At 49.8% G+C, this 72,089-nt stretch overlaps 1 long non-coding RNA gene across 2 annotated transcripts; it reads left to right on the top strand.

The window, feature by feature from the left end:
* Positions 1-14,182: 14,182 nt before the first annotated feature.
* LOC129528378 (uncharacterized) lies at positions 14,183-54,655 on the top strand. Of its 2 annotated transcripts, XR_008673652.2 has the most exons (5): positions 14,183-14,375; positions 36,305-36,386; positions 40,405-44,987; positions 47,326-47,494; positions 51,507-54,655. It is a non-coding gene; the product is annotated as an uncharacterized lncRNA (long non-coding RNA). The 2 variants fall into 2 exon arrangements; XR_010131263.1 differs by lacking the exons at positions 47,326-47,494; positions 51,507-54,655 and adding an exon at positions 36,472-36,590 and having other exon boundaries at positions 40,405-41,985.
* Positions 54,656-72,089: the final 17,434 nt, after the last annotated feature.

Genomic DNA, 72,089 nt, shown 5'->3' with positions numbered 1-72,089 from the left:
TGCCTCATTCCCATGCCTCCCTGGACCTGATAATTTAGAGGAAGCTCACATTCGCAAGATAGAAATTTTCTTTTCTTTCTCAGTATTAAATATGCTGTCACAATAGAAGAAAGCTTTACTGACTTCTTAAATGATGTGTTGAGACCGGAAACCTAAAATGATAGTTACTGAGAATACTGCTAATGCCCTAAGTTTTTAGTCACACCCTCACCTAGGTAGGAACCTAACCAAAAGGGGAGAACTGTTGAACAAATTACGGGAGGTCATTGTTTTGGTCACAACTCCCGCATTAGGCCACACTGAGCAGGCAAAACCAGAATGGAGACACTCACGCTGAATGACACACAACAAAGCTGAAACTTTAAGGAAGTAGATAGATCCCAAAAGAGCTCCCTTTTTCCCTGAAGAGATTCCAGTCTACCTGAGTCAGCATAAAGAAGTCCCCTCTGCTTTAATTCTTACCAAAACAAGTAACTTGAAGTAATCTGATATTAACAAATCAGTTGTTATTTTCTATTGCTCTATTTCCGCCTTACACAACAGTGTTCTGATATTGCCCAGAGGGCACTGAGACCAAATAAAACTTGAAAATGCCACACTGAAAGCAAATAAGTCCTAATAACTCAATTTACAACGATAACAAAGAGTGACACCAATGCCCAAAGTTTTGATCAATATCTCAAAATTGAGAGGCTGACCAAAAGGGAGGAATTCTTACATCAAACAACATTTGGGCTTTAGAAGCCTCCCAAGGAGTCCTTGTAAAGAGTCGCGGCCGGGCGCCGTGGCTCACGCCTGTAATCCCGGCACTTTGGGAGGCCGAGACAGGTGGATCATGAGGTCAGGAAATCGAGACCATCATGGCTTACAAGGTGAAACCCAGTCTCTACTAAAAAAAAATACAAAAAAATTAGCCAGACTTGGTGGTGGCAGCCTGCAGTCCCAGCTACTCGGGAGACCGGGACAGGAGAATGGCATGAACCCGGGAGGCGAAGTTTGCTGTGAGCTGAGATCGCGCCACTGCACTCCAGCCTGGGCGACAGAGCGAGACTCCGCCTCAAAAAAGAAAAAAGAAGAAGAAGAAGAATCGCAACCTAATTTAGTATAGAAACAAACTGAAAATCTGACTTGGGAATGTATCATGGTAACAAATTGCGGCGGTTCAGCCAATCACATCAGCCGAGTGTCAGTCAATGGCCAGCAGCCAGCTGTTCAAAACAAGTTCCAAGACGGCAAATCCAGGCTGTAACCAGGTCTGTAACCAATCCAGCAACCTCTATACCTCACTTCTGTTTTCTGTATGTCACTTTTTTTCTCTGGCTATAAATATAACCCGCACATGTCGTGTGGCAGATCATTCTGAACCATTTTTGGTCTGGACTGCTGCCTGATTCTAGAACCACAAAAAAAAGCCAATTAAGACCTGCAAACCCACATTTGTTGTAATTTTGTATTTTAACAGTTGTGCCCTACAAAAGACATTAAGCTGAAATTAATTAAAAATCATTTACGGTCATGATTAGGTCATAAAAAATTGTCAAACATAACAATTCTTCAAAAAAGCTAAAAAGTATATTTTAAAAATATTGTTGATGGAAAAAAGAGTGCAAAAGTAGATAGGAAAATTATGTACAAAACTAAAAACAGAAGAGAAATTAAAAGTCAAATAATTGCATCAAACTGGAAACCTAGAAAAAATGGGTGATTTCCTAGTAAAAATACACATTAACAAAATGGGCACTGAAATAAGGCAACTATGAATATACCAATTAGCATAGAAAAGCTAAGAAAGGTCCTTAAAGATCTCCCAGTGGAAAAAGGCCCCAGGACCATCTGGGTCCATAGCTTAGTGTAAGCTGACTTAACTAAATGTGATTTTACACTCGTGCATTGCATACATATGATGGTGGTCCCATGAGATAAAAATGGAGCTGAAAAATTCCTTCCTAGCCATCTTGTCATAAACTCATGCCAGTCATGCTAGTCATATGACAAGAGCCCAGCAGATCCACCCTGTCTACACTACCTGCCTGGCCAGTAGTTCCACGCTATCTCCACTACCTGCCTGTCCAGTGGACCCGCCCAGTCTATACTACGTGCCTCTGCAGCAGATCCACCCTGTCTATACTACCTGCCTGCCCAGCAGATCCGACATGTCTACACTACCTGCTTGTACAGCAGATCCACCTTGTCTACATTACCTGCCTGCCCAGCAGATCCACCCTGTCTATACTACCTGCCAGGCCAATAGATCTACGCTATCTACACTACCTACCTGGCCAGCAGCTCCACCCTGTCTACACTACCTGCCTGTCCCGCAGGTCCACCGTGTCTACAGTACCTGCCTCCCAAGCAGATCCACCCTGTCTACACTACCTGCCTGGCCAGTAGATCCACGCTATCTACACTACCTGCCTGGCCAGCAGATCCACCCTGTCAATACGACCTGCATGTCCAGTAGATCCACCCTGTCTATACTACCTCCCTGGCCAGCAGATCCACCCTGTCTATACTACCTGCCTGGCCAGCAGATCCACCCTGTCTACACTACCTGCCTGGCCAGCAGATCAACGCAAACTACACTACCACCCTGCCCAGCAGATCCACCCTGTCTACACTACCTGCCTGTCCAGCAGGTCCACCCTGTCTACACTACTTGCCTGGCCAGCAGATCCGCCCTGTCTACACTACCTGCCTGTCCAGCAGATCCACCCTGTCTACACTACCTGCTTCTCCAGCAAGTCCACCCTGTCTACACTACTTGCCTGCCCCGCAGATCCTACCTGTCTACACTACCTGCTTGCTCAGCAGATCCACGCTGTCTACACTACCTGCCTGGACAGTAGATCCACAGTATCTACACTGCCTGCCTGGAAAGCAGATCCACCCTGTCTATACTACCTGCCTATCCAGCAGGTCCACCCTGTCTACACTACCACCCTGCCCAGCAGATCCACCCTGTCTACACAACCTGCCTGTCCAGTAGATCCACGCTATCTACACCACCTGCCTGGCCAGGAGATCCACCCTGTCATCACTACCTGCTTCTCCAGCAGGTCCACCCTGTATACACTACCTGCCTTCCCAGCAGATCCACCCTGTCTATACTACCTGCCTGGCCATTAGCTCCACGCTATCTACACTACCTGCCTGGCCAGCAGATCCACCCTGTCTACACTACCTGCTTTTCCAGCAAGTCCACCCTGTCTACACTACTTGCCTGCCCCGCAGATCCTACCTGTCTACAGTACCTGCCTCCCAGCAGATCCATCCTGTCTACACTACCTGCCTCCCCAGCAGATCCACCCTGTCTACACTACCTGCCTGGCCAGCAGATCCACCCTGTCTATACTACCTGCCGGTCCAATAGATCCACCCTGTCTATACTACCTCCCTGGCCAGCAGATCCACCCTGTCTATACTACCTGCCTGGCCAGCAGATCCACCCTGTCTACACTACCTGCCTGGCCAGCAGATCCGCCCTGTCTACACTACCTGCCTGTCCAGCAGATCCACGCAATCTACACTACCTGCCTCGCCAGCAGATCCACCCTGTCTACACTACCTGCTTGTCCAGCAGGTCCACCCTGTCTACACTACCTGCCTACCCAGCAGATCCACCCTGTCTACAGTACCTGACTCCCCAGCAGATCCACCCTGTCTACACTACCTGCCTGGCCCGTAGATCCACGCTATCTACACTTCCTGCCTGGCCAGCAGATCCACCCTGTCTACACTACGTTCTTGTTCAGGAGGTCCACTCTGTCTACACTACTTGCCTGCCCAGCAGATCCACCGTGTCTACACTACCTGCCTGGCCAGTAGATCCACGCTATCTACACTACCAGCGTGGACAGCAGATCCACCCTGTCTACACTACCTGCTTGTCCAGCAGGTCCACCCTGTCTGTACTACCTGCCTATCCAGCAGATCCACCCTGTCTACAGTACCTGCCTGCCCAGCAGATCCACCCTGTCTACACTACCTGCCTGGCCAGCAGATCCACCCTGTCTACACTACCTGCCTTGCCAGTAGATCCACGCTATCCACACTACCTCCCTGGCCAGCAGATCCACCCTGTCTATACTACCTGCCTGGGCAGCAGATCCACCCTGTCTACACTACCTGCCTGCGCAGAAGATCCGCCCTGTCTACACTACCTGCTTGTCCAGCAGATCCACCCTGTCTACACTAGCTGCCTGTCCAACATGTCCACCCTATCTATGCTGCCTGCCTGTCCAGCAGATCCACCCTGTCTCTAATACCTGCCTGTCCAGCAGATCCACGCTATCTACACTACCTGCCTGTCCAGCAGATCCATCCTGTCTACACTACCTGCCTGCCCAGCAGATCCACCCTGTCTACACTACCGGCCTGGCCAGTAGATCCACAGTATCTACACTACCTGCCTGGCCGGCAGATCCACCCTGTCTACACTGCCTGCTTGTCCAGCAGGTCCACCCTGTCTAAACTACCTGCCTGCCCAGCAGATCCACCCTGTCTACACTACCTACCTGGCCAGTAGATCCACGCTATCTACACTACCTGCCTGTCCAGCAGATCTACCCTGTCTGTACTACCTGCCTGTCCAGCATATCCACCCTGTCTACAGTACCTGCCTTCCCAGCAGATCCACCCTGTCTACACTACCTGCCTGGCCAGCAGATCCACCCTGTCTACACTACCTGCCTTGCCAGTAGATCCACGCTATCTACACTACCTCCCTGGCCAGCAGATCCACCCTGTCTATACTACCTGCCTGGGCAGCAGATCCACCCTGTCTGTACTACCTGCCTGGCCCGCAGGTCCACCCTGTCTACACTACCTGCCTGCCCAGAAGATCCGCCCTGTCTACACTACCTGCTTGTCCAGCAGATCCACCCTGTCTACACTAGCTGCCTGTCCAGCATGTCCACCCTATCTACGCTGCCTGCCTGTCCAGCAGATCCACCCTGTCTCTAATACCTGCCTGTCCAGCAGATCCACGCTATCTACACTACCTGCCTGTCCAGCAGATCCATCCTGTCTACACTACCTGCCTGCCCAGCAAATCCACCCTGTCTACAATACCGGCCTGGCCAGTAGATCCACGGTATCTACACTACCTGCCTGGCTGGCAGATCCACCCTGTCTACACTGCCTGCTTGTCCAGCAGGTCCACCCTGTCTACACTACCTGCCTGCCCAGCAGATCCACCCTGTCTACAGTACCTGCCTCCCCAGCAGATCCAGCCTGTCTACACTACCTGCCTGGCCAGTAGATCCACGCTATCTACACTACCTGCCTCCCCAGCACATCCACCCTGTCTACAGTACCTGCCTCCCCACCAGATCCACCCTGTCTACACTACCTGCCTGGCCAGCAGATCCACCCTGTCTCTAATACCTGCCTGTCCAGCAACATTAGTCCTTAAAAAAAGCAAACACACAAAATCAGTGTCTATTTACAACAGCCAAATATTATGACTACGATTTGAAATAAATTTGTAGACCCATGTAAATAAATTTTAAATCTTAATGAGGATATAAAAATGACATGAATAAAGCCCGAAAATCATATTATTTGAATGGAGGACATAGTGACATAAAACCTCAGTGACTGTAGACTCAGGACAACCTAGACTTAAAAGTCCCATGTCGTCTTTTACATGTAAAAAATGAGAATTAGTCTAAAAGTCAATTTTGTCTAAATTTTGATTTTTGGTGAGTATACAGTCAAAATAGTTGTGAGAAGAAAAAAAGTTGTCAAATTTCATGTGACCTATGTTATTTGGAAATTTAAAATAAGTTATATAAATATTTATAACAATATTAAACAATTTCATAAGTGGACTGAATAAAACATAATATTTTATCATATACCATAACTCCTGCCTTCCTGAGGAAAACATAAAATCAAAGGGCGTGAAGGAAGGATTTTGGTTTCACTGCAGAAACATAATAAGACACCGAAGTGTGTGTTTGTGTGTGCGTACATATAATTAAACTACAGAATATAAAATAGTATCTAATATACATCAAAAATGAGTTTCATAGAAAAATTCATTTTACATATATGTCTATAAAATAATAAAATTTATTCAGCCTCACAATTACTTTGTGAACTGGAAATAACAATGAGTTGTCATTTTATCCAAATCTAAAAAAAAACATACATACAGTATCAAGTTCTGGTTAAAGTAGTAGATGAACTTTACGTGGTACATAAGAGTATCTATACAGTTTGTGGGCTGCATCTTGCTAGAATATATTACATTATAAAATGCACCATTTATTTACTCTGCGATCAAACCCCCAACTTGCCCCAAGTGGACGAACCCTCAGACATTTGCAGAGGAGTCAGTGTGCTAGTAAGCAGCATTCTTTACAAATCTATGAACATCAAGGTCTCCTTGGAACAGATGCTCTGTGAACAATTTATAAAACTCCCTCCTGTTAGACACTTAGGTTGATTCCATTTTTAAATCAATTACTGAATAAAACACACTCCATCGTGTGGATGAAATGCTACCTTAATTTGTCAAAGCTATCATTTTCTAAACTTTTCTTTTTAATTCAAATCATTAATATTTTGTGACCAGATCAATACTGATTCATTGTTTTAAGCTTCAAATGCATTATACAGTTGGGCAGAACACATTTCCTCTCATCAGTCTTCTTTTCCAGGATTTGTCAGGTATCCCTGACATTAATTCACTACTAATATGCACAGTTTCTCTAATCATGGTCAACAAAGATCTGACAGTGCATTGTCCCTAAACGATCCATACTTGCCTCACTGACACCATGTGGCCCACTTCCCATCTATAATCTATGTCTGAGTGTGAAGCCCTTCCCATATGATCCCCCGAATGGAACTTCACAAGTTCGAATTCACTGGGTCACAGTGTGATAGTGTGAAGATGGGAGGACGTTAAGGGAAGGCTATGGGTGAGTTGGGAAATGTGTTAGGCAGGGTCAGAGATTACCACATCCTAAAAACAACACTTAAGGAGGGAGATGACAAAACAGTCAATGAATAACATGACTTTTTCCAGTGAAAGTGCCATATCTAATCCTTTTCCATTTTTGTTCTCTGAGCTTCTTTCTTAGGGAAGATCCTTCTTGAGAAGCCCCTGCTGAGTATTAGGAAAATGCATTTCAGGACCTCTCATCAACACACCCTCTTTCTTTACCACAACCACATATATGGGGGCATAACTCAACATGTGTAAAAGACAATCTTCTGCTTTTCACTGAACCTCCAGGAATTCAGGACAATAAACGTCTACATGGAGACCAACAGGTGAGTTTTTCTGCCCCTTCTTTCATAACACCGTTCTTCCCTAGTGAAGTCCACACACATACTTACATGGCAGCTGTGGGTATATCAACTGGTCTGACGCCTTTTAGTCACGGAGCCTGAAGTCTCTTCTAGTACCTGCTGAGCACAGGGTCATGGGTGAGAATGGGCAAGTCTTTTTCTTTCTCTGGTTCCTGAACTTCCCAGGCTCTCTCACTTCTGGATCCTGAATACCCAAATCCCAAGCTTCCTTCCCAGAACCAACACCTCCTCCTCATTAGAAAGATACCTTTGTTCTGTGCTTACTTTATAAAGTCTTGCTCTTTCCCTATCCACTGCCTTGTGTCAGTATGTGTGTGTCTTGGGGCCGGTGGAAAGGTGAACAGAAGCCAGTAGAGAGTATCCAGCACCAGCTTCACAGGAATGGCATGACCTTGATACGATAGCGGCAGTTTTCCCTTAACATCCCTGCCCCCTAAAGATTTCAGATCATATGTCACACTCTTAAGTAACAGCGATTTGTCTTTCACGGTTTCAATCATTATTGATTAAAAGCATTTGTCTTCTCCAGAACATCCCATTAAGTCATCAAAAAATATAAACCTTAAAAAGATGTAATTATTGGAACTGAAAAACATAAAAGGTGAGCTTTGGAAATATCCTTGAGCAATGTATTCATTATGAACACATGTAATCTGTTGGAACAAAGTTCTAGGACAATCCAGGTCATCCTTCAATATTTGCAGAAAACAGCACAAAGAAAACTTGATACTTACACTTAGTTGGAAACTTTATGCCACAGCCATTAAATACAGAGATCATATAAAGGAATAGAGGAAGCTGTTGAATACTAAACTAACTCAAATCATCAATATCCTTACGAAGTGCACACTGAATTAATGTAAAAAGTATTTAGTAAACAAAAAGTTTTTTCAATATACAATTAAGACTGAAAAGTATTGAGGCCTCATAAGCTGAACCTGACACAATAAATTTAAAAGGGAAACTAATCTGGAAATCAGAAAACCATCTAAGGAATTTGGGAATTAGGCTTCTGTTGCCCTCTCTGCTACTGACGGTCAAGGCCTCATCACTGTATTCTGTCCTCCATATCTCTGCTGATTCCCATTTTGTCTGTTTCCATTTACCCCACTACTACTTGCTCAGGTCACTCTCCTTCACTGTCAGTGTTTGTTCAAATTCCTCAGACCCATCCACTTCCCATCTAAACTTCCCTCCCCTTTTCTCGCTCGTTGGCTCTACCTCCCACCTCTCCGTTTTCTCCTCACTCTCCTGCCCCACCTCGACATCCACAGCGAGGCAATGAAGACGCCCCCGCCAAGGAAGAGCCCACTTCTCAGTGGGACACCGGGAAGGTAAACACCCAACACTCACCGCTAGTGGGAGGCGACTGTGCAGAAGCACGAGGGTTGTTACAGGATCGGGCAGGTCCCCTACCCCAGTCTCGGGCTCAGGGTCCTGTCTTAGGCGGTCACCCCCAAGCGTGGGGTTTGCGGAGACGTAGGGCCTGGCGGAGGGAAGGATGGGGAAGCATCTCAGGGAGGACTGGCGTCTGCCGAATCCCAGGGCTGCCCTGAGGGGCCAAGAGGGGCGAGGGTGGGGACGATGGAAGACAAGCCACATGCCGAATGGGGACCTGACGCGGCGCGCGACAGGATGGGCGGACGGTGAAGAGAACTAGGGTGGAAGGGCCGGACAGGGGCGACCTCAGTGACGGAACCGGACACAGACGCAGATCTGGCAGTTGAGCGACAGGCTCCGGAGCATTTCCGGGCGTCGCGGGACTCCCCGCCGACAGGAGGGCGGTTGCCGAGCCTGTGACATCCGCGGAGACCAGCAGGCCCCGGGTGTGGAGGATGCCGCAGGAAGGGGACTGCGTGGCTGGGTTTGGCCACAAAAAGCGGAGGGCACTCACCCGAGCGGACCTTGGCTCCGGAGAACCCGTTTCCCGGTCAACGAAACACGTCGCGCGAGGGGCGCGGCCCGTACGTGCAGGGAGGGGAGGCAGAGAAAAAGGCGGGGCCGGGGGGCCGGGGCCAGGGTGCCGGGGTCCCGGGCCGGGGCCGGGGCCGGGGCGGGGAGCTTACTGACCTCCCGCGGCCGCTGCGCGCGTTTCTGGCCGGGGGGCCGGGCCGGGGCCGGGCGGCGGGGCTGGGGCGGGGAGCTTACTGACCTCCCGCGCCCGCTGCGCGCGTTTCTGGCCGGGAGGCCGGGCCGGGGCCGGGGCGGGGAGCTTACTGATCTCCCGCGCCCGCTGCGCGCGTTTCTGGCCGGGGGGCCGGGGCCGGGGCGGGGAGCTTACTGACCTCCCGCCCCCGCTGCGCGCGTTTCTGGCCGGGGGGCCGGGGGGCCGGGGCCGGGGCGGGGAGCTTACTGACCTCCCGCGCCCGCTGCGCGCGTTTCTGGCCGGGGGGCCGGGGCCGGGGCGGGGAGCTTACTGACCTCCCGCGGCCGCTGCGCGCGTTTCTGGCCGGGGGGCCGGGCCGGGGCCGGGGTCCCGGGGCCGGGAGGCGGGGCCGGGGCCGGGGCCGGGGTCCCGGGGCCGGGAGGCGGGGCCGGGGCGGGGAGCTTACTGACCTCCCGCGCCCGCTGCGCGCGTTTCTGGCCGGGGGGCCGGGGGGCCGAGGCCGGGGCGGGGAGCTTACTGACCTCCCGCGGCCGCTGCGCGCGTTTCTGGCCGGGGGGCCGGGCCGGGGCCGGGGTCCCAGGGCCGGGAGGCGGGGCCGGGGCCGGGGCCGGGGTCCCGGGGCCGGGAGGCGGGGCCGGGGCGGGGAGCTTACTGACCTCCCGCGCCCGCTGCGCGCGTTTCTGGCCGGGGGTCCGGGGCGGGGAGCTTACTGACCTCCCGCGCCCGCTGCGCGCGTTTCTGGCCGGGGGTCCGGGGGGCCGGGGCCGGGGGGCCGGGGCCGGCGGGCCGGGGGGCCGGGGCCGGGGCGGGGAGCTTACTGACCTCCCGCGCCCGCTGCGCGCGTTTCTGGCCGGGGGGCCGGGGCGGGGAGCTTACTGACCTCCCGCGCCCGCTGCGCGCGTTTCTGGCCGGGGGGCCGGGGGGCCGGGGCCGGGGCGGGGAGCTTACTGACCTCCCGCGCCCGCTGCGCGCGTTTCTGGCCGGGGGGCCGGGGCCGGGGCGGGGAGCTTACTGACCTCCCGCCCCCGCTGCACGCGTTTCTGGCCGGGGGGCCGGGCCGGGGCCGGGGTCCCGGGGCCGGGAGGCGGGGCCGGGGCCGGGGCCGGGGTCCCGGGGCCGGGAGGCGGGGCCGGGGCGGGGAGCTTACTGACCTCCCGCGCCCGCTGCGCGCGTTTCTGGCCGGGGGTCCGGGGCGGGGAGCTTACTGACCTCCCGCGCCCGCTGCGCGCGTTTCTGGCCGGGGGGCCGGGGGGCCGGGGCCGGGGCGGGGAGCTTACTGACCTCCCGCGCCCGCTGCGCGCGTTTCTGGCCGGGGCGCCGGGGCCGGGGCGGGGAGCTTACTGACCTCCCGCCCCCGCTGCGCGCGTTTCTGGCCGGGGGGCCGGGCCGGGGCCGGGGTCCCGGGGCCGGGAGGCGGGGCCGGGGCCGGGGCCGGGGTCCCGGGGCCGGGAGGCGGGGCCGGGGCGGGGAGCTTACTGACCTCCCGCGCCCGCTGCGCGCGTTTCTGGCCGGGGGTCCGGGGGGCCGGGGCCGGGGGGCCGGGGGGCCGGGGCCGGGGGTCCGGGGGGCCGGGGGGCCGGGGCCGGGGGGCCGGGGCCGGGGCGGGGAGCTTACTGACCTCCCGCCCCCGCTGCGTGCGTTTCTGGCCGGGGGGCCGGGGGGCCGAGGCCGGGGCGGGGAGCTTACTGACCTCCCGCGGCCGCTGCGCGCGTTTCTGGCCGGGGGGCCGGGGCGGGGAGCTTACTGACCTCCCGCGCCCGCTGCGCGCGTTTCTGGCCGGGGGGCCGGGGCCGGGGCGGGGAGCTTACTGACCTCCCGCGGCCGCTGCGCGCGTTTCTGGCCGGGGGGCCGGGCCGGGGCCGGGGTCCCGGGGCCGGGAAGCGGGGCCGGGGCCGGGGCCGGGGCCGGGGTCCCGGGGCCGGGAGGCGGGGCCGGGGCGGGGAGCTTACTGACCTCCCGCGCCCGCTGCGCGCGTTTCTGGCCGGGGGTCCGGGGCGGGGAGCTTACTGACCTCCCGCGCCCGCTGCGCGCGTTTCTGGCCGGGGGTCCGGGGGGCCGGGGCCGGGGGGCCGGGGGGCCGGGGCCGGGGCGGGGAGCTTACTGACCTCCCGCGCCCGCTGCGCGCGTTTCTGGCCGGGGGGCCGGGGCGGGGAGCTTACTGACCTCCCGCGCCCGCTGCGCGCGTTTCTGGCCGGGGGGCCGGGGCCGGGGCGGGGAGCTTACTGACCTCCCGCCCCCGCTGCGCGCGTTTCTGGCCGGGGGGCCGGGCCGGGGCCGGGGTCCCGGGGCCGGGAGGCGGGGCCGGGGCGGGGAGCTTACTGACCTCCCGCGCCCGCTGCGCGCGTTTCTGGCCGGGGGTCCGGGGCGGGGAGCTTACTGACCTCCCGCGCCCGCTGCGCGCGTTTCTGGCCGGGGGGCCGGGGCGGGGAGCTTACTGACCTCCCGCGCCTGCTGCGCGCGTTTCTGGCCGGGGGGCCGGGGGGCCGGGGCCGGGGCGGGGAGCTTACTGACCTCCCGCGCCCGCTGCGCGCGTTTCTGGCCGGGGGGCCGGGGCCGGGGCGGGGAGCTTACTGACCTCCCGCCCCCGCTGCGCGCGTTTCTGGCCGGGGGGCCGGGCCGGGGTCCCGGGGCCGGGAGGCGGGGCCGGGAGGCGGGGCCGGGGTCCCGGGGCCGGGGCGGGGAGCTTACTGACCTCCCGCGCCCGCTGCGCGCGTTTCTGGCCGGGGGGCCGGGCCGGGGCCGGGGGTCCGGGGGGCCGGGGCCGGGGGTCCGGGGGGCCGGGGCCGGGGGGCCGGGGGGCCGGGGCCGGGGGGCCGGGGGGCCGGGGCCGGGGCGGGGAGCTTACTGACCTCCCGCCCCCGCTGCGTGCGTTTCTGGCCGGGGGGCCGGGGGGCCGAGGCCGGGGCGGGGAGCTTACTGACCTCCCGCGGCCGCTGCGCGCGTTTCTGGCCGGGGGGCCGGGCCGGGGCCGGGGTCCCGGGGCCGGGAGGCGGGGCCGGGGCCGGGGCCGGGGTCCCGGGGCCGGGAGGCGGGGCCGGGGCGGGGAGCTTACTGACCTCCCGCGCCCGCTGCGCGCGTTTCTGGCCGGGGGGCCGGGGCGGGGAGCTTACTGACCTCCCGCGCCCGCTGCGCGCGTTTCTGGCCGGGGGGCCGGGGCCGGGGCGGGGAGCTTACTGACCTCCCGCCCCCGCTGCGCGCGTTTCTGGCCGGGGGGCCGGGCCGGGGCCGGGGTCCCGGGGCCGGGAGGCGGGGCCGGGGCCGGGGCCGGGGTCCCGGGGCCGGGAGGCGGGGCCGGGGCGGGGAGCTTACTGACCTCCCGCGCCCGCTGCGCGCGTTTCTGGCCGGGGGTCCGGGGCGGGGAGCTTACTGACCTCCCGCGCCCGCTGCGCGCGTTTCTGGCCGGGGGGCCGGGGCGGGGAGCTTACTGACCTCCCGCGCCTGCTGCGCGCGTTTCTGGCCGGGGGGCCGGGGGGCCGGGGCCGGGGCGGGGAGCTTACTGACCTCCCGCGCCCGCTGCGCGCGTTTCTGGCCGGGGGGCCGGGGCCGGGGCGGGGAGCTTACTGACCTCCCGCCCCCGCTGCGCGCGTTTCTGGCCGGGGGGCCGGGCCGGGGCCGGGGTCCCGGGCCGGGGCCGGGGTCCCGGGGCCGGGAGGCGGGGCCGGGAGGCGGGGCCGGGGTCCCGGGGCCGGGAGGCGGGGCCGGGGCGGGGAGCTTACTGACCTCCCGCGCCCGCTGCGCGCGTTTCTGGCCGGGGGGCCGGGCCGGGGCCGGGGGTCCGGGGGGCCGGGGCCGGGGGGCCGGGGGGCCGGGGGGCCGGGGCCGGGGGGCCGGGGCCGGGGGGCCGGGGGGCCGGGGCCGGGGCGGGGAGCTTACTGACCTCCCGCGCCTGCTGCGCGCGTTTCTGGCCGGGGGGCCGGGGGGCCGGGGCCGGGGCGGGGAGCTTACTGACCTCCCGCGCCCGCTGCGCGCGTTTCTGGCCGGGGGGCCGGGGCCGGGGCGGGGAGCTTACTGACCTCCCGCCCCCGCTGCGCGCGTTTCTGGCCGGGGGGCCGGGCCGGGGCCGGGGTCCCGGGGCCGGGAGGCGGGGCCGGGAGGCGGGGCCGGGGTCCCGGGGCCGGGAGGCGGGGCCGGGGCGGGGAGCTTACTGACCTCCCGCGCCCGCTGCGCGCGTTTCTGGCCGGGGGGCCGGGCCGGGGGTCCGGGGGGCCGGGGCCGGGGGTCCGGGGGGCCGGGGGTCCGGGGGGCCGGGGGGCCGGGGCCGGGGGGCCGGGGCCGGGGGGCCGGGGGGCCGGGGCCGGGGCGGGGAGCTTACTGACCTCCCGCCCCCGCTGCGTGCGTTTCTGGCCGGGGGGCCGGGGGGCCGAGGCCGGGGCGGGGAGCTTACTGACCTCCCGCGGCCGCTGCGCGCGTTTCTGGCCGGGGGGCCGGGCCGGGGCCGGGGTCCCGGGGCCGGGAGGCGGGGCCGGGGCCGGGGCCGGGAGGCGGGGCCGGGGCCGGGGCCGGGGTCCCGGGGCCGGGAGGCGGGGCCGGGGCGGGGAGCTTACTGACCTCCCGCGCCCGCTGCGCGCGTTTCTGGCCGGGGGTCCGGGGGGCCGGGGCCGGGGGTCCGGGGGGCCGGGGCCGGGGCGGGGAGCTTACTGACCTCCCGCGCCCGCTGCGCGCGTTTCTGGCCGGGGGGCCGGGCCGGGGCCGGGGGTCCGGGGGGCCGGAGCCGGGGCGGGGAGCTTACTGACCTCCCGCGCCCGCTGCGCGCGTTTCCGGCCCTGCCGGTGTCTCCGCCGGTTGAAAGCGCGTGTCTGCGTCGGGTTCCGTTGGAGTGCGTTCGGTGCGCCGCCGTGGGTCCGCGCTGCTTCCACCCAACTTCCTGTTAGGTAAGAGGCGCGTGAGGCTCCTGTGCCAGGGGCAGTGCTGCTCCCGAGTCGGCGCGCGGCGGGGACGCGAGTCGGTAGGTGCTGGCGGGAGCGAGGGTGGGGTGGGGACCCTCGCGAGCCCGCACTCCGCTTCTGGGTGGCAGCCTCTTCGGCCCCACACGGCGTGACGCGCGCTCAGGCTCCGCTTTCGCGTCGAGGCAGAGGCGTAGTAGGGGTCGGGCCCAGGGCTGGAGGGGCCGGGGCCGGGGCCGGGGTGGGGAGCTTACTGACCTCCTGCGCCCGCTGCGCGCGTTTCTGGCCGGGGGGCCGGGCCGGGGCCGGGGCCGGGGTCCCGGGCCGGGGGGCCGGGGCGGGGAGCTTACTGACCTCCCGCGCCTGCTGCACGCGTTTCTGGCCCTGCCGGTGTCTCCGCCGGTTGAAAGCGCGTGTCTGCCCCGGGTTCCGTTGGAGTGCGTTCGGTGCGCCGCCGTGGGTCCGCGCTGCTTCCACCCAACTTCCTGTGAGGTAAGAGGCGCGTGAGGCTCCTGTGCCGGGGGCGGTGCTGCTCCCGAGTCGGCGCGCGGCGGGGACGCGAGTCGGTAGGTGCTGGCGGGAGCGAGAGTGGGGTGGGGACCCTCGCGAGCCCGCACTCCGCCTCTGGGTGGCAGCCTCTTCGGCCCCACACGGCGTGACGCGCGCTCGGGCTCCGCGTTCGCGTCGAGGCAGAGGCGTAGTAGGGGTCGGGCCCAGGGCTGGAGGGGCCGGGACCGGGCGGGGTGCTGCCCTGGACACCGCGCCGGCAGCTGTTCCGCGCGGGTTCATGTCATTCCTATTTTCAACCTGTCCTGCTCCGCACCTGAGATGATTTATAAATTCGGTACCTTTGGGACAGGCGTGGATGACATCCCATAATTTACTTCGTTATTAATTTCTAAATGTAATACATACCACTCTCTAAAAGTATTTTTTAATTTGAAATATATTTGTATGTATGTACATATATATTTATTTATTTCTGAATTTTGTCTCCAGTACATATAATGAGGCTTGTAAAGTGGATAGTGTTCAGGACATAGGTGGATTTTGCTTTTAAGTAGTAAAGACTTAATTGGTGACTTACTGGGGCTATTTGATAAGGATTTTTTTTTTTAATGAACATTAAAAACAGTGAAATTGTATTTCCGGATTTCATTAGCTTCATTTATATCTTAATTGATGAAAACTGTAAGTTAATAACTCATTTTTATTTCCTTTGGAGATTCTTAAGTTTGTGCTACCAATGATTATTTCCAAAAAAGGCACACTTCTGGTTTTCCCAGAACTAATGCTAGCTTCTCAATCTTTTGAGTTTACTTGATATTAATGTTTGACCTCAAATCATGTCACATTTTTGAAGAAAACTTTCTCTTAGCCAGTGGAACATAAACCACCCTGTAGTTCATGTAGAGGAGGGGTTCAAATGCCTCTGATAGTGTCGTGTTAAAACTCATGGCCAAACCCAAGGTCACATAGCTTTCTTTCCATGTTTTCCTCTAGAATTTGTATAGTTTTGTCATCATAAAATGGGTCTTGTCCTAGACCCCAAGAACAGGTTTTTGGATTTCACATGGGAAAGACCTTTTGGCAAGTCACAGAGTATAGTGAAGTTAAGATAGTTTATTAGCGACTACTCAGCTACATAGCAGGGCGTCCTCAGAAAGCAGGAGGAATGCACCTGTTGTAAACGTATAAATTTTTTTTTGAGACAGAGTTTCTCTCCTGTCACAATGGCATGATCTCGGCTCACTGCGACCTCTGCTTCCTGGGTTCAAGGATTCTCCTGCCTCAGCCTCCCAAGTAGCTGGGATTACAGGTGCGTGCCAATATACCCGGCTAATTTTTTGTATTTTTGGTAGAGACTGGGCTTCACCATGTTGGTCAGGCTGGTCTGGAACTCCTGGCCTCAAGTGATCTGCCTGCCTCGGCTTCCCAAAGTGCTGGGATAACAGGCATGAGCCACCCGGCACCCGGGCTTAATGTTTGTTTATATAGGTTATTAAGAATCAGTTTGTGACAGGCTATTAGTATTGTTACTTCTCTTTGTTACTGTAGATTTTAACAACAATTTATGTGTGTACTATTACCTTTAAAGTAAAAGTTATTTTTAAACTAAGAATGCTGAGTGGTGTGCTGTGTGGGTGTACTGTGCTGATGTTCTATGCAGGTGTATTATGCATGTGTGCTGTGAAAGTGTATTGTGGGGGTATATTATGTAGGTGTGCCATGCAGGTGTATTGTACAGGTGTGCTGTATAGGGGTGGTATGCAGGTATATTGTGCAGGTGTGCTGTGTAGGTGTATTATATGGGCATGCAGTACAGGTGTGCAGCATCTGAGCTCCGTCTTCACCTTAATCCTGAACACTCTTTTCACCTCTCACCTGCACTGCAGTGCTGTTTCCTGGATCACACTTTTTTGTTTGTTTAATTCCTCCAGGAGAATGAGTGTATAGGAAATAAGGATTTCTCTTCACATTTTACTTGACTAACAGTTTCTCTGGTTATAGAATATATTTTGGATTTAAAGCTCTCTCTGAATTTTGAAAACACTGTTTCATTTTCCACTTGCCTCCTATGTTGTTCTAGAGAAGCTCAATCACAATCTCGTCCCCCATCCTCAAGCGATACACTTTTTTTCTTTATTATCTTGAAGCATTCAGGGTCTTTTCTTCATTTTTGGCTTTCTGAAATTGCAGGACAATATGATGTAGGTTCATTTTTATCTCTGTGCTAGCTCTTTTCATTTGGAAACCTGTGTTGCGTTCTGAATGCTATGGTCTGAAAGTGTACCTTCAAATTCATATGTTCACACTTAATGGCCAAGGTGATAGTATTGAGAGGTGGGGCCTGAAGGACGTGGTTAAGTCACAAGGGCAGAGCCTTCACAGTGGGATCAGTGCCCTTAAGGAAGGGCTGAGGGCCTGGGTTTGCCTTTTTACCTTTTCACCTCCTGCCGCGTGAGGGCCCAGCCACAAGGTACCATCTGGGAAGCAGAGTCCCAACCCTTGCGAGACACTGAGCCCGCTGGTGCTTTATCTTGGACTCCCAGCTTCCAGAACTGTGAGAGATAAATTTCTGTTTTTTATAAAGTACTCAGTCTCCTGTATTTTGTTGGAGCAGTACAAATGGAGTAAAACACTAAGACATTTTCTGGAATTCTTTGATTGATAATTTTTTCTTCTCAGTCTTTTATCTTGTCTCTTCCTTGAACACATTATTTCTGGTGTTGAACGTTCCAGACCACTTCTCCAATTTTCTTATACTTTTTTCTCCTATTTTTCACCTTTTAGATCTCTTTTTGTTGTTGATTTACTTTCTGTGAGGTTTACCAACTTTATCTAGTACAAGTTTTATGGAATTTAAAAATTGTTTCAGAGTTTAAGTTCCCAGATCCTCTTTTTTTAACTGTTTATTTTTCATGACTTCCAGTTCTTTAGTGGTGACGTATCTTTTCTCTCTGAAGACAGTATTTACAGTTACTGGAATTCCTTCCTGCTCTCCACCTGTCTTTGGTCTGTTTTCCTTTTCCCATTTTGATCTCTGTCCTTCATGGTTCATCCTCCTTTTGACTCCTGACCATCTGTTCACATGGGGCTGCTGTGGGGTGACCGGGCCGCGCAGTCTCCCTTGGCAGCTCTCAGCTCTCTGTATCCGTCAGCATTTTCTCTTGGTCTGGTCAGGTTTTCCCAGAGGGGACAGTCCATTCTCCAGCCTGGGACAGAGGTCAGGGACACATGTGCTCCCTCCCTGGGTTGGCTCTTTGTATGGTGAGTGGCAACCGGTTTTGGACCTCTCTCTTGCAGGCTGGGTCTGTGGGATGTAATTAGAAAGCAACTTTATTTCTATTCACTTACATTTATTCATTGGAGGAGGAGTTTCTCTTTCCTAGGGTACACGTGGACATGCCTATGACTTTTCTGCTTTGTCTTATGTTTAAAAATGTCCTTCAGTCATTGCAGGTCACAAGCAGGCTATCAGCTCGGTAATTAAAATAATTCGGTTCTTCATAGTGAATGTAATTCTAAATTAGATTTTAAGTTGTAACTCCCTGCTTCAGCAATGGTGATGGGGCCTAGAAACCAGAGCACCTGAGCTCCATCCTACAGGGGGCCATACCGGGATCTTTCCATTTTCAGAGGCTTCTCTCTGACAGTGAAGTGTGATGACAGACTTGGGGGCAGGGCAATGGCTAGCTTCTGAAAGCCACTGGCACTTTAGTGATAAATTAAGTGACGGGTAGTGAGGTGTTTGTCAAGGAAAGTGCCGTCCAAATGCTAAATACTGATTATTTCTGCAGCAGTGACTGCAATACCTCACTCAATCTCTGTCGTTCTTGAAGAAGTCATAAATAAACACGATGAATCTATGTAGAAGCGGTAAGTCAGAAAAATCTGTGTGTTTCATTACATAAACAGCGGTTTGTCATTAATTGACAGGCTTGGATTGGGAGTTGTTAATGAAACTGATGAGATGTTGGACAGATGAGCTCCCTCTTATTTCGAAGAGCTTATCTAGGGCTGAGTCATGGGACCTGATAGTGTCTTGTGGTGCTGTCTTCTTGTAGATATATCCGTGTTTTAGAGGATTTAGTTTTTTAAAATTTCTCTTAGAATGTGAATTTTACAAAAAAGGACTTCCCAAATGGATGATTATTTGAAAAATGAATTGTCAGACAAAACTGACACATCAGTTATGGAGAAAACCCTTCAAGAACTGGCTTTAAATGTGTTTTAGTGGGAGCCACAGTGTGGAGAGAAACAGAAGAGGGAGGAGAGGGCGCCCCTTGTTTCTTCTCTCCACAGCCAGGCCTTCGCCACCTTTCTCAGTGTCTTCAAGAATAAAATGCCTCCGTTGTTGGTTTTAGCTGCTTTTCTCCCTCAGGGTAGGTAAAGTGGTTCGAAAACGACAAGCATCCTGTAAAGTCGGAAGAGCTGTGTCAACATTAAGCTGCGTGACTTTGGCTATGAGGGAAAAAAGGCTGGTGAGTGCAGAGAAGACAGAGCTGTGGCAGGGCTCCTCCCGCCAAGTCGCCATGGAGAGGGGCTGTGAGGTGTTCTTAAATGGCCTGGTCTCCAGGGTGACTCAGGAAGGGCTGAGAATGGTCAGCTCCGTCACCTGCTAAACCCATGCCGCCCCCCTCAGCACACACCCTCCACTCTCCAACCTTGCCCAAGTGCTGGTCCGTCACGTCACCAGGACAGGGCATGGAGACTTGGGCTGATTCTTTTCTCTCCCTTCCTCCCTCATTTTTTTCTTCTCTCACTCCTCCTTTTCCTTTCCTGCTGTTTCCTGCTCTCCTGTTTCTGTCCTGCAGTGTCTGGAGCTCCAGAGAGGCTGGCCCTGGGGTGGGGTCCACATGGACATGGGCGTAAGCAGGTTTGATGGTCATGGGCATAGGCAGGTTCGATGGCCAGAGTTCTTTCAGCTCACAGTAAGTTTTGTTTTGTTTTGTTTTGTTTTGTTTTGTTTTGTTTTGTTTTGTTTTGTTTTAGATGGAGTCTTCCTTTGTCGCCCAGGCTGTAGTGCAGTGGCGTGATCTCGGCTCACTGCAACCTCCACCTTAGAGCAATCCTCTTGCCTCATCCTCCCGGGTAGTTGGGACTACATGTGCACGCCACATGCCTGGCTAATTTTTGTATTTTTAGTAGAGACACGGTTTCACCATGTTGGCCAGGCTGGTCTCCAACTCCTGACCTCAGGTGATCCATCCGCCTCAGTCTCCCAAAGTGCCGGGATTACAGGTATGAGCCACTGCACCTGGCCTCAGCTGACAGTAGGTTTTAGAGCCAGATATTTACACACTAACTTGCCAGAAACATATATGACTTTATTATTCTAATTGATTTTAAGAGATATTATGAACTCAAATCCAAAGTTATGTCCCACCTATCATGACAATTTCATTAAGGAAAAAGTCAAACCATTTTGGAAACGATTTAAGTGAGCAACTTGGAAAAAGTTTCTACATTCCTAACTTACTTTCCAGGGGATTATTCCTCACTTAACATCTATCAGGTGTCTTAGCTTAGCTCTCTTTTTACTTCAGGTTTTTCTTGCTTCCTCAGTGTGCTGGGAGTCCCACTCCACTCAAATGCCCTCAGGTCTAATAATTAACTTCATTGCAGGCTCCTGGCAGGCCTGGGTGGGCGGCAGCTGCATTGTGCTCCTGAAGAAGATTTAAGTTGGGTTTGGTGAACTGGTAGAATTTGCATTTTGCTGTTTCTTTCCCTCTCTCAGAATTTGTACCTTTAAATAGGTTTTTTAGTGTCATTAAGTATATCAAAAGGAAACCCAGTGGGGCAAATTGGCCAGGCTCCATAGAGGTGGCCTTGTCTAAGCCTTTCATCTTATCGATAAGGAAAGACAGGACCAGAGAAGTCACCGACTGTCCCTGGTCCCACTGCTTGGTTTGGGGCAATTTCCTGAAAATAATATCCAAGATGCAAAGCATATGGCTCTGGTGAGACATGTGTGAGGAGCTGAGAATGAGACGGCTGAGTGTCGGGGGCAGATCACAAAGGGCTGCGCTCACCATCAGGAGGTCTGGACTTCGCTGTGAAAGACACAGGCCCTCATGTACGTCCAGGATGTGGTGACAGCGAGGCTTGCAGGAGACAGGTCCCTGCTGTGTGGGGGTGAAGCTGGAGGCAAGATGATGCCTGGAGCTAAGAGATGGTCACAGGAAATCCGGCAAGAATTAACGAGGACTGGACAGTGACAGGCAGGCCGAAGAGTGAGAGGAACTTCACTGGCAAGAGCCAACAGGGCTTGTTGATTTAGGAGAGGAGACAAAGGACTGAGGGGTTTCTGGGCTGGGGGGCTGGGGCCTGGGAGGGTGGAGAAGCCACTGTCTGCATTATGGGATGCAGGAGGAGAAGCATTCAGTTCTCCACACAATGAGTTCCCTGAGAGGTGTCTCAGTGGGATCGTGGTGCAGTTGGAAATGTTCATGAGAAAGATGAGAAGCGGCACCAGCAGCAAACATCCAGGAACCCAGAAACCATCAGCACAGGTGCCTGCTGAGTCCCATAGACACACCAGGGCCCACCAGGACCAACCAGGAAGCAAGTGTGGAGCTGGGAGTGAGGGAGCTGGGTGTGGAGATCAGGGGGAAGACTGTCATCTAAAGGGCGAGAGTGGGAAGGATGGAGTCATCTGTAGCTAAAGGGAACCACCATTAGTCAGTCCTTGTGATGAAGGTGCAGGATGTTCCTGCTTCCGTGCACGTCGCTCCTGGGCTGTGGGCAAGTTTGGAACTGCTGTTGTTCCCCAGCATAGTCTCAAGCGAGTGGAATGACGGTTTCCTATAGAAGCACAGTTCCTACAGGAAAGAAGGCGTGGTTAAGAGCATGAGGGCCAAGGAGAAGGAGGGGATTAGAGATAGCCAGCAGTGAGGGAGACGGTTCCAGATATGAGCCGAGTGGGCACAGCAGGGAATTCAAGAGAGAGAGGAGCATATATTACGCAAATTTTAAATTTTTTGGTAGCAAGCAACCTAGCAAAACTGGCTGAATCCAAAGGAGATTTATTGGCTCACATCATAAAAATCTAGTGAAAGATTCTAGCTGAAGTCATAACTAGATATACAAGTTTAAATAATTTTGTCAGAAACTGTTTCTTTGCTGCTCATCCACCTATCCATCCACCCACCTATCTATCCAACCCTCCCTCCCTCCCTCCATCCACCCATCCACCCACCTACCCACTCACCCATGTCTTTATCCATTGATCCATGTGCACATCCATCCTTTCATCTCTACTTTCCTCCATCCCTCTCCCTTGCCTCCCTCCCCATCCATCTGCCCATCCCTCCATCCACCTCTTCATCTCTCCTTTCCTCCCTCCCCCATCCCTCCACCCCCTGTTCACCCACCCATTCATCCATCCCTGCATCTTTCCATCCACTTCTCTGTCTTCTTGTCTCTGCTTCTCTTTGTATTTTGTTCTCACTATTCTCTGTTTCATAAGGCTTCCTGAAAGCGGCATCCATTTATTCCTTGTAGCAAGATCCCTAGAGAAAGACTCATAATTTATCTCTCAGTGTTCATAAACTCTCAGGGCAAATTTTATTTGGCCTGACTTGGATCACGTGCCAATATCTGAACGGATTGCATACCCAGGTAATGGAGTATTTTAATCACTGCAGACCCCCCACCCTCACCTGACCAGTGCCCCACAGCAGGACCATGAGCAGGGCCAAGGTGTCTCCAAGGTGCTGAGGAGCTGAGCGCTCAGCCAGCCCACAGCCACGATGGTGTGCCGCCGAAGCCACGCGGCTTACTTCACAGCCAGGATCCGGGATCAGGCTATGTCCCATGCAGCCTGATGAAGGGTAAAAAAGAGCCCAATACAGAGTGCTGGGGAAGCATAGAGAGAGCCGGAGCAGCTGACCGAGCCTGGGACGGTCAAGGGTGACTGCCGTGCAGGCGGTGGCATCTGAGCTGTTCCTTAATTAGAAAGCCTGGCACAGAATGAAGAATGCATTCCTCAAACTGAGTCAGGGTGCAGGGATCCACATGACCGTGCTCCTCTTATCCTTAGGAAGGGACAAGAGACTTTGGCCTGCAGCTGCTGAAATGACCCTTGCAAGTACTGAATCATCTTTAATGAAAAAACACACTAATATGCTGCAAATTTGGAGCTTATCCTTTCAGCCCAATCCATGGGGAAGGTGTGAATTAAAGACCCTGTGCGTGTGCTGGAGGCATCGTGGACTTTTGTTCACGATTTCCTTCCCTTTTGATGCTTCAGTTATGGTGGTTGCAGCTCTATAAGCTGTGTGATATGGGCAATTCCTCTCACCTTTTGACCACTATTTTTCTTACTAATGAAATGAATACATACAAGAATACTTGAAGTTTAAATAATGAAACATCTGATACTCACAGGCACTACGGTATTGGATGAATTCTTAAGTGACTATAGGACACCTTTAAGCATGTTCTAGGGCAGGATAACCAAGGACACCATCTCACGTGCCAGGAAATGAGGGGCCTGTGTCCAATAAGTCCCTGGCTCCACGTGGCTCTGCTGTTGCCCTCTTCTCTTGGACCCTGGTTGTGGTCTTCCCTTGCCACGGGGCCTTTGCTGGTGATACTCCCTCTGCCTGGAGTACCTCCATAATGTCCACTGCTGGGGCCTTGCCCATATTCTCTACACGTGGCACTGCAGTGCCCCCCCAGCCAGCTCTCAGGGGCCAGTGCCCCCAGTTCCTTGTCCAAGGTCTTTGTCCCGCAGCTAAAACCCAATCTGCTGCCACCGGCTCCATCCACAGGCAAAAGTTCCAGGGAATAAATGCGTCAGGGCACAGCCCTCAGGAGACCTTGGTTACGGACATCTATCCGTCTCCTCGCCCTCTGGGGTGAATACATCTCAGGTGCACTCTTTTGGGTGTTTGTTTTTGCTTTTGTTGTTTGCATTGGCTCCCAGAGTCTGACAGTGGCAGAAGGCTCCAGCTGCCCACAGTGGTGACTGGTTTTAAGCGTACCCTTTGTTGGCCATCTTCCTCTCTCTTGGAAATAAACAGCCTGCACTCCAATCCTTGTCACAGGGTCAGCTCCTGAGGGATCTTCTTGGCCTTGCTAATGCTGGCTTATCCTTCAGAATTTAGCTTCCATTTTCACTTCTTCATGGGAGTCTTCTTGAGTATAGTCTCCTCGTCATGTCTGCCGCTTCTTCCTGAGTCAGGGAATATCTCTTAGGCCATATCTATTATAGTCGTGGTCTGACTTATATTTGTGGTCAATTTTTTTTTCTTAATTTTTCGTAGAGACAGGGTCTCACTATGTTGCCCAGGCTGGTCTCAAACTCTAAGTGATCCTCCTGCCTCAGCCTCCCAAACTGCTGGGATTACAGGCTTGAGCCACCAAGCCTGGCCTATGTTTGTGGTCTCTGACTAAAAATGATCTTTTCTTCTAACCTGAAATCTCCTGAGGGATGAAACTTTGTCTCTTTGGTTTATCCCAGCATATAAATAGTTACACATTTTTGAATTAACAAATGAGCACAAATTTGTATCAAATTATTATCTAGGACAAGCAGTGGAAAAAAATTCTGTAAAGGGCCGGATAACTGTTTTAAGCTTTACGGGCCATGCAGTTTCTGTTGCAATTACCAACTCTGCTGTTGAAGGGTGAAGACGTGGGTAGGTAATATATAAAGGAATGAGCATGTCTGGATGTTCCAATAAAATTTTATTTTCAAAAATAAGCAGCAGAGGAGAGCTTCTGGAATGGTGGTGTGAGGAGCTTGGCAGGCCCTCTATCCAAGGAAATAACCATTTAACCGCCGAACATTCATTTTTTTAAAACTAGAAATTATCCTAAAGGCATACAGCAGGTGGATAAATATTTACTCAAATAAATAATCAAATCTCAGTAAGAACGGTAAGGATCAGTGGTATCAGAGCCACAATCCACCGCTCCCCACCCTCAAAGCGCATTGTGATGAAAGCTCTGCTCCAGGAAGGTCCAGCTAACAAGATGCTGTGGTCTGTCTTCCCGGCTCCTGGTCTAGGGCTGTGGTTTCACCCCAGGAAGGCAGGCCACCAGCATCTCTCATCCCTCCCAGTTTGCACTGCAGAAGCACCATTCCAGGAAGTTGCAACTGAGAGGACTAGGGCTCCCCTGCTTCAGCCTGTGCTTGTCCTCAGAGGGTGGGAGCCCCATCCCAGGCGTGGCAGACTGAGCACATCTGCCTGGATTGCCCCACACCAAGTCACTCACAGTGTGGAGGTTCCATGTCTGGAGGGGCAAGCTAGGAAGACAAGAGGCTACCATGCCCACCCAGCTACTGGCTCATGCAGCAAGGGTGTCGCTCTGGTGGAACTGGATCACGGTCCCCAGGAGCAGAGGAGACCTAAGAGCAGAGCATGTCCCTGAGGTGACAGACTTTACTTGGAGAACAGCATGCGGAAGTTCAAGCCCAAGGAAGTTGGCAAAAATAGTGGAGATTTTGTTGATGAACAATTAAGAGTGGGTGAAATGGTAGACTGGATAGAACTTAAACAGAGGGAACAAGGAAGAGAGATTGTTGAGAAGGGCTCCAGGGGTCTGAGCAGACTTGAAAAGCTGGCAACACTCTGCCCTTGCAAAAGGGCCTGATGTTCACTGGATGAGTTTGTGGAGCAATTTGTGCCCCAGGCATCATAAAAAATGATAGAGCACTTGCATTTAGTGGATGTTAACAGCTGTGTGTGACACCAAAGAGAGACAGACCAGCAGAAGCTTAACAGAGCCCAGAAAAAAACATAGATACCACAGGTGGTCGGAGAGACTGTGTGCTAGTCCAAGGCTGTGCCCTCTGAGGAGCAATATCAGAGCTACGTCCCTAATCAAATAAACAAGCAAGCAATCAAACAGAAACAGCAGCCCCTGGGGGTCGGGGTCAGAATCCAGATTTGCTATGTTATATTACCTAAAATGCCAGTTTCCACAAAAATGCAAGAAAACAGGAAAGTGCGACCCATGCTCAGGAAAACAGAAGGCAACAGAAACTATGACAAATTCCAGACATCGGATTAACAGACAAAGATAGCCAGTGTCAAAACAGCCACAGAAACATATTCAAGTTACTAAAGGAGACTATGTTAAAAGAATTAAAAGAAATTATGATGACAATGTCCCATCTAATAAGGAATATCAATAAAGAAATAAAAATTATTTTAAAAAACAAAAAATTGTGGAGTTGAAAAGAACAATAACTGAAATGAAAAGTTCACTCAGGGGCCCAGCAGTAAATTGGAGCAGTCAGAAGAAAGAACCAGCAGACTTGAAGTTATGTCAATAGAGATTATACAACCTGAAAAACAGAGAGGGAAAAATAATTAAGAAAAATGAATAGAAGCTTGGGACACCCTTAATGAGAGTACCAGAGGAGATGTGAGAGAGAAAGAAGCAGAAAAAAAGTTCCAAGCAGAAAAAATGTCCAAGAAATAATAGCTGAAAAGCTCCCAAATTTGCTGAAAAATGTTAACCTACACATTCAAGAAGCCCAAAAAACTCTACACAAAGAGTCACACCTAGACACACACACCTGGACACACACACCTGGACGCACACATCTGGACGCACACACCTGGATACACACACCTAGACAAACACACCTGGACACACACAGCTAGACACACACACCTAGACACACACTCCTGGACACACACACGTGGACAAACACCTAGACACACACACCTAGACACACACACCTGGACACACACCTGGACACACACACCTAGACACACACACCTGGACACACACACCTAGACACACACACCTGGACGCACACACCTGGACACACATACCTAGACACACCAGAATCAAAATGTTCAAGACAAAGACAAGGAGAAACCTTGAAAGGAACAGAATAAAATGGCTCACCACAAAGAAGGGAACCCAGTAGGATTAATACTTGATCTCTCTGTAAAATGATGGAGGCCAGAAGGCAGTGGGATAACATATTCAAAGTGCTCAGAGGAAGAAACAATCCACAATCCTATATCCAGCAAGGCCATCTGTCAGACATGAAGGTGAAATAAAGAAATTTCAAGATAAGCAAAAATGGAGAGAATTTCTTGCTAGCTGAACTGCTTTATGAGATATTAAAGGAGTTCTTCAGGCTGAAAACAAGTGAACTCATACGATTTTCAAATCCACACAAAAAAACAAAGGGCAGTAGTAAAGGTAATTACGTACTTTTTTAAAAAGGTATAAATGCATATATTTTCTCCTGTTTTCAAAAGCAACTGCATAGAACAATAAGTATGGAATTGTATTATTGGACGCATAACATACGGAAATGTAATATACTTGACAATAACAGTACAAAGGAGGCAAATGGGAAAAACTGTACTGGATTAAGGAAATGACCACATATTGTATAATCCCATTTATATGAAATGTCCAGAATAGGCAAATCCATAGAAGCAGAAAGTAGATTCATGGTTGCCTGGGCTTGCGATGTGGGCGCAAGAAAGAAGGAAATGAGTACTAATGAGCATGTTTCCCTTAGGGAATGACAAAAATGTGATGATTTCACAGCTCTATGAACGTACTAAAAACCATCGTAGTATTAAAAAAAAAAAGAACAAAAGAAAAGAAGAGTAGAATTTTGGGTACATAATTGTAAAATCAATCTTTAATGGAAAGCTCTGTTATCCAGAAACTCAAAATTAGCTACATAACTTCCCCAGAAATATTCATCCGCAGCAAATATTCATCAGAGACAGAATCCAAACCCAGGTCTGTGTGAATCTAAAGTTTATTTTCCTCCACCTGCCTTAACAACAAATTATTGAATAACTCAAGGACACAATACCTCGAAAGAGTCTGAAACATTTCTGTGATGAATTTACTTATGAATCCCAATACTCTTGATTCTAGATGATGTGTTTTGTTCAGCATCTGTTTCAGTCATATCAAGTAAAACCACTTCCCCCAGGTAATATAGTTTTCCTTTTTACTTTTTCCCTTGGCATCAGCATTTACAGCCCTGTGCAGACTGTTTTAACAAACGCGTTGGTGAGGTGTGGTAGAATCACAGGCAAAGGCATGCTTTGCTGTGCTGTGTAGGTGCATATCAAACGCTCGCCAAGAAATTATAAAATATTATTCATAGCAGTTTTTTTCTTCAGTATTTTATGGGCTAAGTGCAATCTGGCTTTTGATAACAACGGCTGAATAATATTTGAGTTTGCCAGCTGAAATGTCCTAAATATCTTATTGATTCATTTATTGCTGCTTCAAATAACAAGGCAACAAGACAGTGTCAAAATGCTCAGTGTTTTTACTTTTTTGTCTATCATGGGATGGTGTCAGTTTCAGGAAAAACGATGCCTCTTTTTTTGGTCCACATTGTAGGAATCTCACCAGTGACACGCGTTTGTGAAAAGCTGTGAATATTCAGTGCCACAGGGTTAAACCTCGGTACAGAAGCGAGACCCTGCTGGGCAGAGAAAGGGTGACCTGGAAGGTGTGTGAGGGCCCCGCCCATGGGCCCCTGTGATGGTCATGGCCTCAAGAATCACAGTCCAGGTGAGGCCCTGAATCTCCACAGCCAGGACCAGTTCCCTCTGCTCTTGGGTGCCGAGGCCAGCGTCAGCCAGGAGAGGCCTGCAGAATCAGCCTGTGCACCTCTCTGACGATAAGCAGAGATGCCGGTTTAGAGACGTGCTACTCACGGGGCAGTCCTCGGGCCTCCTGTACTCACATTACCTGGAACTTCTTGGAAATTCAGAATCTCAGGCCCCAACCTGGACGGACTGAATCAAAATTTTCATTGTGGTAAGACCCTTGGTGACACACAGGCCTGGGAAGCACAGGTTAGCGTGTCACCTTGGGCAAAGCTCTCAGCATTGTGAGCCTCTGTTTTCTACTCTGTAAAGGAGGCATCAATATCTACATCATCAGTTTGCCATGAGTATTGAAAAATAATGTCTTAGAAGCACAGGGCAGAGCCTGGCATGTAGTTTGTGCTCAGTGCACAGCAGACAAGAAACCACATGCACCAAACCCGGGCGGCCGTCGGCAGCCCACGCTGAGCAACCATGGGTGGCCCTCTTGTCTCTCGGGACAAGAAATGCTTCTTTAGAAATGCTTCTTTCGTTTCTAAAATGAAAGTTTTGGACAGTATTTCCTTTCACTTAAAAATTTCATCTGTGTATTTGATGGCCTCTGTCGTTTCTTTCTTGAAACTCCTGCTAACATACTGGGAGCTGAAGAATGGCTCCGTGAAGGCGAGTAGGGGTGCCTGTCCCTCCCAGGGAGGAGCTTCCCTCCTCTCACCTGCTGCACGAGCCCTAGTGCTTCACCAACTCCAGCCTCAGTGCCCTGACACTGGGGGAGGGAAAGGAAGCGCACGTACCAGCCGTTCCACCCACCGAAGTTGTTTGGTCCCAATCTGCAAAATCAGTTAAACGTCTTCCGGCCTGGCAGCAGATCAAAGGGTGAGGGGTCTGGGACAGACAGAGATGGCTAGAGAATGGATGGTGAAGTGCTCAGAGGCCCTGTGGGCTATCCCACACTCGGCGGAAGACAGCAACACCATCAAATCTCCACCCTTTGTTATCCATGACTTAAAGAAAAGTGAACAGGGAAGTGGACAACTGTGCAAAGACTGGCTGGAGTCAAATCCTGGGCATAGGTGAAGCATCGAGAATGCTTGTCACACGTTTGAATGTGCAGGGGGACTCTGACTGGAAGCTCCTAGCAGAGGCTGAAGACACTGGTTAGGTCCTGGTGCGTGCCTTGGGATGCATCCCAGGCAATGGGCCCAGGAGCTTGAGGTCATGTCCACCTGGCTCACCAGGGAGTCCTGCACCATTCTTCAAACCTAACTGGAAGAGACACTGATCCTTCCTCCCACCTAAGGGCTCCCAGAGCCACAGGTCTCCGCCTCTCCTGCAACACCTCCTGCTGCCTGTTCCCACCGCCCATGATTCACTCAGTCACCATCCTCAGCAGCACCCGACAGCCTCTGTGTGTCTGTGTCACTCACCATTACCAGCCCCCTGGGTGCCCAATGCATGTATGTTAGACAGAACAAATGCACGGCGGCCTTCAGCAGCACTGACCACTTCGACCCCTCTCTGTGCTCACACCAGGAGTGATCAGCGCACACGCCCTCCCACAGGATGGGAGAAGGTGATAACACAGCTGAGCTGGGTGTCCAGAAGCCAGCCCCACCCCACAGCCACTACTGAGAGGTTATGAGATCAAGGCCTTATCCCGAGTAATGCTGCTGCAGTGAACTGGGACTTTTTTCCTCTGAATTCAAAGGTGGGGCAGTCTAGGCACCCGGATGCACCATCTGCTCTGTCCCGGCCTGGTGGCTGCTCACTGTGGGATGCTGTGCGATTAGACAGTTACTATCTTTCCCTGGTTGACGGATTAGAGTTTCGCTTTTCTGAGCATCTTGTTTTGAAGTGATCCGAAGTGTTTAGGGTTAAAGAGCGTGATTTGCCCAAACTGTCCAAAAAAATAGAAGCAGGTCTGCAAGAGGGGGGTGCCCAGAGCCTTGAGATGGAAGCGAGATGGGGTGATACCTGGGGAGCTCTCCAGGCCGCCGGGAAGCTGCACGTCATCCTCTGGACCTCTTTGCTGACTGTGTGCTGTCACCACAGCAGCCGCCTTCTCTCATCTGTAAACAGGATTTTACGTAAATTTCCATACACTTGGTTGTTGACAATTAAGTAGATTGTTTTTAAAGATACTTGAAATGATATCAGAATTTCCTAAATATATCATTAAAACAGGAAACTTAGTTACCTACTCACTCAAATCACTAGAGAATACCAAATAGGAATAGGAAAATAACACACTAGTGAGAAAGATGTCCAAGGCCAATCACAGGAGTCAAAGCTCGTGATCAAATCAGCTCTGCCTGGGGAGGCCGTGCTCATGGCACCATTTAGTGACAAGTGGGTGACTCTGGGGCGAGTTCCAGGGGTGTCACCCCCAAGGCAGCAGCTCAGGTGCAGCCACCATGGAGGCAGTTTCACTGAGGGGCCCTCTGAGGCCCCTACTCTGAGATTCTAAGACAGGGTTTGAAGAATGTTCCAGCATTTGAACAAATGAACCCTATGATGTCCTGCTGTGAGAGAGAACAATGTCCCGATTTTGCCCAGGTGATTTGAACATCTCGGTATGGATCTGTTACGGGTTGAATTTTCTCCTGCCCAAATTCTTATGTTGAAGTCCTTACCCCTGATGGGACTAGATTTGGAGACAGGGCCTTTAGGGAGGTGATTAGCATAAAGTGAGGTCACCAGGTGGACCCTGATGCAATCTGGCATCCTCCTAAGAGGACATGAGGACACAGACACATACAGAGGGACGATCATGTGAGGACACAGGGAGAGGATGGCATCTGCACGCCAAGGAGAGAGGCCTCAGGAGGAACCAGCCCTACCCACACCTGGATCTGGGACTTCCAGCCTCCAGGGTTGTGAGAGAGAAATGTCTGTTGTTTAAGCCATGCAGTCTATGGTGCTTTGTTATGGCAGCTCCAGCAAGCTAACCTGGGATCTAAAATGATACTTAAACTGGTTCAGTCTGATTCTTAAACTGGTTCAGTGGAGCTAGGCCAGTCTCCCTCACTCTGAGCAGATGTTGGTCCCTTTGCAGGCCTGCTGTGTGTGATGATTGCTAACCAGGTTATGACAGTGATCTTTAAGTAAGTGGGAATCTTGTGAGTTTTGAGGTTTTTTTTTTGTTTTTTTTTTAATGAAATCTACATGGGATGTTTCAAAGAGAAATAGCAGCCTCTGTATACATTTGTCAAGCAGGAAGCTGGGTCTGCAGGGAGTAGGGTGGGGCTGGTTCTCCCACACTCGTGCCCCTTTCAGGCCCTTGCCTTGCATGGGCTGCGGTGGTTCTGCCAGTGTGGATTCGAACTGATAGGTTTCACTGTACCTTGGTCAGCATCCTGCTGCCAAGAAAGCCAAAAAGGGCTGGAGCAACCCTCCCGTGTGCCATGTGAGCCTGTTTCCTTTCTGCAGTCACCAGTTCACGCAGCAAGTGTCAGAGCGTTCCCGTAAGGCCGGCTCTCCACAGCTGCCAGGGGAGCTATCTCTGGCAGGGTCTTCTTCACTGTGTGTAGGATACGGCAGCCTTCGAGGCTGGGGAACTGAAGTTTTCATTTTATTCTATTTTAATTAATTTAAATCACAATAAGTATTATCACTAAGTTTATGCAAACACATGAGGGAATGCTGATTTAGAGCTGGTGGCATAAGGTCACAGAGCTCCCACGAATCTCACATGGAAGCCTTGTTTCTCCAGGTTTTTTGTAGTTTGTACTGAATCACACACCATGCTGCTTCCATGTTTTTTCAGGGATTTCCAACACAGATTTTCCTGAGTACCCTGGATTAATCTCCTTTTGGATAGGTCCATGGGGGCCCTGCTGCTTTTTCCCCTTAGCCCTGGGCGAGGCCATCATAGAGGGGGAGTGGCAATGGCTCACAAGGTACTAGTGGAACCCCAGTAAGTTATCTCAGAGCCCGCTTAGAACGCAAGTGCTACGTCCCCCAAAAGCTTTGCGATGAGTATCTGATGGGAACAAACTCAGTCAAGGACAGGCCCGGGTTGGGGCTTGCAGGCTGCAGATTCAGAATTGTTTATGAGATGGCAGCCATACTTTCTAACAACAAGACCTGAATTTCTCAATTTAATCCAAGTCGTGACTCAAGCTAGCGCCCTTCCGTTCCTCTATTACATTTCTGTTCGGCATGGATCAAATTGCCTACAAGGTCGAACAGATTTCAACTGCAATCTCTGAACCAGAAAATTCACTTATTCTCATGAAAGTTTGTAACCTTTGGAGAGTTGCTTAAAGAAACACTTAAAACCATCTTTCCTCTTTCTATACTCCAAACTTACCTGCTGCAGTTTCTTGCTAAGAAGCAAAGTGCTATTTGCCTATTCCTATCTCTCTTTACCATCAGACACTCCTAAGTTAAGAGCTAGATAATTCGCTCAGCCTCAGGCAGGCCGAGCCTCACTCTAGAAGTCACATTCCTGAGGTGTAGGGGTCAAAATGCCTCTCATTGTTCAGAAGCAGGTGAGGGGCCAGCCAGGGCACGTCCTGCTCTCCAGGCTTGGTTCAGATAACTGTCAGCCCAGTTTTCAAGAGCACACACCAAAAATGCACCAAAGCTTGCATCCATACAAACACCCACACATGGATGTTTATGGAAGCTTATTTGTTTTTATTCATAATCACCCAAACTCAGAATCAACCAAGATGTCCTTCAGTAGATGAATGGATAAACTGTGGTGTGTCCAGGCAGTGGAATATTATTCAACGCAAAAAGAAATGAGCTATCAAGGCATGAAAAAATATGGGGGAACTTTAAATGCATAAATGAGTGAAAGAAGCCAGTCTGAGAAGGCTACACCCCGTGTGCTTCCAACTACAGGACATCTTGGAAAAAGCAGAATTACCGACACAGGGAAAGATAAGGCCTGGTGGTGTGGGGAAGGATGAACAGGTGGAGCACAGGGATCTTTAAGGCTGACGATCTACTCTGTGTGATACTGCAATGATGAGTTCATGCCACTATATATTTTCCCAAACCTGTAGAATGTACAGCACCAGTGGTGAGCCCTGATGTGAGCTGTGGACTCTGGGTGACAATAGTGTGTCAATGGAGGTTCATGGACTGGAACAAATGCATCACTCTGGTGGGGGATGTTGATAATGGGGGAGGCTATGCATGTGGGGAGGTGGGTACGTGGGAAATCTCTGTACTTTCTGCTCAGCTTTGCTCTGAATCTAAAACTGCTCTAAAAATCGTTTATTTAAAAATACACCAAAGCAATGAGGCCGGGCATGCATATAGCCAAAGCCAAATGATATTTGTGTGAGTCAGGTAAATTTGAGATCTGAAAAATGATCACTCCAGGGAGGCTGAGCTGTCATGGGGCACTTATTGAGAACCTACTTTATGCCCATCTGGTGCTTAGAATTACGAATTAGCTATTATTATTACTAAACAATTCACAACAAAGTCACTTATCTCAGGGCACTTTCAACCTTGTTGCCATCGAAGCTAACAAAAGTGGAAATAGAACAAAGCTACATATGGCACATTTCCCAGAACATGCCAGGTGGAGCCTGGCCCTGTTGATTGTGTGTGGCTGTCACTTGCAGGAGGGTTCCATGGACAAGTGAGTTTGGGAAATGCTGGGTTAGGCAAATATCAACAGGCTTCCTTACTGCAAGATTTCTCATAGTCAAAACATACTTTAAATCTCCAAGAGGATGATACAGAGAGCCATGTTTCCCATAATTAGTTGGCCCCAGAAACAGTATCTTCTGGGAACATTTTGTAAGATTAGTGCTCCTTGAAACACACTGACGGAGAGGCTAAACTGAGTGCTAGAGATTCATAGACTATTTGGATTCTGGCCCCAGAGTATAAAAGGCCAGGGGGAAAGGACTGTGTTCCTGAGATGGTGAGGTGGAGAAGGGGACGTGTTTCTCCACCACCCACAGAGAGGGCTGAGAAGCCCTGGCACACGGGCTGAATCTGGGAGGTCAGAAGGTGAGGTGAGAGGACAGGAAGACAGCCCACGAGACTTTCAAAGGAAATGGTGAGTCTTACCATGGCTCTCTGGGCTGATGGCAGGGCCCGGCACAAGGTAGGAACTGAGTGTGAGTGCGGGATGCACCCAGGTCTGAAATGCTCAGGAAGGACCCTAGGATGTGAGCAACCTGGGCTGGTCGCTCATGGAACCTGAATGGCTGGAAAGAAGGAAGGGTGATCCTGCTAAGACAGGGTGTTGTGAAGATTTCCTTTCCCTCTGAACTAACATCTCACTCACTTCTCAGTTTCCATCATTATCTTCTATGGAGTTCTTCATTCCCATATCTGTGGCCCTTAAAATCCTACGGTTGAGTGCCTGCCTTGGATCAGCAGTCAGTTCGTTACCTTGGTTCTCAGACGATGCTTGCAACAACGCCGTGCGATTTGCCCACTCTTGGGTAGATGGAGACATTGGGGCTCAGGTGTGGGTAAGGGATTGTGTGACTCCTTGTTAAGCAGCAGAACCGGGACTCAAATTCACACAGATCTGATTCCAAACCCTGTGGCCCTAAGCACAGTGTTATTAGACAATAAGCCCTCTGCAGGGAGATTTCCAGTGCTGATGGCAGGGTCTGCCATGAAGGAGGACTCTGCTGAATTTTTCTTTGAACCCCAGGAAGTGCCTGGCACAGTTCTCTGAAGAAATTAGAATGCAGCCAGTGGTTACTAAAGAAATGAATAAGTCAAGTAAATGGACAGAGCTGTATGCTAAGAGTTCTTTTGGGACTACAGAAATGGGTCAGAATTGGAAATGTCCAGAAAATACTCTTGGATAATTATGAAAGCCACATATAGGAGCTCAGGTTTAACTCCATATGAAATGAAGAGTCACAAAAGAAAAGGAGGAGGAGCGTGCTCAGGCAGAACCTCAAGCTTGAGAGTACTATGAAATATGTTTGAGACTCAGAAAATAGTTCCTGAAAGAAATGACACATTAATGAATGAAGGTATAGTTATTTGGAGAAAATGAACCTAGATATAAGAGTAACCATATCAAAATGTGTTTCTTTAACTGCGGTCTTCAGAACCTATGAGGTGCGTTGGTATATTCTTGGGAACTATGTGTGTTTGAGAAACATATTTCTGGTGCCAAACTGACAGTCACCTCAAATCCATCACAGCACTTATGATGAATTCTTTTCAAGTTAAATGCTGTAAAGAAAATACTTCTCTTTTTTACTGTTAATTCACAATTTAAAAGTGTTTTCTTACTGAACTACATGTTGGTCCCTCAGATAAGGATTTCTCGAGTCTCAGGTCTTTGGGGTCTTTGAGGAGTGTGACTTCTCAAATTGGATGACACTGATCTAACTGGCTGTAGTATCCATTCAAGCATGAGGGAGGTCAGAGCCTGGGAAAGCTCAGGTCCAAACAGCTCTTGAAAGAGGACGTTGCAGGGCAGGCTGCTTTGCACAAAGGGACCTGTAGACACTGAGAACGTCAGTATACCAGGAACCAGCCCACCCTTTCACTCTGCCAGACACGAGGCTGTGGGTTACCCATCTTTCCCTGTCTCCTGAACTCATAGCAAAAACAAAAAACTTCACTTGTTTGTTAACACATATAGTTCAAGACGGAAAGGCTTACACTAAAGCAGAAAGGATTGAGGTTTATCAGCATCTTTGCTTTGAGGCCTCATAAAGTACTTCCCATGGACTAAAGTTGTTCACTTTCTTTAGAGGATATTAGCGAAAGATGTGGTAAAACCACGTTTTTGCAGAAAAGTGAATATTCAAAAACAAATGTATATGGTGATTATTTAATAGTTTTCACTCCACTTCGCAACTCAACTTTTGGTTGATGCAAGAGGGATGCAAAGGGAGAATTGTGCTTATAATTCCAGCATTGGGGTGGAATAAAAGAGCACAGCATTGCAGCTGTTGAATGTAGTTTTTTTCTTTTTATAGGCAGTTTTAAGAAGAATGCATTGATTCTACAACATGCTATTGTGAAGCCATCCAGGACTGTTCACTCACTTATTTAAGAAAGGTATATTTTCCACTTGGGGTGTGAGAAAAAGTATGGTGTTCACTCATTGTTCTTCCTATCTGGCTTTTATTTTTCTTACTTTTAGAGAAAATAAGAGAAGTATCCCTGAAGGATGAAATATCCTCAAATATGAAAATGTCTGCTCTCTGAAGACCAACTGTCTTAGTCTGCTTTTTGCTGCTGTAACAGAATACCACAGACTTGGTAATTTATAAACAGTAGAAGTCTATTTGGCTTATGCTTCTGGAGGCTGGGAAGTCCCAGATTAAGGGGCTGCATCTGGCAAGGGCTTCTCGTTGCCTTATAACATGGCAGAAGGCACCATGTGGTGAGACAGTGAGGAAGGGCTGATTTCACTTTCACAACAAACCCACTCCCATGATAATGGCATTAATCCATTCAGCAGGGCAGAGCCTTCGTGACCCCATCACCTCTTAAGGCTCCCACTCAGCTTGGTTGCACTGGGGTTAAATTTCTAACACCTGAACTTTGGGGACATGTTCAAACCATAGCCAGGGCCCTGAGAAACCCATTTCCACTGACTTCAAAATAGTTCATGAAAATGGAGTGCTGAGAGAGCAGCAGGGCATTCACAAGAATGGTTTTGAGAGGCCTCACTGTGCCAGGCATGGCCCTCAGGGCAGGCAGCTCTGCACAGCCCCCCATGGCAGCAGCTGGTCAGGCTGCCCAAACTCACCACTTTGGAATCACTTCAGCACCAGCTGTCTTCACTTGAAATCAATTGTCTGCAGATTTTAAACTCATTTCTATGTGCCCAGTAGGCAGAGAAGCCTTCAGAGAAGGGTCCTGACTCGGTGGTTTGTGCAGTGACATTTGGCAGTGTTTGCTCGGCAAGCGAGTCTTTGAGGCTGCCCTCATGCTGCTCAGTGGGCACACCAAGAACAAGAGCTGGCCAGGGATGACGGACGCATCTAGGCCTTCTCGGCCTAAGGGCAAGTCCCGTTCTTCCTTGATAGGTCTTTAGATGTACCAGTCAGCAAATGTCATCCCCCTCTGCATTCACGTCATGCTGTGCAGGGAATGCTAAACAGAGGCAGATCTAAACTTAGGAGTTAGGCTTCTTCTCCATGGAGATGTGGATCTGCACAGACAAAGTGTCCAAGTGGGATTTTCCTGCTATTTCAAGGACTGCTGCTGCACCCTGCTGGCTCTTCCTGCACTCCCTGCCTCCAGGAATGACTGTGTCTCTTTGAGTTAGTGAAGTCATCAACTTTTTTTAAAAATCTCTTTTTATTATTATTATTATTATTATACTTTAAGTTTTAGGGTACATGTGCACAATGTGCAAGTTAGTTACATATGTATACATGTGCCATGCTGGTGCGCTGCACCCACTAACTCGTCATCTAGCATTAGGTATATCTCCCAATGCTATCCCTCCCCCCTCCCCCCACCCCACAACAGTCCCCAGAGTGTGATGTTCCCCTTCCTGTGTCCATGTGTTCTCATTGTTCAATTCCCACCTATGAGTGAGAATATGCGGTGTTTGGTTTTTTGTTCTTGCGATAGTTTACTGAGAATGATGATTTCCAATTTCATCCATGTCCCTACAAAGGACATGAACTCATCATTTTTTCTGGCTGCATAGTATTCCATGGTATATATGTGCCACGTTTTCTTAATCCAGTCTATCGTTGTTGGACATTCGGGTTGGTTCCAAGTCTTTGCTATTGTGAATAATGCCGCAATAAACATACGTGTGCATGTGTCTTTATAGCAGCATGATTTATAGTCCTTTGGGTATATACCCAGTAATGGGATGGCTGGGTCAAATGGTATTTCTAGTTCTAGATCCCTCATCAACCTTTTTAAAAAGCATTTAGGAGCTGCTGGTTGTAAATGATCACTGAGAAATAGTATTTCCCTCACTTGTAGCCATCTGCTTCTCTTTTTGGTTCTGGAACATTCTAGAACCTTGGAAGATGGCTGGGGCTGAGTCTCAGCCAGCAGGGTTGCCCAGTGCCCCTTGTCACCCCCTGAGCAACACAAGCCAGGCTGCGGTTACTCTGGGTCTGTGCGTCTGGGATCATAGTTTTTAAATCTGCCCCAGGGTCCTCCAGTCCCAGCTGTGGAAAGTCACCTTCAGAGGGTGAGGCGGGCGGCGCGCCTCTGTGTGAGTGGCTCCATCCTTCACAGCGAGTTTGTGTCTACTGAATCCCAGACTCTTGGAGGCTGAAGGGTTACAGGAGGTCGTGTGTCTCACGTCGCCACTTCACAGTTGAGGACCCTGTGACCCACTTTGCTCAGTGGCTGCGCAAGATGAGTAATGACCTGAAACAGGGAAAATGTCTTGGATACATCTTGCGTAATGAGGAGAAAAATGCAGCCATGTTGCAGCCTGATAAAATACTCTGCCAGTATCCTGCCATAAAATGACAGGCGAATTTTCAGTAACAGATTCTCTAATAGTTCTATGGTCTTCTAGATGCTAAACTGTTTAAGTATCTACATTTTCTAAGCCCGCCTAATGGAAATATTCTCAAAAAACATAAACCCTTCATTCTTTCTCAAATAGGTTACATTAGTTATAATATACACTCTGGAGGTGACTTGACCTGTCATTGTGAACAACTATTGCTCTTGGACGACCCAGGACATAGGCCAGCCAGTACGTACCCCAGTGTGTTGGAGAATCGCGCTCGGCTTCTTCCTCTGTGCTGAGTCATGAAAGTTGCCGGAGCAGGTGCAGTTACACAACCTCCAGGCAACATCACATGATCGTTCAAAAAATAATCATCAAGTCCAGGATGTAGCATCTGTCTCAGTTTTTGGCATAGGATGACAGTCTGAAATACACTTACTGAATTTGAATAAGAACGGGCTCAGGTCAGTGATTATCGCTAGTGCCTTATCAACGCCCTGTGGCTTTTCAGCATTAGTCCCCATATCCTGGTCCGGTGTGGCACTGAGAGCAGCTAACTGTTGCCCTCGTTGGTTCCCAGTTGGCTTCCATGACTGGTCAGGGTCAGGTCCACTGCCAACAGGCTGGTGTTGAATCCCTTGGAGAAACACAGACATTCTGACCCTAAATTATGCTTTCAGTGCCATGTGTTTTCTTATCACAAAAATCCTCGTTCTCAAGTTTCTTCTTTCTTTATTTTTATTTCATTTCATTTTTTACCATTCCTCCACAATTCATTGCCCAAATCTACTTTTTACTCAATTTACTTGCTTTGGTCATTTTTCAATATAGCACTTTAATTTCTTAGGCAAATATTTTCAACATTCTCCTGTTTTCTCAAGGATGTCTGTTTTCTCCCCAAGTATGATCCTGTTTAAGGACTGGATTTAGGATAACTACTTAGAGGTTAAAAGTCGCAAGGGTGTATGGATGAGGCTGGAGTGATCTGGGACCAAAGGTATGGGTGATAAAGCAGAGTATCTAAGCAGCTCCTGGGATTGGTGTCTTTAAAAAAGTAATAATGCATTTGCTTATTTTAGAGACAGGGTCTCACTATGTTGCCCAGGCTAGACTTGAACTCCTGGGCTCAAGGGATCCTCCCACCTCAGCCTCCTAAGTAGCTGAAACTGCAGGCATGAGCCACCACACTCAACTCACTATCTTTTTTTTTTTTTTTTTTTTTTTTGGAGACGGAGTCTCGCTTTGTCCCCCAGGCTGGAGTGCAGTGCTGTGATCTCAGCTCACTGCAATCTACACCTCCCGGGTTCTAGCTATTCTCCTGCCTCAGCCTCCTGAGTAGGTGGGATTACAGGCGTGTGCCACCATGCCCGTCTAATTTTTGTATTTTCAGTAGAGACGCGGTTTCGCCATCTTGGCCAGGCTGGTCTTGAACTCCTGACCTCAAGTGATCTGCCCGCCTCGGCCTCCCAAAGTGCTGGGATTACAGGCATGAGCCACTGTGCCCTGCCTAGCTCACTATCTTTCAATCAGTAGAGATTCTTTAGTTATTTTTTAACTCCATGGATCCCAAGCTTTGATTTTTGTTTTCCAAACAAATTGCATTTATAAATAATAATTTTTATTTATAATCAACAGACTTGCTGTCAAGGCTTCTGATCAACACGAGATGACCGCCGTGTGGTAAACTGATGAACCCCGACCCTGATGAACATGAGATGACTGCTGTGTAGTAAACTGATGAACCCCGACCCTGATCAACATGAGATGACCGCTGTGTAGTAAACTGATGAACCCCGACCCTGATCAACATGAGATGACCGCTGTGTGGTAAACTGATGAACCCCGACCCTCATCAACATGAGATGACTGCTGTGTGGTAAACTGATGAACCCCGACCCTGATGAACATGAGATGACCGCTGTGTGGTAAACTGATGAACCCCGACCCTGATCAACATGAGATGGCCGCTGTGTAGTAAACTGATGAACCCTGACCCATTAGGCTTTGGCTACAGAATGTGGAAATAAGTTGTGTTACTACATGTGTGTAATCCTAGGGTGCAGGACACCGGCCGGGAGGTTCCGTAGAGTGATGGGTTGTGCAGGTAACTCATCCTCTAGTCCTCTGTAAGCTCCTAGAAGGAAGAAATTATGTCCTTTAGACTAATAAAATTCCTCCAAACCAAATACAGCACCTACTGTGAAGACACAAAGATACTTTTAGAATAGTAAAAACTTTATCCATTGAGAAATTCCTTAATGAAACTGTATCCAAGAAGTCATTTGCCAGCAGATTTCTTAGAGGTGCGATAAAGAAGAGGACACTGCCAGTCGTCACAGCAGCTGCAATAGCTCCTCTCTATTGTTAAACACTGGGATATCTTGTACAGGTTTTCAGGTGACAATCAATTTTAAAAATTAGTTTCAGTCCCCATCAATCAATTATTTATTAACCCATCAATAAAAATGTAAATGCTCTGTAAGGTACAATAGCTATTAAAAGAGACGGAGGCACTTTCTGTGTCCAGAGGGGCTTTTAGTCTGCTCTGGAAAGCAAGATGTGTGCAGATGAGTGACACAGTGCATCGTGTGGATGCAAAGGGAGGGACTCACATGGGAACCAGAGGAGCTGCGAAGGGAGGCAGCGGGGACTGGTGGTTCGAGACCTGGAAATAACACATGAATAGGCAACAAAGGTTTCCGTTCCTCTTCCATGCACTTCAGTCCTTGAAAAACATCTTACCATGGAATTCCACAGCGTACCAAGCGATTCCACAGCTTGATGGCACACTCTCCTTTCTCAGCATTCTTGAAAATGGCGTGTGAGCCAAGCCATCTTACTGAGAAATTACCTTAAACCATTTGATGAACCAAAAATATTTTGTAATACCCATCTCCGACATTAGGTAGGCAAATCACACAGAAACACCGAGGTCTTCTGAGTCATATTTATCTGAAAAATCACAGCGAAAACACACTCTTCACTGAGTAAGTTTTACCACGAGAGAGTAGATCGTACACCATTGATTATGGAGGCTGTTTTAAAAAAAGGAGTTCGAAGAAAGCTTAAACAGCGGTCAGATCACTGCCACCGCCTCCAAGAAGCTCCGTTTTCAGTTCTCATTTAAAGGCAGATATTTCTATATGTTAAAAAATCAACCTGCACTGTATAGTCATATGTTATACACCTATCTCCCAATTCTAAAACTGACCCCTTAAGAAAAAAAAAAAAAAAGAAAAAGGAATTGAATCAGCACAAATCACCAGTGAGACAAACCTCAATTAACATCATATGTGGACATTTTTTCTTTGATATTTAAGTTCCAGAAAATGGCTAAGGTTTTAAAATTAACATTAGTTTTTACACACTGCCTGTCGCAAGCCATGTACCTGGAGATAGTCACAACTAAAATTTGGGGATGGTGAGGGGGAGAGAGAAAATCAAACCGTGCTTCAAAAACCTTCACTGGGAAGCTGCTCAGGCCTCTCATTTCCCCCCGTGCACCTTTCCTGATCCCCGTGGGTCCTGCCCACTCGGTCACTGCTCCTCATAATGCCTCTCCTCCTTTGGTCATTAGGCCTTTCCAAACGAGCGCAGTCAGCACGTTCTCTGTTCATCTTTGCTTCTTGGGCTTTCCCCTGGTAATTGTTTTCCTCAGCCCATAAATATTCTATTTATTATCTCCCTGTTCTTGACCACTTGTTCTGCATTTTCTCCATCTTCCTTGTGATTAGAAACCTCAAACAGAATGTCGGTCATTGGACTCCCAGGCATTTACTTTGCCCCTAAAATAGGCAGAGCTCCACTCCCGTGGGTCCTAATTTTAATCAAATTGGTCATTTTTCTCCAAGCCTCATCAGCTTCGTGCCTCCACTAACGGACTTTTTGTTTGTATGTCTCTACGTGGATTATTGTTGCTGCTGGACAGAGCTGATCAGGAAGGAAATTTATTGCACAAGAATGGGAAGAAATTATCAAGTTAACTGATGTGTAAGGGAGGTGTACCTGGAAGATACTCTTTAATAGGCAATGCATGTGTGGGGATATTTTTATCGGTAGAAATGAAATATATTGAACACAAATCGAGCAAATATGACTTGGTCGTTAACATCCCTCTGATTAAACAGGAGCGCTGCTATGAGAAAGGGCTGTGCCATTCTGCAGGCACACGAGAGTCGCTGGGTTTTAGGGTAGTCTCTGTGGAGAATGGTGACTGGACCACGTGGGAGAGGGGCTTGAGGCAGGAAGGTGAGCAGACTCCAGAGTTCAAGAGATGTTTGCATACAGTGCCCTCGTTTCCCCTTACAGTGTGGCTGTGGCCAGTATTGAGAACCAAGTGTTCAGGAACTCACGCTGGCCTGCCGGTCCCACCTGACCTGAGAGTGGCGGGCACTCAGCGTTTCAGCAAGCTGCTTCCTCGACGATGCCTTTGATCTCTTATTGTTGCTGGGGAGGCTGGAGTCCACCCAAATCAAGTGGGAAGTGCTGTCAGCTGCTACGTCTCTTACCTAGGAGCTTTAGAGGCTCAAGGGCATGACTGGAACAGACTGGAACCCAATGGAAGAGTTTGGATACAGCATCTTTCCTGCTCCACTGAGCCCCAGGGAGGAAGCCTCGGCCACTGGCTGTGCTGAAGAAGGTCCAATCCAAGTGTGAGGCAGAAAAGCAGAGGCGTCCTCGAAGAGAAGGCCGGGGCTGCAAACCACAGGAGCAGGGTGTCCTGAGAAGCAATGGGAGCACAATCAAGATGCCCAGAGTCTTGGGGCTGTTTCAGAAACCCCAAAAGCAAGAACACGGGGTGTCCAGTGGGTGGAGTCAGCAGTCCCAGTGCCATTTGGAGTTCAGTCACAGGAAGAACTTGCAAATGACAGCACAGCACCGGGCACTTGACCAGGTGGGAGACCCTGCATCCCTGAGGTGGCTCAGGGGACAGGACAGAGGCAGGACCTTGGATCCGGGAATGGGGAGCAGAGCACAGCAAGACAAACCCAAACCCATCTCCATCGTTAAGAAAATCCCCAGCAGGTGGGGAAGGAAGAGCAAGAAGGCGAGAGCCAGGCAAGGCTGGCAGTGTCTGGTGCACAGGCTCCCTTTTCACCCTGGCTTATTTGAGATGGAATTTAAAATATTTTTTGCAAGATAGATTGTGAGCTTTAGAGTGAGAAAAGTATTTCCCAAGAACTTTACTTCATTTATAAAACAGTAGATACAGAGACAAGTCGTCTGTGGCCCATAGGATTTAATGCACTCGAAACACGTTTAACCTCCAGGGTAGATGTGATGTCCTCCCTCCACCCGGAACCCCCTGAAATCTCCTTAGTGTTTAGTGCTGCTGTGCCTGCTTTCTCACACACACCACTTGGCCCTCGTGACTCATCTCATACATGCATCTCAATTCTCAGCCTCCCCACAGCCCAGACTTTCTGTTTTAACCTCACAGCTGCCCAGCGTGATGGCTGTGTCCAGCCCAGCTGATGGATTGGCCATTTCAACGTGAATCCCAGGCACTCCAGCCTTCCTTTGCAGGTGCCATTTCCCGACCTGGGTTACTCTACCAAGTTCTCTCCAGCTTTTGTCTCCACAGCAGCCTCCCCACATCCCACCAACACAAACACACAGCACATGCAAGCACACACGTGCAAACATGCTTAAATACCATGTACACATGCACACAGGTGTATATGTGTACACACACTACACACACTGTACAAACATAAACCCACATATACACACATGCACACATTGTTGCACACAGTACACACACAGACACATGCATGTGAACACATACACATGACAACACATACGTGTTCACATTAAACACATGTGCAATACAAATTCATGTACACAAACATATGCTCGTATGTGTGCATACACAATACACAGATACACCCGTACATCAACATGCATCAAAGCACATGCATACACAGAGACATGCGCAATGTGCACAGGTACACACATGCACACATACGCTTTGGAGCTGGGTTCACATGCTGAGTGGATGGTGTGCTCTGCACTAGAAGCCCAAGGCCATGGCCCACTTACCTCAGTGAACCTCACCTGTGCTCCGTGTCAGCAGCCACACCTGGATGTCACCCGGAACTGCCCAATTCTGGCCCTGACAACACCGCAACCAAGGAAGAGGCACGAGACCCAGGAGACGATGGTGCTGGCTGCTGACAGCCCGGCAGGAAGGAAGGAAGAGGGTGGTGTTGAGCCAGGTGAGTGTGGAGCCGCCCAGGGCACCGTGCTGTGCTATAGCTCAGACATCGGGTGCTTCTGCCAAACCCTTCAGCACCTGGTTTGGGGCCAAACGTCCTTCCTGTGTGAGAGAAGGCAGAGCCTAGGCAGCATTCCAAACCCCATCCAGATGGGTGGCTGAGTGCAGAGCAAACGGAGCCCAGCACTCCAGAGCCGTGTCCCTTCACTGCCATGATCACGTCACAAACAGCGAGGCTTGGAGAGGACTTGAGAGCTCCTTCAATGCCGTCTTCCATCCACTGCGTGAGCCAGAATAGAAAAAAAGGAATAAGAAGAGGTTGGTTAAGTTCTCTATTAAGTTGAGAAAATGGGAACTTCAGGTGATCATGTGAGATATTCAAGTTAAAAAAATTATTTAAAAAGCACATTCTTATTATTAAAATTTTAGAAAGTACAGAGAAGGAAATTTTAATAACCTACACCTAGAACACTAAGATACCGGTAATGTAGAAAAATGTGTAGTTAATGCCTTGATGGATTCTTTTCTATTTTTTTCTCTAGCAATATTTATGTCTGTCCACAGAAAGCATACACTCATGTATTTGCATGGCTAATATATTTTATGTAAAGTCCTATATATTTCTCAACATTTCACTTAATATTTCTTTATAAACATTTTTCCAGTGGGTAAAAATTTTTCAAAACAATAATTTTAATGACTATATAACATTTCATTGCATTTATATATCATTTGTTATTTAACTACTTCATCATTTTGGATTCACATATTTTCAATAATTTCCATTATAATAATACTGTCATGAATATCTTTGTACAAGAATATTTATATTTCTAATTATTTCCTTAGCCTAGTACCCTAAAAACTAAAATTCCTACATCAAAAGGTCAATGTGTATCACGGCTCTTGATTGACATATTGATTTTCTGAAGCTTCATCAATTAACCCATGAACAGTGTCTGCAAGTGCCCCTCGCCCCGTACCTTCAACAATGTGGACTCTCATGGGAAGTATCTAAATCTCACTTCAGCATTGCAGCCCTGAATTATTAAACACACCTCTACTACACCTATGAAATTGTCTACAAATTGTCTTAGTTTCTTTTCAGCTTTGATTTCTAGAATTGCATGACATTGAAGACAAATGATATAATACCCATAAAGAAGGTTTTATGACCTCTTTCATTATCTCCAGCAATCAGAAAGGCAAATTCACAGTAGAGGGCTGAGAAATCTTATCTGAAAATTAACTAAAATGCTGCTTTTGTCAACAGAATAACTTGGGCTTCATTTCATTCCACAATTTCCTGTGTACTGTTTATTACAAGTAGAAAAAATTTCCTGCCATACAAAATGCTCCATGCAGGTAGAACCAGGAATCTAAAGAAACCTGAGGAAGGTGCTAGAATCATCACTACCGTCTTTTTTTTTTTTTTTTTTTTTTATGGAGACAGGGTCTTGCTCTTCACCCAGGCTGCAGTGCAGTGGTACAACCTTGGCTCACTACAACCTCCACCTCCAGGGGCTCAAGCGATCCTCCCACCTCAGCTTCCTGAGTAGCTGGGACCACAGGCAAACGCCACTGTGCCCAGCTAATTTTTAAACTTTTTTGTAGCAACAAGGTCTCACTATGTTGCCCAGGCTGGTCTTGGACTCCTGGCTCAAACAATCCTCCCGCCTTGGCCTCCCAAAATGCTGGCATTCCAGGCAGGAGCCACTGTACCTGGCCCCACCTTCTTTTTGCTGTAGGCTGAGCACGGGAGAAGTTGAATTTATCAGGGAACCTAAAGACATGCCCTTCTTTGAAGGCAGAAGTCCTGTCCACGTCAAATGCCCTCCCTCCATCCCTCCCAGCTCCCCAGTCATCCTTCCTATTCTAGGCTCCAGGAGCGAGACCTCCTCCCTGTGCCTGCTAACGTCAGTGCCACGGGCCCTCTTTGGTTCTCCTGCCCACCTTCTGTGACTCTGCCCAACACCCACGGGCCAGAGGCCCTTTTCCTTCTTGGCACTTCTCGGTGGTGTAGCAGGAGGAGCCACGGACAAAACCCCTCAGATGCCGGGTTAAGAAATGATTTGGTTTTATTCGGCCAGGAGCTTCAGCGGACTCAAGTCTCAAGAACCGAACTCTCTGAAGACAGAGTTCCTGGCCCTTTTAAGGGTTTACAACTCTAAAGGGTTCCACGTGAAAGGGTCGTGATAGATTGAGAGCACATGGGTTTAGAGTGGGGTGGGGGGAGGTTAATCTTTTAACCTCAGGCCTGATCATCAGTGGCACCAGCTGGTCTTGCCACTGACTTCATTCCTGTTGTTTTTCAACTTTTACTTCCTCCTCCTCTTCAGACAGGAGACAGTAAGAGAAATGGCCTCTCTCCTCAGCGGCACAATGGACTTTAGACATCGCGCCTGTTTTGTACTCTCCAAGCCGGACTTCTCTACTCGCTGGCCTGGCGCTGATGCCCAGAGGCCCCCTGTGCTTGTGGTCGTGGCCTTAGACAGTTGCCTGCCCTTTGTAAGTACTAACTTAACTCTTGAATGTGGACGTTTTAAGCTGACTTTTCTTATTAGCCCTCTGTAAGAGTTTCTAATCTCCCCATAGCAATCAATGTAATTATTTTCACCCAGGGTGTTGGCCCTGGCTGCTTCTATTTTAAAGTAATCTCTCATTTTGCTGAGGAGAATTTATTAAAGTAAATGACTGTTTTCTCCTGTCATGTCACATTAAAATGTGGAGAGAACTGGTTGTAGGGGCAGTCAAACTGGCTGTGAGACTCTTCGAGCAGCCATGCATCTCCTGGACAGCTCGAACACTGATCAGGGAGGAGATACTGAAAATAAGAAATAAGAATTGCCTTTATATGTGTGTATGAGTATAGACACATACATCATGTACATATATGTGTGTATGTGCATATGTGTGCATGTGAAGATGGATAGATGATAGATACATAGGTGATTTATGTATAGGTAGATGACAGATATTGGTAATTAATTGATAGTAGGTTGATAGTATATAGATGATTGATAGATGGATGATAGATCATTGATAGATGATGGGTAGATAGTAGATAGATTATAGGTAGATAAATAGATGGATGATGGATGGATGATAGATACTTGATTGATAGATGATAGGTAGATAGTAGATAGATGATAGATAATGATAGATGATAGGTAGATAGTAGATAGATGATAGATAATGATAGATGATAGGTAGATAGTAGATAGATGTGATAGGTAGATGGTAGATAGAGATGATGATAGATGGATGATGGATGGATGGATGGATGATAGGTGATTGATAGATGGTAGATAGGTGGATGGTAGAGATGGTGGATAAATAGATGGATGATGGATGGATGATAGATAGCTGATAGTAGATAAGGTAGATAGTAGATAGATGATGGATGGGTGGATGATAGATGATTGATAGAGAGATAGAGAGAGAAGGATGATAGACTGAGCATCATAACTTCACTGAATGCTACCAGTTGGATTCAAAAGTCAGCAAGCTGAAACGTCGAATTTCAGCCAGCTATCAGAAATATTGTAATCTGACAACAAAAGATAAACAAGGGGACACGGAAGTGGCAGCTCTCCCAGAAGCTGCACCTCTCAGCATGGGCACAGAGCCGCAGAAGTGGAGCCAGAGTCCTCTCCACATCTCCTCTGGGTCGGCGTTATCATTGTCACAATGGGTGGAGGCTGGACCTTGTGAAGGCAAAGGCATACGATGCTTTCTTGCTTCTGCTGTTTGGTGACTCCCTTACTCATTCCCTCTGCGGTGGCTGAGGGGCTGATGATCAGTTCCTCTGCCCAGAATGCCCTGACCATGCTGGGTGTCTGTCCTCCCTAGACCTGGGTCTGCAGGATGACAAGGACCCTGCAGCAGAAACTCCTCTGTCTCTTCCCTGAGCACCGTCTTCCATGCTGCCTGACTATGGTACTGGTTTCCCTCTGATATGGAGATTGGTGGAGAATGACCAGGATATTTTATGTGGCAATGGGGGTTGAAGCCCACTTCAAAATGGCTTAGGATAAGTGACCAAAAGTCCCAGTGTGAGCATCAGGCATGGCTGGATCCAGGTGCTCAGCACCATCTGGAAATTTGTCTCCATCTTTGACTCTCCTGTCTCGGTGTGGGCTTCATTTCTAAGATGGTTTTCTCTGCACAGCTGTAACAAAGCTCAGGGCTTGCATGATGCTTTGCAGCCAGTACATCAGAGAGGACTTTCCCTCAAGACTTCTGGCAAAATTTGGGGTAACACGCTGTTCTTGCTGGGGTCAGGAGCCGTCTTGCACCAATCTCAGAGGCCAGGGGATGGAGAACTCTCCTAGGGTAGTCCCAGGTTCTGTGCCTTCCCTGAAAACACAAGGTCGGAGCCTCCCCATCCAAATTAATGCTCAGACTGTCAAGGAGGAATGACTTCCAAAGAAAAACCAAGGGCCCTTATGAAGAAAAGGAAGGGGTGCACCTACAGTTGCCAGTTCTGTTTGGAAGTGAGGGAGGGGAGGGCAGATTCCCTTGGCTTGTTCCGCAGGACAGCTGTACTTAGGTTTTACTACACAGTCCACTGAAAATGCTTCTCTCATTAGTGTTGTGCCTCTCTCATGCCTCTTTCCTTGGATAAAGAGCAAGCACATTACAAGCCACACTTGGTGCTGGTGCTGTGGCATGCAGCACTACCTAATGCGAGAGAAAGATGTGAGCAAATATCCGGAATATACAAATATAATACAAAAACACAAATATAATCAGTTATACAGCAAACAGCTGTGGGAACAGCAGCTCTGCTTGCAGGGTTGGGTAGTGGAAGGTTTCAGAGTTGATAGCATTTGGATTGGGCTTTGAAGTATGACTAGGAGCTTACCAGATAGAGAAGTGGTGTTTGGACATTGTATGAGAAGGAAACACAATCTCAGGTGTACCATCCTAAGTGAATCTGTCACAGAAGGGAGAAGATGCTGTGTAAACCGGAATAACGCTTGTGTGCGTGGATCTTGATCCCTTCGTGAGCAATAAATGATTTTGTGAATAAATTGAAGAATGCTAAATTAGATCATAGGGTGTGTTTGCAGGGGTGGGGAGAGAGGAGAGCATCGAAACTGGGGAAGTGGGGAACCAGAGATGGCAAAGCCTGGGACTTCCAGCTTCACCCACAGGATGCGAGGAGCCACATCAGTATCACCCGCACACACAAGCTCCCATGAAGGCAGCGGTGTCCAGGCTCTGTCACGTCCTTTCTTTGCAGCCTGGGCCTTGGTTTCTTGCAGGTGCTGTGCCCAAAGGTTAGATTGACAGATGTGGCCGTGTCTATCAGGGAACATGGACTGAGGCTGGTGCTTTCAACCACACTCACTTTTCACTGTGTTCAGAGGGGGTGGGAAACCTCCCCTAAGGAGGAGATACAACATGTGCAGATTGAGAGCTGGGACCACACGGATTCCTCCAGGGGCAAGGGCTGGTGACCTTGCAGTAACTTCCACAGGCCTCAGCACCCTCCTCTGCACAATGGTGGTGGGCTAGCCAGGGCACCACAGAAAGGGCCAGCAAGGCACACCCTCATCTATTGCCCAGGCACACATGGGCATCCATGACAGCCATGCACATGTTAGAGCCCGACCAGAGCTGCAGCCTCCTTTGGCAGAGGTTGGAAAAGCGGAGATGTGTTCACAGTTGGAGAATTGGTATGCCTTACCCAAGTGACATCCCTGTCCTTGGAAACTTATTCTGGGGTCACAGAATTAATTCCCCAGGATTGGGTGTCACGAGGAGCTAGTTCCTGTGGCTGAAAACCACCAACACCTCCTTTCCTGGAACATTTCCCTCCTGGCATAGGGCAGTTCTCATGCCAGAACATCTTGGGCCACAAAGAACCTTTAGGACTGAGCATGTCCTTCTGTTTGCTTTAAGCTTTTAAGAAAAAGAATATGCAGAGGCTGATTGAGGCAAAAATGCAGGCTATTTCTGACGTTCATTCAGAATGCCACCTAACTAGGCCAGTTTTTGGATTGTATGCCAGCCTCTTTCTGCGGGATGTAATCTCAATGCCTTTGAGTTCAATCAGTCCTATAAATTGCTATCCCTATTCATGCAGTGTGTTTTCCCCTGCATGAGGCATTTGTGAGTTCCATTAGCACTGATAGGACTTTTAAATGCAGAAGCAGCAGTGAAGGGAATGGCATTTCCCAGCTGTAGGGCACAGGCCTTCTTTGAGATAAAAACCCACCCTGGCATCGATGACATGGGAACTATTCTGTGTCTTTTCACCCGAGAGCTCTTCAATCAACTGATGATCGCACCTGCATAACTGCTACGAGACCTGCTAAGGGATGGCCCAGCCATCTCTCATTTGTGGTCACAAGCATGAACAGCCCTGGGACATCCTCTTTACTCACTGTCCCCTCACAGCATTTCCTGACCACTGTGGCCTTTGTCCCATCACCCACCTGTGCGGCTCATCTGGCCATGCACCTCTCCAGCTCAGAACTCTGTTTTCTCCCTGTTGTTTCTATGAAACCAGGTTCCAGCCCCGCCACACAGTCTGCACGGCCTCCACCACAGCTCTGGTGAGCCTCTTGGCTAGCTCCTGGTGACAACGTGCACTTCCCTGCTCTGAGAAGGTCTCCCTCTCCTCTCTGCCCACCCTGTACAGAGACATCTTTCAAGACCATCCCAGAGGAGAGTGGCCTCTCTCCTCCACCCCAAGAGGATGGCCTCTCATGTGGCTGTCACCCATCTGACCCCTACCACAGACCTGAGGGTAAGTGGTGCTCGCGGGCCCACATCTGCCAGCCTGCGCCTGGTTGGAGACGCCTCCCTCTCATTTGTCCTTGCTTGCTGCGTGACTTTGGCAAGTGCTTGCCTCTTTGAGACCCTCAGTTTTCACACTTGAGAAATAGAAAGGCGGTGCCTGCCCCAGCTGCCCCGCAGAAGAGTTTAGGTGGCATGTGAGAAAATGCCTTATGAACTACGATGTGAGCAACTGCAGCATGCTGTGAACACCGCTATCATGAGCTCCTCGGGGGCAGGGTAACACCCAAGCATTCTTACACCTCCCACCGGGCTTGTCACGACCGTATGCAAATGAAGGCCATCAAGCATGTTTGATCAGTGATGTATTTCTTTATTTTTAGTTTTAGGATATGACAACTCTATTTTTAGCAGCTATAGCGGCCAAAACTTTGTTACCACTCAGCAGTTGTGTGTTCTTCAAGAGTAGGTTTTGTGCTTTAAAAATATCTGAATCCTCTACCATTTACAGGTGTTCTGTGCATACTTGGTGTATGAGTTGCTCAGGAAGGAAGAAAAATGTGCCCTTTTTATCTTTTAAAAAGATGGCTTGGCTTGGTACTCCCTTGCCTGCATTCCTTCTCTGTATTTGGAAACGAACCCACACAAGTGAAGGCAAAGGAAGCCTCTTGAAAGATAAGGCAGGAAAAATGAGGATAGAAAACAAAACCCTTCTAGAGAGTTTACCTGGAGGCTACCACGGGCATCGCTGCTCTGCAGTCTGTCAACCAGAGGCCCCTGGTGCTGCAGCATGGCCTTGGCAGCTTCACCAACAGGAATGTGTTCTCCTAGGGTACTGGAGGGTGGCAGTCCCAGAGCAAGGTGTGGCAGGGCTGCTCCTCCTGAGGCCTCTCCCTGGCTTGCAGACGACATCTTCTCCCATGTTCTCATGTGGTCCTCCCTCTGCACACGCATATCTGACATCCTCCTATGTCCTCACACGTTCCTCTCTCTACACTCGAATCCCGGACATCCTCCTATGTCCTCACGTGGTCCTCCCTCTGCACTCACATCCCTGACGTCCTCCCGTGCCCTCACGTGATCCTCCCCCTGCACTCACATCCCTGACATCCTCCCATGCCCTCACGTGGTCCTCCCTCTACACTCACATCCCTGACATCCTCCCATGCCCTCACGTGGTCTTCCCCCTGCACTTGCATCCATGACGTCCTCCCGAGCCCTCATGTGGTCCTCTCTCTGCACTCACATTCCTGACGTCCTCCCGTGCCCTTACGTGGTCCTCCCTCTGCACTCACATCCCTGACATCCTCCTATGTCCTCACGTGGTCTTCCCCCTGCACTTGCATCCATGACGTCCTCCCGAGCCCTCATGTGGTCCTCTCTCTGCACTCACATCCCTGACGTCCTCCCGTGCCCTTACGTGATCCTCCCTCTGCACTCACATCCCTGACGTCCTCCCATGCCCTCACATGATCCTCCCTCTGCACTCACATCCCTGACGTCCTCCCGTGCCCTTACGTGATCCTCCCTCTGCACTCACATCCCTGACATCCTCCCGTGCCCTCACGTGGTCCTCCCCCTGCACTTGTATCCCTGATGTCCTCCCGTGCCCTCACGTAGTCCTCCCTCTACACGCGCATCCCTGACGTCCTCCCAAGCCCTCACATGGTCCTCCCTCTACACTCACATCCCTGACGTCCTCCCAAGCCCTCACATGGTCCTCCCTCTACACTCACATCCCTGACGTCCTCCCAAGCCCTCACATGGTCCTCCCTCTGCACGCGCATCCCTGACGTCCTCCCGAGCCCTCACGTGGTCCTCCCTCTGCACGCGCATCCCTGACGTCCTCCCAAGCCCTCACATGGTCCTCCCTCTGCACGCGCATCCCTGACGTCCTCCCAAGCCCTCACATGGTCCTCCCTCTACACTCACATCCCTGACATCCTCCCAAGCCCTCACGTGGTCCTCCCTCTACACTCACATCCCTGACATCCTCCCGTGCCCTCACGTAGTCCTCCCTCTACACGCGCATCCCTGACGTCCCTTCGCCGTCTCCTGGGACATCACTCCCATTGGATCAGGACCCTCCCTTGTGGTCTCACCTAACCTTCATCACCTGTTTGAAGACCTCACTTCCAAAGACAGCCACATTAAGGGTTAGGGCTTCAACATAGGACTTTGGCAGGACACAGTTCAGCTGATTGCAGAGTCCACATATCTCAGGCTTCTAAACGTGAGTATGGCATTGTGGACCTCTATCAGCAGAGACACTTTCGAGAGAATCTGGCTGAACTGTGGTGTCCACATGTCGATATTCTGTTAGGTTCACAACAGGGAGTCCTCCATTTCAGAAGGATACAAGCCTTTCTGATGTTGACGTGTGGCTGGCTATCTGCTCTGGGGGTGGCAAGGCCGCTCTGCATGGGTGCCCATCCTCTTGTGGATGTCCTAGGAGTGCTTGTGTGCACCTTTGTGTGTGTGTGCACGTGTGCGTGTGCACACATGAGTGGGATGGGGACCCTGGGGACAAGAGTCGGGAAAGGAAGAGGCAAGAAGGAGGGATTAGTATTAGCCCTCGTCATCATTACCATGGATACACCCGAATTACAGCAGCTTCTGATTCAGAGCCGTGCGCCTTGAGTGCCAGTCTCTAGAGGAAAATAATGGAGACTCTGAAAGAGGGAGGAGAAATGAGGACAGAACTTCAGAGGGCACAAGGTGTATAATACGCAGACGTTAACGCCCATTTGGTCGATTCATGTAATTGTAGAAATGAACTCATTTTCATTCTTGTGTCATTATCTTAGGTATCCTGAAAACAATGTGCTTTCATTTTCTCATTTAAATTTGCACTTGTCTTTCTCAGGTTTTTGTGTCTGTTTCTGCTGTAAAACTTAAAATATATCCTAAATTACCTGGTCCTCCTCTTATTTTCCATTTTTCCTGCTATTTTATTGGCTTCAAAGTTTCTCTTGCACTGAACTATATTCTCCTTTGTTTAGCACTAGATGAAAAAGCATACTATTAAGGCTTTGGCCTTGCATTCTCTTTCTAATACCTCTGGCTCTAACGTTAGGGCTTTAGTGCTCCAACCTCTGTTGTACGCACTTGAGGGAAATATGTCTCTGTGTCTGCACATCATGTGGTGGTTTCTCCTCCTGAGAAGAGGACGCTGTCGGGTGCCACATGCAGGAGCCTCAAGTGTTTGAGGACAGGAGATGAGACTCGTGTGGTGCCTTTTAGACTTCCAAGTTGGTGCTTACTCTCAGACATGAAGCTGCCCTCCTTTTGGTCTTGTAGGTACCATCAACTGGGGATAAAACACAAATACACAGACTAGAAATTCCTTGGAAGTTGAGCTTTAATTTCTCTCTAGAGTTCTTTTATCCCAAGCCACCCTTTCAGAACTTGGAGCCAAATGGCTGTGATTGCAGTGTAGTTTGAGGCCAAGAATGTGTCCAGCTACAGAAATCTGAACTCCGCCACTGGGGTTCCTGTTCACAGGGAGGTACAACAGCTGCCTGTGCCACTCCTCCTCCTGCCCCGCCTCGGGACAGAGGGAGTTGAAGACAGAGCACCTGCCCCATCAGATTGGGTCTGCATGCCCCAAGAGCAAACAACACTTTCCTCCAGATGACTCTTGGATGCAGTTTCGCAGCTGACTTGAATTCAAGCTTTGAGCTAGCACAGTGCCAGGCATTGCAGGGTGGGCAGTGGACAAGGCACAGAATTTGCTATCCAGGAGTTTGTACCAAACCCAAGAAGCAAAGGCCCATGTGAGAAATAGTGTAGAATAACATAGTGTTTGATAAAACCAGAAGTGTAGCTCATACAACAGTGCTCTAACTCAAACTAGAATAAGCCAGAACGTGTGAAGAGAGGCTTAGAAAAAGGTGACAGTGATGAAAACAACAGCCAGCATTTACTCAATGTCACGTATGACTAGGTATTCCATATTCATTAATGAGATCTTTTCATAACTCAGAGTTATCAACCCATCAATATGCAAATATGCTACTCTCCATCCAAAACCAGAGCAAACAAAAATCAGCCAACCAAACAAAAAGCAACAGAAAATCTGACTTTCCTCTCTGGTGCTCATGCACCCACCTCCAGATACCACCTCCAGATACCAGCCCATTCTCCTCTGTTACCAGAAACCCCCAAGAGAGCTGCCCATCCTCCTTTCTCCATTTAGCCACTTCTCACTCTCTCTGTTGCCTCCAACTCTAGGGTTCAAAAGGAACTGCTCTTAACAAAGTTTCCATTAATGTCCATTTTGCAAAATCCAATCAAAAACTTCACTCTTCACCTTCTTTGTCCTCTCAACAGTGTTTGGACATTTTTTTTTTTTTTTTTTTTTTTTGAGACAGGGTCTTGCTCTAACACCGAGGCTGCAGTTCAGTGGTGTGATCATAGCTCACTGCAGCCTCAACCTCCCTGGCTCAAGCGATCCTCCCGTCTCAGCCTTCTGAGTAGTTGGGACTACAGGCATGCACCCCATTGCCTGGCTTTTTTTTTTTTTTTTTTTGTAGAGACAAAGTGTCACTTGGACATTTTTGCTAACCTTTTAGAAACCAACATTTGAAATATTTTTCTGTGAACAGTTTTTTCACTTGGCTTCCAAGGCACCACCTTTCTGACTTTCCTTCTGTCTCCTTGCCAAACAGCTGGACCCTTCTTTCCCGGACTGTACATTTTGGAAAGCTCCAGCGTACGGAGCTGACTTTCCTCTATCCCTCCCTAGGCCATGTCACACCATCCCAGGAGTCATGATGCCGGTGGATTCACAGATTTATATACTCAGCCCTGTTCTCTGGGCTCACATATCCAACTTCTTGTAGGACATCTCCACTTGGAAGTCTGGTTCAAATCAGAACTTTTGACTTCTCTCCCTGCTCTGTCCCTCACTGTAGAAAGTGACACCACATTTATCGGGCTGCTCACGGCCCAGACTTAGGAACTTTCTTTAAACCTACACCTCCTGACATCTGGTGAGCCTTGATGCCTCTACACTCAACACACATTCCAAACTGGACAGGTTGTCGGTCGCCTCATTGCTACACTGGGCCCAAGCATCATTGTCCCTTCCATAGGAGCTTGGCAGCCCCATGCCACCAGGCCTCCTGCTGTCTCCCCTCCTCCACTCTCCACACTGCAGCCTGAGCCTGAGAAAGGTAAATACCGTCATAGCATTCCCTTGCTCAAAACCCAGCAATGAAATCCTGTCACCCTCAGAATCAAGCCCCTGCCCCTAATAGTGGCCCACAGCCCTGCATGGCCTGGCCTCCTGGGTGAGCTCTGCCTTCCTCTCTACAATCCCTAGCAGCTGAGACCATGTCCAGCATGGAGCAGGCACCAGGGGCGTGTCGTCTCTTATATTATGTCCACTCCACTGTCAGGGCAGGTTGAAGCTTGAAGAGCTGAAGTAATGTAAGTGCTTCCACAGTTCTCGTGAGTGGCTGAATTTGAGCCCAGGTCATCTGATTCGAAGGCAGCGTAGATGCGCCGCCTGCCTCACGCAGGGCCCCTTTGCAGTGGCTGGGAAACCTGGGCATCTCTTAACTGTTGGAGAAAAAGAGGCTGGCATTCACGTGCAGGGAACTATCAACAAATGTGAAGAGGAAAGAGACAAAAATGCTCAGTGGAATTAGGAGAAGATGAGCTTTACAGGAGCAGAGCTGGAACACAGTGTGCCGAGCACGGAGCCTGAGGAGCGGAAGGCATCTGTTGGGGGCTACATGACCCGGACACACCCCAGAACCCTGGGAAGCTGTGGAAGGCCTGCGGCCAGGGAGCGGCGAGGTGCTCCAAGCTCACCGTTTATTCCATCAACAGGCACACCAGGGGTTTCCACAGAAATAACGGATCTGCTCTATAAAGGCTGTGGAAAAAGAAAAAAGCTACATGTTTTTGTGTCTATTGGCAAGGAAATATACTTCATCTCACATTTTAAATTGAAATGTGTGGCACTTAACTTCTTTCTCTTAAAAAACATTCTGTTTTCAAATCAGTAAACATCCTATAAAAAGCAATAAGAAATTCTTACTGACTTAACGTTCAATCTGTTTGGATCATTAGGCTTCAGATTACACGACATCCCAAATCCTTCCAACCCAGCATCTGACATGAGAATTGAAGCACAGTACAGAACCAGTTTGAATGAACTTGGAACCGTATTTTCTTTGCTCTGTGTGTGTGTGTGTATTATATATATATGATATATATGTTTTATATATTTCTACTTCTTGAGCCATAATATTTTAACAAAGGGGCACATTTTATTCTAGACTCCAATTTCTTTATGAAGAGACTGGAAAATGCCCTCTTTTCCCTGTGGTTTTCATAACCATATTCTGCCTTTAACCTAAAGGATCCTCTCACAATTGGCCAAAGCTAGAATACTTGGAGCTCGCTGTGCTGTGTCCTCCGTGGAAACTTCTCCTTGAGAATTATCAATATTTCAGAGGTGACATCACTTTCCATATGAATAGATATGTGTTACATCTTCAATTTACCAGAAAAATTTAGCTGAAAATCTTCTTTTCTCCTTTAAGAATGTTGGAAACTGAATTGACATTCATAAAGATGACAAATAAGCATATGAAAAAGATGCTCCACATGATATGTTGCCAGGGCAATGCAAATTAAAATGTCAGCCAGACACCACCACACCCCTATTAGAGGGGCCAGAATCCAGACCCTGACAGCACCAAACCTGGCGAGGATGTGGAGCGCAGGAACTCTCATCCATTCCAAAGTGGGAATGCAAAACAGTGCAGCCACTTTGGAAGACAGTTTGGCAGTTTCTTATAAAACTAAACATTTTACCACAAAATCCAGCAATCATGCTCCCTGGTATTTACCCAAATAAACTGAAAACATATGTCCATGCAAAAACCTGCACACAGATGTTTACAGCAGCTTTATTCATAACTGCCAAAACTTGGAAACAACCAAGATGCCCGTCAGTAGGAGAACGGATAAACTGTGGTACATCAGACAATGGAATATTATTCACGGCTAAAGAGAAATGAGCTGTCAAGCCATGAAAAGACATGAAGGAAGCTTAAATGCAGGTTCTTAAGTGAAAGACGTCAACCTGAAAAGGGTACATACTTGTATGATTGCAATGATACGACATTCTGGAACAGGCAAAATTATGGTAACGGTAAAAGCACCAGTGGTTGTCAGGGGTTAGCTGGGAGGGAGGGATGATAAGTTGGAACACGGAGGATTTTTAGGGCAGTGAAACCACCCTGCATGGTGCTGTAATAGTGGATACACATCATTAGACTTGTTCAAACCTATAGAAATAACAACACCTAGAGTGAACCCTAATGTAAACTGTGGACTCTTGGTGACAAGGATGTTCACTCAGCCTCATTGACTATCACAAATGCAACGTTCTGTGGGGGACGTTGACTGTGGGGAGGCCGTGTGAGGGGAGGGGATAATGGGAACTTTCTGTACTTTCCACTTAATGTTACTGTTCTAAAAACTAAAGTCTATTTAAAAGAAAAAAAATCCATTAAAAAAGTTATTGATTTATGACAACTGTGCTTTCTTGATCGCTACCAGATATTTCTCCTAAAAGGCAACTGAAAAATACGTTAAAGCTGGAAAATCTCTCCAGGACAGCACTTCAGTGAACCATTTAGTGAACACAATGCCCCTGGACACAGACAGCTCTGCAGAGGATTCCATGTGCCCCACAGAAGCCTGTTGGCTATTCCCTGCAGGGCTGGATGTGTCTGCCCTGTATCTGAGGCCCTGCTGTGTCGGCCCGTGGGGAACAGCACAGGTCCCAGCCAGCACCAGGCGTCTTCACCTCTGGGGTTCTCTCCGGGTTTGTCTAAAGTCCTGGTGGCTCTTCTCCATCTGAGGTAGTGCTTGGTCTGTGCCTCGCCAACATGAGCTGTTCTTGAGTGCACCTTTGGGACGTCATCCAGCATGCACTGTGGCCTCGGCCCCTGGCACAGAGTTTAGGGGTAAAATTCAGATCCCAAGAAAGGACTAGAAGAAGCAGCCCAGACAGAAGGATGAGGGGTGCAGCTACCGGCCAGCATCACTGAAGGTGTCCCTATGGGAGTGTTACAAGTTGAGTTCTGAGTGCGACATTATTTGAAAGTTTCCAACACCAAGGGAAAGAAAGACAGGAGATGACCTCACAGCTGATGACACGGAAGCTCTGAGACATCAGAGGTCACACTCAGCTGGTGTCAGAGGCAGACCCTGGAGGGGCTGGGGGGAACAAGCAGGAGATAGCAGGTCCAGACCAACCCCTGGGCCTGGGTGGCCTGGAGGGACCTGGGTGCTCTTCAGGGACCCCCCTCTTTTCATGACACTGGTGTGTTAGGGGTGTCCTGTGTTAACAAACTGTGAGGGCACTGGGAACTCTGGGATTAGGGCCAGCTTCCCACAGTCATTACCTAGCGGGGCAGCTGCGGGGTCTTCCCTAGCTCCTCCCACTGAGGGTTGGTCTGAGCCCATCCACCATGGCTGCTGCTGCTGCTGCCTGGAATTCACCTTGGGGGTGCGTTCTTTTTTTCTTTTCTTTCTTTTTTTGCTTTCTTTCTTTATTTTTGTCATAAGCTTCAGCCTTTTTTAAGACCACTTTATTGGGACATGATTGGCATATAAAAATTTGTACTGGTTAGTCCTGTTGCTACTTCTCAAAGCCACTGTCTTCTCACATGGAAAAGTTTTACGAAATCAGCTGCCTCACTGTATAAATGCATGCCCCAACCCCATGCCACCTGTATAAAGAACGCTGGGACCGCACTGCCTTTCAATTGCTGCTGCAGATCCAGCTTTCAGCACTTTCCTGCTCTGTGGTTCTGCAGGAGACATGATCGAGGTCCCTGATGGCAGAGAGTTGGCCAGAACAGAGGAACGCAGGAGGCAGATGAGTCCTGGGAGAAAGTGGTCAGTTGCCAAACTGATTAGAAATTTGCTCTTACATTAAATTTGACCCAAGAATGGAGATTCACAGGGCAATCTCTGCAGACCACTTTCCACTGTGAAGTCTGAGATGAAATGACGATTACTGGACAAAGAAAATTGGGAAATGCCTGATACGCAGCCCGTTTGGAAGGTGCAGAGTTTGGAGATCCCTAGAAACTGGACAATGAGAAGCATGGCTCCTCAGGCAAGGCGTTTCCCCTGCAGCCGCAGTGGCCCTGGCTGCCTGTTTGCTCAGGAGACTGCAGTGACCTCACACCCCACCTCAACACCAGTGTGACACCACCCAGACCCCCACAGCCTCAGACTCGGAGTGGGGGTTGCAGGGAGGTGTTGGGGCAACAGGGAAGAGGACACATGGCCTGCGCTTGAACGTGGAGTGTGGACTCTGTAACGTGGAGTGTGGACTCTAACGTGGAGTGTGGACTCTGTAACGTGGAGTGTGGATTCTGTAACGTGGAGCGTGGACTCTGTAACGTGGAGCGTCTCCAATAAGGCCCTTTCCAGCACAAACAGCAAGGCTGGGACAGCTTGTTCTTGTGCCTAACAGAGAACCTTCTGTCTGAAGACTGGAGAAAGAGCTCCAGTGAGATTTCCTGTGAGGTATTGGTTCACGTGATCATGAAAGCTGCAATGTCCCACAGCCTGTCATCTGCAAGGCAGAGATCCAGGAAAGCCGGTGGCTTCGTTCAAAGGCCAAAGAGCCAGAAAGTCAAGGGCAAGAGAAGACTGGCATTCCAGCCCCACCATCAGGCAGAGAGGGAATTCAACCTTCCTCCACCTTCCTCCACCTTTTGGTCTATTCAGGCCTGCAGAGGATTGGATGAGGCCAGCCCATGATCTTCACTCAGTCCACTGATTCAAATGCTCATCTCTTCCAGAAACACCCTCACAGACACACCCAGAAACCATGTTTTAACAGCTATCTGGGCATCTCATGGCCCAGTTAAGTTGACACATAAAATTAACCCTCGCATGAGAACACACCTTCAAATTCAGGTTGTTTTTGAATGCCTGAGTGTGGTGTTCTAAAAAGCATGTGCATATGAGGTATTAGAATGAATACATGCTTATTTAAATTCCACAATAGAACATGTAAATTAGTATTTTATTTGTCTTAAATATATCTTTAATATAAATATACCTGTTACATAAAAGTTCCATCATTTCATAGTATTTTGTGGTCTCAATTCAGTCCAACCTAATTTAACTATAAAAATTTTTTTGAAAACTTAAGTTACAGGGAAGGAAAACTAAGACAAATGCAGCCATGACTTGCAACGAGTTTACAAATCAGTATAGGAAGAAATACATGTGCACAAAAGGCCATGATACGGACAATGCTTGTCAGAGTATTCTGAGGGAGATCTTTCCGAAATAGCTCTGATTATGAATGTCCAAGGTCTCTGCATTGTCTGCAGGAGAAGACCTAACCCCCGTACAACCTCCTACAGAGACATTCGCATCAGAATCCATTTTCCTTCTCCGTCCTCTGTCTTCTCCTCATCTACAGTCAGGACCCTTTAGGTTTTAGCCACACCCAGCCACTCACAGATCTCTCAAAAATCATGTTCTCCCATTTGTCCTTGTGTGTTTAACAGGATTTCTTTACCCTAGAATTCTTGTCTTCTTTTCTACACTGAGCATGCATCAAAACTTATTTCAGCATTACCCACTTCCCCAGGCAGGGTTTGTCTTTTCCTCTCCGGCACTTCCTGGCCACATTGTGTGTAACTGTTATAGATTTTCAATATAAAATTACAATGATTCATTATTCACCTGCTTTCCTTGGCTGAGGAATCCTCGGGCCAGGGCCGCTCTACTCACCCTGCAGTTCACTGAGGAGCCTGGGTGCACCCTGAAGATGCAAGGCTGGGGAGTGGGGGTGAGTGCATGGGTGAAAGGGCCTCAGGAGCAACCTTGTTCCTCCTCCTTATGCTGTTCATCATGATGGTGTTCAGAAACCTTTCGTCTTGGCTTCACGTGTCAGAATAGTGCCCTAATCTTGTTCATTTTTCCTAGAATACTGGTGCACAGCATAATGGCCCCAAAGGTCCCAAATGGCCCCCTACACCCTAATCCCCAGAATCTGTGAATACGCTATCTCACTTGGAAAAGGGGCTTTGCAGATATGACTAAGTTAAGGATCTTGAGATGGAGATTATCGGGTTATCTGGGTTTGTCACACAGGTCCATACAGGAGGAGGCAGGAGAAAGGTGTGGGGAGGCAAGCAGAGGTCACAGTTGGTCACTGAAGGTGCTGCCCTGTGAGCCTTGAGGATGGAGGAAGGGCACGAGCCCAGAAAGATGGGCCCCTCTGGAAGCTGAAAAAGGCTGGGAACAGATTTTCCCCCAGAGCCTCCAGAGGAACGCAGCGCTGCTCACACCTTGATTTCAGGACTTTTGGCCTCCAGAACTGTAAGAACACTAAATTGTTTAAACTATGAGTGTGTAGCGACTTTTTACAGCCGCTGCAGGAACTAACCCAGCACCCATGTCTTTCCTCTTCTGAGCTGCTCTCCAGTGTCCCTGCTCTCAGGGTTCCATGGCCGATACCATGCACAGCACTCCTGTGAAGGAGGAGGCATAGTGAACATACTTGCTTTGCGGTTAGAAGAGTTATTTCATAATTTTAGTGGCAAAATAATATCAAAAGTACAGTACAGTCAAGAACTTTTGGAGAAGACGAGATTTCTAGAGAATTCTGGGTACCAGAAAGTCACACCGAATTTGAGTTGGAGGAATGACTATATTGGACACAATTTACGATGATGTATTATTTTCCTTTGAATGCATGAGAATCTATACTTCGCAGAGTTTTGTAGAGCTAAACATAACATGCATCTGATCTTTTCTACAATTAACCCTGTTCTAAGTTTCCTCAGAGAATTAAAAGCACATTTAAGAGGAATTCTGGGAAGGTGGCAGCAATGTTCTGTTGCTTGCGTATTTCCCCAACTTCTCCCAGAAACATACACAGACTAGATTTTATAGCAAAACTAAGGACCCATTGAAATACCTTCAACAAAACCTGGGACAAAGTACCCCCATAAACCCCACATATGGCAGGGCAGAGACAAACACTACGGCTCAAAGCTTTGTGTCGAAGAAAGCTGGGAAGGGAAGTATGCTTCTGATGGCCCCACAAACAGAAGCACCTCAAGATGCCAAAAGGAATTCATGGGGAAGTGAGGTATGAGCAGAGGGCCTGGCCCAGGAGCTCCTGAAGGACACAATTTGTAGCTTTGCCAAAGGGAGCATGAATGGAATAGGATCCCAGTCACGGAGCCATCTGCTCCCTACAAACTCCTGTACCGAGCACATCCCTGCCCTGCAGAAAAACTGCCAGGAACACACTCAGATCCAAGTCGAGCAGGAGCAGGACAAGCACAACACAGCAAAGGAAGGAAACTCCATGCCAGACTGGGGAGCGGGGGAAGGCTGGTTTCTGAACGCACAAAGCCAAGTTGTCCCTGTGGAAACAGCAGAAACTCCGGAGCCACAGCACTCAGGAAGCTATCCCAGCCTCCCGCCCTGTCTTGCACGCTCAGGAAAGCAGATAACAACCACGGGAAAATCCACACAAGCATTTTCAAATCCCCACCCACGATAAAAGCAAGTCAGGAAAATATAGATTTTCCTGAATATTAAAAAGAAATCACTATGTTAACAACTATAACAATAATGATGAAAGCAAACAAGTTAAAAAAAAAACAAACAGAAACGTTAAGTTAGACCACCTGGAGGCAAGGTGGGCACTTACATGCTGGGTAGTTTAAGTGAGTATTTTATTTTCACATCATTGAGAATCAAAATTTTTGATATGATTGAAAGGCAATCGTTGTGCAATTGACGAGGTTAACTCAAAACACTGTATTCCTGAATTTGAATCACCCAGTATGAAATGACTAGTTCTAGCTAGAAAAAAAACTAAAAACAGGCATGAAGTCCAGATCAGTGAACACCTCGTGAGTAGACTGTGGTCACTCACGGCCTCTCTCAGCAAATGACCTGTGGCTTCTGGAGAAATGCGGGGTTCCAGGCCTGAACCAAGCGTGTCCCAGCTGCGCCTGCAACAGCACACCACACCCGAAGGAACAGACTTATCAGAGACCGCCGAACTTACCTCCAAAGGCTCAACCCTAATAAGCCCCCATTGGCCAATGCTGCAAGAGTGTGAGCATCAGTAAGGAAAATAAGCACTGTACTGAAACACATCAACCGTTTAATTTATGAGTTAATGGTGATACTAAAACAAAGTAAAACAAAAAGCCCAAAATATGAACTTGACCTCAAGGTAAACAACCAGTCAATTAGGAATTTTTTCTTTAATAAAAATTTGGAATTGAAATGTCATCATTTCATAGCTCCTAATAAATTGGTAAATCTAGGCAATAGTCTTCAGTGGCTGCTGACACCATAGGGAGAGGCCGCCAGACACCATGTGCTGCTGGTGGACCTTGCTTGCCCCGTGCGAGGAGCTCAGTAACAGCCACTCTTGCCACATGTGCAGATACAACATAGGGCTTCATGTGCAAAACTTGTCACAGAGAAGTGATGGATGCTCACTCCTCCACAGCATGGGCTGGATGCAGAAGTTTCGGGTGCACCAGGTTTTGGAGAGGCACTGGCTGTCAGGCTGGTGTGCGTGAACACCCTTGCAGGGCAGAGCCAGCCCTGCCCATGTCATGTAGCATCTTTGTGGGTGAGTCTCAGAGGTGGGGACGTCGAGTTTCTCTGCATCATGAGTCATCTGTCCAAGGAGTTCCGGGCCAGGAGCCTGGTGAGGGAACAGACATCTAGAGGAGAGTTTGCTCACCACCACCTGGGCTGCTTTCTCACCATCCTGTGGGCTGCAAGTCTGAGACGAACGAAGATGCCAGCAGGCTGGGTTCTGGTGGTGCTGGGTTCATAGACGGCCCTTCTGCCTGTGTTCTCACCAGGAGGACAGAGGGCTGTGGTCTCCTCCTCTTCTTTTGACAGCAATCCCATTATGGGAGCTCATCTAACCCTAGAGACCTCCCAGAGGCCCCACCTCCTAATACCATCCCACTGGGGGTTAGGGCTTCAACATAGAAATTTGCAGGGGAGACACAAACATTTGGTCCATGACAGGGCCCGGGACAGCTGTGCCCACCTGGGATGCCAACATTACCCAAAGACCCTGAGGTTCCCGAGGGCAGCCGAGTCCAGCTGAGCTTGCTCAATGCTGAGCTCCCAAAAGGAGGAAAGGAGCCGCCACATCCACATGCATCTTCCATCATTTGGCAAGAAATAAAACTAGAAAGTGGGCCTGACACTGGTCAAACCTCTAGATCCAAGCACAGGAGATGGCGAAATGTGTTAAATGGCTCATGGGAATGCTGTGGGAAATTAGATGATTCTGTATCTTGGACAAAAAAGGAGAGGAAGGGTCAACTCTTAAGTTACAAGAAATGCAAGAAACACACCAATTAATCATGGATGAGACCCTCTGATTCAAACCAAAACACTCTAAGTATAATTGGGAGGCATTTGAGGAAACGAGAATGTGGATGTTTTGTTTCTCTGTTGCTGTGTAACATGCCACCCTGAAACCAGTGGCCTGAAATAACATCCATTTTATTTGCTTGCAATTCTGTGAGCCAGGGACTTGTACATTTTATTCTGTCTTTTGTACTATTGGTAAATTTCCATAATAAAAATAAAAAGCAAAATAAATAAGTACAAAGCCACACATACATACACACATCTGGAAGGGAACAGGAATGGACCCCATCCTACAGGACTATGAGTGCTGCAGAATCCTAAGCAATCTCACTTGTAGACCAGAACTGGATGCGCATCCTGTGACACTGGGTGTGTGTGCCACTCTGCAGCATCAAAAGCATTCTAAATTGTACCAAAACCCTCACCAAAGAGGCTGTCTTCCTGACTCAACCCTACCCGGAAGATGAGCTGCCAGAGGTATGTGCATTTTCTGCAAGCTTTATCACACCCAGGGTGCTTTATCTATTTTGATTTTAAATATGGAAGAGCCGGAGAGTCCATTTCAGCAAAATGCTCCTGGTGAGAGGGCAGCTATTCACCCCTTGGGGGCAGTGGCTTGTGGCTTCCCGGGGGCATCTGGAGTCCGTCATCTGGAGCTAACGGCTCCTGCAGCTGTGTGGGCAATGCTGCTGGCTCTAGGCCCAGCGGCCTCTTCCCTGTCATGCTTCTTCCCGTTTGTTCTGTGCCCATTCTCTGACCCACTCCACTCCTCTCTCCACACTCACTGAAGATCAGACAGTCTGACCTTTACTCCAGCTAAGGACTAAATCCCTGGGGGAATTTTGCAGCAAAGGTGCAGGTGGGGTTACCCACATCCTCCTCCAGGCATCACTGAAACCAGGTTTGCTTCTGGCCTAGGCTGTCCCCTGCTGACAGAAGCATCTAGGGAGCTAGGAAAGCTCTGTGTGTGGGTGTTCCTCCTGCAGGCGTTGGAATCTGACTCCCCCACTTCCCCTCTCCTTCCCCTAGCCCCAATATCCAGTCTCAAAGCAGTCCTGTTGATTCTTCTGCCAAAGTCATCTCTCAACTGAACCAGGCCAACACCTTCTGACTGGCCTCTCACTCTCCCCTCTACAGAGGAAATGAGCCCTTAAGGAGGGAGATCGAGGCCAGTCACATCCACATTGAAAAGATGAAAAGAAGCCAAACCCTTCCCTGCAGCTTCTGGTCCTGCTGGCTCCTGGCTCTCAGGGCAGCCTCTCAGGGCTTCTTTCTGAACTTCGAGGGGGGCGAGCACACTCCCTCCTGTGTCTCCTTGCTTTTCGCTCTGCCTCACCCCGACCTTCCCATTTTCCCAGCCTCCCCATGACTCTAATGGGCTGGAAGGAGGAGCTCCTGCAGGATGCACTGTGTGTCACAGGCCCATCGCTCCATGAGCTTTTCTGGTCTATACAGTCACCAAGTCAATATTTGTGGTCTTTCTTGCCACTCATATACATTTTCCTGAAAGCCAGACCCTTGCCTGTCTCGTGTGCCACATGTCTGAGAGCCCTGGGCCCATGTGGCCAAGGTTAGTGTTCCGTAAGCATTTGTTGAATGATCCCAAATCTGACATGGCCCGATTGTGCTGCGGGTGTCTCAGTGGAGCAGGCTTCATGAGTTCCTCTCCTATGTGAGAGTTTGGCAGACTTTGTGAAGGGAGGAAGAGGCTGCAGAGCCTTCCTGGACAGAGGATTGACTCCTGCAGTGTGGGTTTTACGCATGTGCAGGCCGCAAGAACAGGCACTGGGAGGCGGGCAGGCCTCCCTGCAAGCCTCTGCCCCACAGGGGGCACCCAGTCGATGACATAACGAGAGCCCAGTAGTAAGGGGGCAGAACTGGGTTCGGGCTGTGGGGTCCAGAAGCTGTGTTAAGTCAGGGGCGTAGAATGAGGCAGACTATCACTTTGAGGAACAGACACCCCACATTTTCACGGGCCACTCGTGGGCAGCCTCTGCCACCAAGATTCATGACCCGTGGAACAGCATGTTATCCCTGCTTCTCCTGACCTCTCCATGAAAGACCAGCTCTCCTGGATCCTGGGGCAACTGGACCCAAAAGGTACCTCCCTGGGGAATGGATTTATTTTTTACCAGCAGGAATGTAGTGGCTCCCCAAGTTCAGCTGCTGAAGCGATCAAGCATTCCTTCTATGGAAAAACCAAGCCCCAGGAAGTGGCTTTTAACCCCTGTAGTCATTCCAAACTAATTTTTTAAAGGTGCTCATTGGAAAGAAAAAAAAGTGCTCATTCATTTAGGTGGATGCTATGTGCTTTAAAATAAGAGCTGGCTGCGTCTCCTAGGAGAAAGTAACTCTCAGTGGCCTCTGTGAGCTCCAGCTCTCGGGTGTGGTGACCGCAGGGCAGCTCCATGCTGAGATCAGCTGCGTTCCAGGTTCAGACTGGGACCTGGAGGTGGCAGATGGCAGCCTGTGCTCCCCTGACCTTGAGAGCAGGGAGGTCAGAAGCCCTGAGGGCTGAGTAATCCTCTGAAGCACTTGCTGGCCTGGAAAGAATGTGTTTTTCAGGCTTAATCTGTTATGATATGTTATTGGAAAATGTAATTTGGTGTGTAAACAAGCAGCAGACTGGCCATTCTGCTGGCAGCTGCCGGTGCCCAGGGCCGCCTTCCTGCAGGGCTCCACCCTCTTGTTATCTCAGGCCCTTGACAGATTACATGCTGGGAAAAGCCTCAAGTCTGCATAGAAGGCGCATTTAATCCTTATTTAACTGGGTGAGCTTGCCTCTTGGGACCCCCAGTTGATAGATAAGAAGCACCTGACTTTGAAAAGGAACCAAACCCAAGCAGGCACACTTCACAGCAATTGGATTAATCCCCGTGCTTGCCCAGGCTGCATGCTAAACCCAGTAAGCCTTTCTGAGAGGCTGTTTCACTTCTTTGCAATCACATCAGTTCCTGGGAGGGCACTGGAAATGTGCTTTCAAGCTGGGCCTGTGGGAGCCAAGGAGAGAGCAGAGCTCCCACCTGACACCCCCAACCCCACACACACCTCCCACCTTGCACCCCACATCCCACACTTCCTACCCCCCACCTCCACCCCCACCCCACAATCTTCACCCCAACCCCACCCTCTACTCCCACCCCACCGTACAGTCCCCAGCCCAATATCCCACACACCCCACCCTTACCCTCACCCACCACCTCCCACTTCTCACCCCTCACCCAGTCCCCACCCTATACCTTCCTCCCCCTCCACCCCAAACCCCATACCCCAACCCCTCACCTGTACCCCAACCCCCACCTCCCATCCCCCGCTCCCAACCCCCACCTCCCACCCCTCACCCCTCACCCCCATCCCCCCAACACCTTCCACCCCACACCCCCTTCCCCCACCCCTCATATGCACCCCAACCCCTGTTCCCATCCCCACCCCTCAGTCCCCCAACCCCCCACTCCTACACCCACAACCTCCCTCCTGTGTGCCTCCCACTTCTGGCTCCTGGGTTTCTTTCCTTCTTCCTCACTGTGGGGCAGGGTCCTGCCCTTGGCCTTCCTGGGCCCTGGTTTATTTACTGCAGGCCTCTCCCAGGGGGTGGCATGGGACAAATCTGACCCAGGGACCCCCCCCCCCAATCTTCAGGATCCAGAGCCCTAGAGCTCTGGGTGGGGGGCAGTGCTAAGGAAGTCCAGGGGTCCTGGAAGAAGCATGGTCTTTAGCCTAAACTAAACCTGGGAGTGAATCCCGGCCCTGTCATTTGGGGCTCCCTGGATGCCATATCCCATCTTTCTGAACTCGTTTCTTCACACATCTTGGGGATGATGCTGACTTTCATGCTGATGCATAGGTGAGGGGATCACCTTGGCTCATAACCCTTAACTTTGTAGCTGAGCAGCTTTGCTTCAAAATGCATTCTGAAACTTTTTTTTTTTTGCTTTCTCTTTTCTTACTAGTCTCAAGCAGACTGCAGAAGCCTTTTCCCCTTAACCTTAAAATAGACTCCACATCCCTGCCTCTCCGACTGTAAACCCTTTCCACGTTATCTAGCTGTGTGCTTACTTAGAAGTTACAGGGGCTAACCTTGAGACAGATCAAACCTGGAGACCCAGCTGCAAAATTCCAAATATCACCTTAAAGCCGTTCGTCCACAACCTGGTCATTGTTGTGGTTATGCCAGTCCACGCTCCGGGAGGACTGTGACCCGAGATAGCCACTGAAAAAAGAGACACAGATGTCACACCCCCATCACTCGCTTACCATTACAATGTGAAATGCCTCCCATATCAAGCTTTCCTTCTCAAACCCCTGCCCTCAGCCAACCTTCAAAGCAGTTTCTCTAGGTGTAAACCTGGCCACTTCCCCCGTGGCTACGGAAATAAAGTGGCTTTCCATTCACTGCACTTGCTGAGTTTGCACACGGTAAGCAGCCCAGCCTGCCCTGGGTCACAACTTCTCAATTGCCTCCTTCTGTGAGAGAAGGTGAGGTGCTCGGCCTCCACAAAAGGCCTCAGAGTAAACAGCATCAAAGCTCCCCCTTGGGCAGCCTTCCCCTATTCTCAACCTCTTCAGCACCCTGCCTGCATGGATCACAATGGTCCTCACTACAGATGGAGCATCCCACTCACTGATGAAGCACCTGCTCAGGAGGGTGTGATGACTGGGGACATGAAACGGGAAGCCAAGGAACACCCACCACACCCCTCCCCATGCTCCATGCAGGATGTCCTGTGTTCACGCCAGGGCAGTGACAAGGAAAGTCAGCACGGCCCCATGCTCCCAGCAGCTCAGTCTCACCTGTGAGTGGCAGGAGTGCGAGGTGTGAGTTGGATGAGGGCTTTAGACCCCAGCGCTAAGGTGGGCTACGTGGAGCTCCCAGGATGCTGGGGTCACAGGCCCCAGTGAGCCTGCTGAAATTGTAGCAGAGACTGTAATATTTTATCTAGACTACAGGACGTAAATTTGCTGTGTGTTCTTGCACTACCAACTTCAATAATAATGTCTTTGCATGCCATCTATTCTCTCATGGGCAATAACACAGATATAAACGGTCCTGAGTGCTCAGCGCTGCTGGGTTTTGGGGTCTGCTTTAGGGGAAACATGATGGCCAGGGTGTGAAAAGCTTTCCAAAACCTGCCATCTGGTGTGTTTGCTCTTCTGAAAAACGTCCCCAGAACCAGCGGCCACCTGGCCTCTGGGGCCCCCCGCAGGTCATGTGAATACACATGGAGTGATTACACATGTGGAGTGACTGAAACGGATGCTTATGGCTACTTTCCCACCCTGGAGGAGACTCTGCCATCTGGGTTTGGGCTAAAGTCGAGGTAGTGTGTGAATCTGATTTCCCCCTTTATGTAATAAGCTGTTTTCCTGATCTGTGGACCTGTTATGTCATGGCTTTGATGAACAAGAATAAAAAAGGTAAGTGAGAAAACAAACAAAATGAATATATCTGTAGGAATTCAGTGCTCTCGAAGAACTGCAACTCACCGCCTTCTCAAATCTCAGATACTACTCTTTAAAGAAGATAGGATGCGGTTAAAAATAAGTAACGCAACGATTTCTGAGTGTCCATATTGGGTAACTGTTGACTATAAGCCTCAGGTATTGCTTCTTTTGTGTGTATCTCCATTGCTGTGTGTTTAACCCAACTGACCAATTTAGAAAATGTAATATTATTTTGATATTCTAAAAATTTTTTTAAATTAATTCAAAAATGATTAGGTATGATTTTCACTAGAAGGCGAATAACATCAAAAAGTTATTTTAATGAGAAACGTCATCATTAGATATTCTTTTAGATTTTTTCCTTTGGAATTGCAGATGTTTCTGAAAACAGCAAACTGGTATCACGATTTCAGAGTGAAAATGTGAGGACAGAGGCAGGCGGGAGGAAACAGGCTTGGTAGCAGGTGGACACAGGCCT

The sequence above is a fragment of the Gorilla gorilla genome, chromosome 17 (assembly GCF_029281585.2).
Source record: "Gorilla gorilla gorilla isolate KB3781 chromosome 17, NHGRI_mGorGor1-v2.1_pri, whole genome shotgun sequence".
NCBI lineage: Eukaryota > Metazoa > Chordata > Mammalia > Primates > Hominidae > Gorilla > Gorilla gorilla.
This window is presented reverse-complemented; position numbering and strand designations above follow the sequence as displayed.